Below are 69,589 nucleotides of genomic sequence, written 5' to 3'. Positions count from 1 at the left end.
CACCATTTGTTAACAGATTACCTTTCATTCGAAAAGTTCTAAAAGAGCAACTCTTAGAAATCATTAGATTTTAATACATATCCATGAAGAAACCCGTTTACCTAAATTGAATAAAAAAGTAAAAAGATCCAAATATGTAAGCATATTTAAATTACTTGAAGAAGACAACCTAAAGTACAAGCTAAAAGTAAATGCTTGTTTGCTCACTTGAATCCAAAAAGATTAAAATGAAAATACAAATAAAGATTTTGTGATTGGAACCTTCTCTTAAAATGCAATTCCACCTGTGAGTCAAGAGATCTCTGTTTGTTTTTATACCTGTCAGGTCTGAAGGGACGAGGTATTTCTTCTTGTCCAGGTCACCTATTCTGGCTTTGGGTGCTTTCTCCACAATAACCTGTATTGGGAAATACGTTACAAAATAACTGTGTCGTTGCAACAACCTGGTCGATCAATACATATGACAGATGATATAACGTACAGATCGTAGGTAAAAGCGAGGTATCCTGAATATATATATATATATATATATTATATATATATAAAACATTGGCATCATTTTATATAAATCAGCAAAATAGACATTCCAAACACTTAAATTATCAAACGAAACGGTGTCAGGTTGAAAAATATAGCGAGTAATAATAACTATTACTTACTTACTAATAGTAGTGTCGCGGAGTATTACGCAGTAAACATGGATCCATTTAGCGACATAACTCAGGCCTTCATGTGTTTATGTGTTATCATAATCCGCAAAAACAATTAAACGATCAATATGTTTTGCTCGATGAGGCAATAGAAGGGTTTCTTTATCCACCGAGAGCAGGCCGCAGGAAGTAAACAAGGTTGTTGACGCTGACTATTTTAAGACCCACCAGGCAGGGCATTACGACATAAAGGACACATTAACGTTACATGTTCAAGAAACTCTAAAATATACATTATTTGTTGACGTCTTTCTAGGATCTGCTCTACAATAAAGAAGCTAATTCGAAAGCAAAATGACGCCCATACATAACTGGCCTCATATTGCAGAGGCCAAAGCCAACATAATCGATTGTGTTTTTAAGCCGTGACAATTTCATTTAACTGGAAATCAGAAATCTATAACATAACATGAAGTCAACTGGAATAAATAGCTTGTTTTTTTACAGATTTGAAACGACTTCAAGATCCAACATTCAGTGCGTTAGCGCAGTGCTAACGCTAGCTTACTTACAGGCACCCTGTCCGGATACTTCTTCCTGATCTTCTCGCCTTCAGATCGCCTTTTCTCGAAAGGGTGCTCCTCTTTATATTGGAACTTCATGATTGACCGAGATGACGGACTGCGAGTCGGTCACTCCTGGCTGAACAAGGGTAGATAGGCGAAGCAAAAGCTCAAACCGCTGACACACAGTCGAACACAACAAACGATGCTAAAGACTAGCTCACAGCTGTTTTTCCAGTGCGTCTGGGGCGGAGGGATACAATAACAATATGACGTCGTGCATGGTGCAATTTTATCTTAGAAATTAACGTTTGGCGTCTACAATGTGGATAAAATGTATGAATTGAACAAATCATAGAGGAGCTGTTGACTTTATGCAGCAATTTAGAGCGTTATTTCTAAGAATTGAGTTCCACCTTTCACGGCACTATTTTATTTTGATCACTAGCTGCGCATGAGTCAACCTCCTCGGGCTGTGACAAGGCATCTGTCCTTGTCATATGACCGCGGCCCAGCAACGAGGAGCCCGAAGATTCGAGGGGCATCACTTTATCGCAAACGATACAAGCAGAATTACAGACTGATCTGTGATAAGGGAAACTTAGGGTCGATTCGAATGACGGTTCCACGTCTGTGCTCAAATAAAGTGCTGTTGCGCAATTTCCGCTCCTGTCGCACCAACGAGCGCAAACATGTGGTCACTGCCATGGTTTCCTAATAGCGAACCCACTTTCAGACGCTTCAGCCTAGATTCTGTGTTCACCGATTCCCTTATTTAGTTCTGGTTCTGCACCACACCCAGTTTACCCTTATAGAGATCTTTCATATGGAGTCATTTTGGATCCTAGTGACATGTTCAAAGGCAACAAAGTCTTCTTGTGAACATCAAGTAGATAATAAATACTAGAATAAGAGTAATAAAGAACCGGCATTGTTGATAACATATAGAATCCGTCGGTTTTTAGAGGTAAATACATTTAAACTGTTTAAATTTAAGGTGTTTGTATACAAGAATGGCTGTTAAACATTTCAAAGCCTATATTCATTACAGAAACTCGTGGACTGTGGAGAAAGCCCTAGTAGGCACTAGTTCATGTGACATTCCCAATTATTCACAAGTTATAATGTTAGCAGCGTCAGAGCTCTCATCTAATGTGCTGAAAACTATTTACTTTTTTTTTTTTTAAACTTCAGTCAAATCTCTCCACATAAAGCATTCATCGTCAAGTGTTTCTTAAACCAACCCTTTCTCTTCCTATTTTTCACAATCCTTCACCATCATTGGTTTTCCTCTTGCGATTAAACCTTAAGAAAACAAAAATACAATACAACTCTATGCAAACCATAAAAAATTTGCGATCACAATGGTTCCTTTCTAGTTTAAATTGAAAAAAACACACTGGCAAACTGACTTTGACCACCATTATTGTCTTTCTCTTCAGCTCAATCTTTACTTAACTTGCCACTGTCCTCATACATATCCTGCACCAAAGTTGTTAAAGGATATGGACATTGCAGACATTAAATAAAGATTAGATTAACAACTGAATCATGGCAAATATAGCATCAACTTACATAACTTTCCCAGGAGCAGCATTCTCATCATTTACTTAAATTAATAATTGCCTTTAAAATATATGTTTGGTGTGGAGAAATAAATGATATCAGAATCATCTGTTTTTATCTGGAAAAGCCAGGGTTGGAATTCCGAAGAGTTGTTTAACTTGCAGCCTGTGCTTCGTAAATTACGTTGGTCCTGAGCTTCACTGTCAGCATTAATATAGTGTTGAAATCTCCGTTATCAGATTGTTGAAATAAAGTTATCTAGAGCTGCAATTACCCAAAAGACTAGAGGTGACCAAGTGTACTGAAGGGTCACAGCTTTAGTCAATGAACTTTCAAAAGTGCATTCTCGCCTTCCACCCCAACAGGAGGGCAGTAAATTCTGAAATTTAGTCCACGACCCCAATCTCTGCCCAGATAAATCACCTTTGACTTCAACAGGCATGTCATGGCAGAAAGAAACTGTAACAGAAGACAAGCAGGAAAGCCGGGGGTCGATACTGACAAGTGTTTTATTAGTAACACAGACCGGGAGACGGAGCAGAAGAAGCTTCCGAGAGCCTTAACTAGACCAACGTTCAAGGCATTTTCAAATAACGAGTTTAACAGATGAAGCCAAACAGTTTGGGAGAGCTAAACCGGATGGCTGGAAGTTTGATTGAAAAAACAACTGCAACAAAAAACGAAAGACAAAAATTAAGTGCAGACCGCGTTCAATCGAGTGGGCGAGCCGAGTCATCTCGGTCAAATGATTAGATATGAATAAGCCTCATGGCAGTCCACGTTTTCAGAGAAGCCGTTCTTTTATTATACAATTCTCAAGTCCAGCTTTGATCATTGACCAACATAGACGAAGGATTGGTTGATGGCTAAATGTTTGTTTTATATTAGGCTGCTGATGTTACAAAAAAGAGCTCTGCTAACTTTTGTTTAGATTGACGGATTTTTAAAATGAGAAACTGAACATTTTTCAAAAAAGTACCTCAAGAAACAATCACTGTTGAGGTATATGAGGTTGGTCGGAAAAAAAAAACGGTTGATTCCTTAAATCTTCTTGGTTGTCTCAAGAAGTGAAGATGGTGAATACAAGAGCTTTCTGCTGAAGTGCAAGGTCTGGAGTTGACGGAGAGTAGAAAAGGTAGACTTGTCCGTCGCTATGCTGATCTTTCCATCTCCATATCTCCCAAATGTCAAAAATGTTTTAAAAAGGGCAAATGAAGTCAGACGGCTTAGTCACAGACTAACTTCCATTCAAAGTCAGTATCAGGAGCAATAAGGCAGAGAGGCTCCATTTGTATTGGAAAAAAAAACAACAAAACCAGATAAAGATCGAAGAAGGAAAGCTGCCTCCTCTTTCCTCAGAAGTTTCTAGCTGAGGTGATCCAGTACTGTTCATGTATTAGCCCCCCCCACACCCCGCAACCCTTTTCTCAGCAGGACCTGTCTGAGAGGCTCACAGAGGGATGGCGGGCATCTGAGGGGGGGTGGAGGTGGATGGATGCAGAGGAAGCAGCAACCCCCCTCCAGCCAGAAAATCACCAGAGCCGGTGTTGGTGGAGGTTTCGACTGAGGACGGAGCGGACATCAGCGGTGAACCTGCAGCACAAAAAGTATACTTCAGTACCAACTCCGTAGCGACATGTAACAAATGACAATACCAGCAGGGGGCAGTATATGCGCAAGTGCGTGTTGTGTTACTTTAAAAAAGAATGGCTTCTAAGCAAGTAATTAATTAAGCCTTAAATCCTGTCCCGCAGTATCTTCCAAGTAAGAAAAGTAAATGTTACATTATGTTACCTTAATGTGACAATATAGTGAGGAAGCATCTTATTATGTTCCGTTTCATGAGTGTTGATGCGCTCATGTTATTTATGCTCATAATTTTTCCCCTTTACAGTAAAAGTCGAATGACAGAGACTGCAGCCAAGCCGAGCCGAGACCCAGAAATATGAAAACGTATGTCTTTTTATACTTGAAGGCTGCTCAACATTGTTTGAATATATAATAGTTTGGTACTTAAGAGTGAAGGCTTCCATTTCTTTTTAACAATGGTACTTGAAAGGATTGAGGTATTGAAAAAGATTACTGGTATCAGGGCAAAGGGCAACTAATATGAAAATCCAGAATTACTGAATTTCGGAGAGAAAGTTTAACATTTGAAGTCTTTTATCATGACGATGCTCCATTTTGAGCTCATCACTGTATAAAGTTCTCCCCATCTGAAATCTCAGCGCACAAAAGGTTACGAGAGCGGAGTCCATTATGACGTAATAATGGCTTCACTCCTCCTCCAGCCAACTGTAATCACACCCCTCTTTGTTTATAAAACAAGTCCCTTGGAGGTGGAGACTTCTGGGATTGATGTGGTGACAAACCTTCATGCTTAAACCAATCACAGTAGAGTAGGTGTGGTTAGGGTAAACAAGATTCAATCTCCAGAAAGTGTTTTTAGTGGCAGGCTAAAGCACATTTTCTAATCGAAATATTTAAATTTCTTAATTAAATTAAACTTTCAACAATTCAACACCTGTGGCTTATAGACCGGTGCGGCCTGTACATGTACACATTCTTCTTTTTCTTCTTATTTATTAATTAATGTAGTTGCTGAAGCTTACATTCAGTTGAGCTCGATAATACCGGAATTTACAGTTGCAATTTAAGTTTTCTTAATAGCAGACGTGGTAAAAAGCTTTGGTCAGGGTTTCACTTATGATATTTAACAATGACATAAATAAAACTGAAGCGTTTACCTTAGTGCATCCAGCATAGGCAGCAGGTTAAGAAGTGCTGTGTCACTTGGGTCACTGAACCAGGACTTAATGGGTATTGCATTGTCTAGTGGGCAGAGAGTAGACAGTCATTAAAGTCAAACACACAAGCAAGTGTTGAGAGGTTCAGCTTTAAAACAAGGTTACTGAATTCACAATGACTCCCTTTCTTCCAACAGTTAACTGCAGTGATGCTTTTGGATAAAGACATATTCAAGACTATGATGCCGACGTACATGACTAGAATGGCTGCAGCGTAGTGCATCATTACAAATGCATGCAGGTGTGCGAGTTTCTTACCTGGATGGCTACGATAAGCACCAGGCGAGTTATCCAGAATGACAATACTGGACAGGTCATCATGTACTACAGAAAGGTCTTTAATATAACTACCTAGATCCAATGTGCAATGCTGTGAAGAGAATCAAACCACCACAATCAGTGAAAACAACTTGTCACGTATGTTTAGATCGGTTTGAAAGGTATCAAAGGTACACAGAATATTATGGTATGTAATAGGAAAGTAAAATCAGATCAATCTTTAAACAAAAATATTGAAGTCACTGAATGTCCCACTGAATTATTGGTATAGAAGAGCTTTAAGAACAGGTTCCACATTTTCTATTTCCTTTGCAATCTTTATTCCATTTCTTCCAACTCATTATTTCTAGTCACAACACACATTGTGAGCTCGGGCACAAGTATGGCACTAAGCAGTCCGGCAGCTGGTTACACATCATCGAGTTTAAGTAGGGATGCTTTTGTTCGCAACAAAAATGCAGCTACGAGCCTTAACAATACTTGTCCCTCCATCCCATGGATAGGATCGACTTTTATTCTGGATAACATAAATGGCTGCATGACATTCAAATTTGAGTGATCTGCTGATGTCTGCAACATTAAGTAAACAAATTGGTCACACCATACTAGGCATGATTGTTTGCCTAATAGCTTAATATTTGGATACTGGTAGGCCTCTGTAAAATGTGAGAAAGATGTCTTTCACTATTGAAATCTGCCTTAATCTCCATCCAGTACCCCCGATAACTGATCACAAATACCTAACTAGTTTATTAATATGCGTAACTGAGCTGTAACTTAGATATTAATCTAAAGAAAAAGCTAAAGGAACACTCTTATATGAACACTTTTATTTCTTATTATTAACAGATTACAGCGGTTTCTTTTTTGGGGGAAACGTGAGCTTCATCCCAGGAACTATTGACAACTAAGTAAAGAAAAAATTAAAATGAACAGATTTTGAGTATCAGAAGCCTAAACACTGCATACATAATTTTTTAATTTTAAAAAGACATTTTAAACAAAAACAGTTGTTCGACTATATAAAATATACATTTTATGTTAAGAGCGAAATACAGTCCACTCGGAAAATATTCACAGTGCTTCACTTTTACCACATTTTGCTACGCATGCGACACCCTTATTTCAAATTCTAATAAATTATTAACATGCCTTGAAACCTTACACACAATACTCCATCTGAAGGAAAATCAACCTGAAAAAGCTCTTCAAGGCTATGATGGATATGATGAAATAAAAATAACGAAGTAAAAAATGTTTTTTCTGTTCTCAGTCAAGTACCTGAGAATATTTTAAAGTGCTTAATAAAAACAAAATCTAATTTTCTCCGAGGTTGTCGTAATTGAGCGGGTGCCTGTTTCAGTAAGATTACCAAGAATGCTGGATGACAAGACCCTGAAAGGATGTTATATAGTTTCCTTATGCAGACATATATATGCACGTATATCAGGCTAATAACTCCACTGTACTAAAAAACACTGTGTAGCCCTGATGGTCCACATAAAAACATAGCACATTGAAGTAATACCTGTCTGTAGTATCTTCGTTTCAGGATGTTCCTGTTATTGTCCAACTTGTCTGCAACAGCTGAGCCATAGATCTCCATACTTGCTGTGAAAACCACAAGCTCATACCACTGGCTCACCTGCACACACAAAAAAAACAATTACAGTCTTTATCAGTACCAGGAGCTGAGAAGTTCAAGATCAGTGACATCAGAAATAATTTGTGAACACCAACACAAGATACAGCACCACAAATAAAATCATGAATAATTAAAACTAAAAGGAGACTTACCACTTCTAAAAAGAAATCCACGTGTGGTCTTTTATGTACAAAGAATCTAACTGGATGTTTATCTATGACCACCTGTCAGAAAGGAAACAAATAGAAATGTTAGCAAGTGGTTATTCAACAACAAAAATGGCACAAATGTAGACGGGGATCTTTACTTTTAAGATAAAATCTGGTGGTGTCCCAGGTCTCACTGTAGGTCTGAGGACACCATCGTGGTGAGAATGGATCAGAGTCTCATCCAGATCCAAGACCAGAATCTTCCTTTTTACTGCATCTAAAAAGCATTAAAATGCAATATTTATTAGTGCGAACAGCTACTACTTTTATCAATGTCTCAATTTTAAAATGTAGAATACATTTGATTGATCACGACTAAAATGACAGAAGAGAAGTTTGTCCGTTTATATGTAAATTAACTTATTTGTATGCAATCAACCTCAGCAAGGTAATTTATATATCTATATTGGACACTTGAGTCAGCTTAGTAAGACTCCTGGGTCCCTGATCAAAATGCTTTTTAATCAAGTCTAGATTTATCACTGCAATAGTACAAAATCTCCGTTCTTGATTTCGTCAAAATGTTATATGACCAAGCATAACTGTTGGTTGTTTCTGGATCCTAAATGTAAAGGATTAAGCAAGTGCAACAAGAACTGCATCTTTGATCTAAAGTAAGTTTACAAACATATAAAAAGCAAGTACTTAGTCTGTTTCTGGAGATGGGTGACAGAGGCAAGGTGTCATATCGCACTGTCTGATATTGGATTATCTGAAAATACAAGGAAAACCAAAAGTAAAACATTAGTCAATTGAAAGACTTTAATAAAACTGGCATAGGCTCCTGTTCGTTTCTCATTGAAAAAAAAAAATCAAATTAACGCAGTCTTCACGTTTTTGTTGACTGCAGGGTGTATTTCTGCAAGGCCCAAATTAAATATTATCAAAGAGTAAAACAAAAGAGCATTGGTAAACATTGGTACCTTTGCTAAAAGTTCTGACCTTATTCCCATTTGTCAAGGTGTTTCCATGTCAAAGAACAGTGTTTGTCTTACAAGTCGTTTTGTGATTAAGCAAAGTGCATTATTGGTAATCAATCTAATTTTCAGGTGAAAAAAAGTAGAAGCAGTAGACTTCAACATCATCAACACCATAAATTTACTCCAATGGCTTCAGAAGACTTTAAGGTCCACTCCTGTCAGGGCTCCACTCTCTTCCTTAGTGCTATTTATAACTCCCAGCTGTCTTTGGGTGTCAGCGAAGCATGGGGCTCTCACTGCAAGAGAGACTTACAGGATGACTTTGAATACTTTGAATAAGTGTGAACTTTGCAAAGCCCAACCCTTCCATAAGGCCTCCTTACCACCTGCCCTATCAGATTTGTGTCTCGCCAATTGGTGGCAGTATCCACTGTTCTCCAACACAGGTAGACACCCCACTATAACCGTTTGTCTACATGTAAAGATAGCATTCAGCATAACTGTATCTGACTAAAATATTAACTTTTTTTTTTTATCAACTTCTAACAATATTAAAAACCCTCTTTATAGATATTGTAAGATATCCATTAGTATCCATTTTGCCAAATGCAATTGCATTAAAGAAAAAAAAAATTGAATCCAACACCCCACCAGTATTGTTATTAGAGGATCAATAAAGTACATATTTTTTATATTATTTAACAATATAATTTTTTGCAAAGGTCAAGTTGGGCACCACTGTATGTTGCAGAACCATCATACAGCTCTAATGCCCAGACTGTTTACACCACGGTAAGAGATTATGACGCGTGAAAATATTCATAATCCAATTTAATGATCTCATGTTTACTTGAACTTCACCATGATAGCCTTCAGTTTAGATTCAGGCAATAATCTTAGATTGAGTGCATTCAAAAATAATGACTTTCATGGTGCAGGGTAAACATAATAAACCTTTACAAATGCAAACTAAATCGAACACGTTTTGAATGTCAACAGTCAAAGGTATTACATTTCCAGTTGAAGGGGGCAAGTGAGTTTATCAGACTACAACAAATCATGTCCATTTACTAATCTAATACGCTTTGCTTTAAACATCAGGTCACTTCGATTCATTAATAGACGTAGACAAAAACATTCATATAATGAATAGTTACACAAATAGACGGGGAACACCAAACTTATTCTTTGCCAAACAATTCATTATTTGAACCATTGCTGTTGTTTGCGACCACTCCAATGTACGGAAGTGAGCGTAGTGAGGACGATTGCCACATACAGGACACACCTCCTGAGCTTGTCTGCTTGATACACACTTCCACTCAAAGTCCACACATTCTACACCATATAACCAAGTTTATAAAACACTCAACACTGCTCAGTGTGTTTTAGTAAGAGGCCTTATATACTCCCACAAACATTTCTGAAAACAAGAAGAAATATTTAGAAAATGTATTTAATGTGCAGTTGGAAAACTGGAGCACTGCTTCCATATTTATTTTGCTAATTACTTGTACCATAGTTCTGGTTTGACAGGACATGTTTTTGCATTAACAAATTCACACAGCACCAAACATTACAAGTCTGTAAGACATTCAGGCAACAGAGAAAGAAGAACTAAGACTGTCTATGTTGTGCATATTTCACAAGCAAAAGCTTGGTGTTGGGTGTTCTTTCTTCATACCCAATTTAATAACCCAAAAACCTAGGGAAGATGGCAACATCCTCAGAAACTCCTTTTTTTTGTTAATGACTTTTGGTTTGATGGCCCATCTTAAAAAGGATACATGCTTTGATGTGCTGAATAAACAAAAAACAAGTCAAAACAAATTTACACTTACTCATGTGATATGACTTGGCATCTATTAGAAATAGAACCGGCACAAAACACTTAAGTTATTCAGAACAAATGATGAATGGGCATCGTTTAAATTACCAATTTGGATGTCATCGACACTTTAAGGACATTAGTATGGACCATTTATTTGACTGATGAACAGTGTGGGCAGGTGGGGTGTAGTAGCAATACATCTAACGGTCCTCTCCATATGGATCACCTCATGAAGTAGCAGATGTCCTTTTTTATTCTATTAAAATAAACGTCTTGTTTAAAGAACTAGTCACATGGTGGTGGCTTTTTGCTTATCTAACTTTATAGAGTATGGCAGACAAATGTGACGATCACCTTAAACAGACTGTCATAGACACACAATAATAATGTTGGAAACACAGGTGTACTAACCACACACACACACACACACACACACACGTGTGTATAGCTAAGGGTGACCTAGTGACTCACCGTTCGTAGGTACTTCCTGAGGATGTACATGATGAACCCCCATAGTCTCGACGTGACACCGAGAAAAGTGCGGATACCAAGTAAACACTGACGGGTCTTCAACATGGTGACGAGCACACTAGAGACCTCGAGGAAACTTCACTTTACGTCACTGTCGTCGACACGTATTTGGCTCCTTCTGAGAGAAGATCTCGAACTTGTTTGCTAGTGGCGGTCCTTTTTCTTTGCCAACGCCGCCACACTGGCTATCCCTGTCGAACCAGCAAGCACGGGAGTTCCGAACTCTGTACACTAGTGACACCGGGTTCTTCGGATGGATTCCTTGAAAGACACACTTGGTTTAAAAAGAGGTCGCAGCAGCTGCTGTGAGGACTGCTACACGCAGCTCGTTGACAAGCTAGCTCCGGGGCTAGTAGCCGCCGCGCTACCGCTAGCTCGACAGGGTGACCACCTTGAGCCCGAAAAAAATCCCACTTAAACCGCTCGGTCCGCTCGTTGTCGAGCACCAGTGTATAGTAACTTAACTGTGCAGCGCCTCTGATGAATGGCTAATTTAAAAAGTTCCCCAGAGTCCAGTAGCACCGGATAATATCAGATTGTAGTCCAGTTAAGATCCGGAATGAAACTGCGAGCCGCCATCTCCGCTCTGCCGTCACTTCCGCAAGGAATCCTAGGGTCGCGCGCAGCACGTCCACGTGGACGGAAAATAAACAGACTCGAACGAGCACAAGCGCGCGTTAACTAAAAACTCTTCTTAAAAAGTTATGAGTCTCATTTTAACGATAAAAAGCAGATTATACAATGAAAACAAACCCCGCCTCTAATATACACAAAGTGTCTAATTAAGGAAGTCGCATATAAATGTTGTGTGTTTGTGCTCGGAGGGGACATGTCAAAGTTCAACCCTAACAGCCATTATCTTGGGACTGATAACAAGTGAAAGAAAGTTGGCCAAAGTTTTTGCTGCATCCATAAACATCCATGTGAAGCCCATTAATGGCCGTGCACTGGATGATGTAGAGCTGTGGTCATCAGATATTTTGCTCGAATGGTTTGTACTTAGTGACATAATATAACTTTATGTATTGCATTAATGGCAGAGTGACTTTGATCAAGAGCAAAAATGAAAATGGCTCGTTTGTTTGTTGATAAAAAAGCCATGACTGGTAAAAATCTTTCAGTATTTAAAAAAAAATCTATATTCATCTTTCATCTTTTTTTTAATATTAACTGAAAACTAATAATTTGGAGAGGGTAAAACAAAGAAACAGTAAATATTGACCATTACATGTATATTGATTTAGTTGTCACCATAGTAGACATAATTATATACTGAAAATCTACAACTACAGTCATATTTTTTATTTTAACTTTAAGTGTTTCTGTAATAAAAAACGACAAAGATTCTGAAAAAGCCTGAATAATTATTTTAATTACTTCATGTTATATAGATAATGTCACACAGTATACCATATCACCACTGTAAAACAGATTTCACCAATTTCTTTATTGTCATATCTGGAACGGCAAAGGGGTATCAGCGACTCTTATTTATTTGCACCACAGGTTTCAGAGCCTACACATCAAGATCATCGTCTGGATCCTCCTGGTCATAATCATCATACGCATCAGGCTCATAGAGAATTCGTCCTGAACCTGGACCCGACTGTAGCAGGGCCTTTTGTCTGTAAAGTTGAAAAAGGGGAGACAGATTTTGAGTTTAAACGTGCAATAACTGTGCCACAGACTGAATATTGCTCACTTTTGTTGACTGAAAACAAATGGTAGTGCTAGGTTTTCCTTCGCCTCACGTTCTTTATCAGACAACCGCAGATTAAACGTCAAATTGGCGGTGGGGTCTCTCTTTAAAACACAAAATTAAGGATTTTAGAATGATTGCTTTCATAGGGCTTCAAATTAATGGAGATTAACAGAATATAAATATAATTTCCACAAACCTCTTGTTCGTCCACATCACTCTTTTTCAATCCTTGAAAGCTGTCCCTGCTCAGAACTGTCACTGTAAGATCCTCACTGATAGAAAAAAAATCATCCTGAAAATAAATACACAAGAAACTAAGCACATAGATCAAACCTCTGCAGGACTATCCAACATTCGCTCGACACTGACATCTTGCATGACTTTACCAGACTTTAGTCGTCTTATTATCTTAGCCCCAGCATCATCCCTGTTCCTTCCAGGTGCTACACTGACAACCGTGGTAGCCAGGTGACGGATACTGCCGATGACACCTTGTTGATGCATGTCAGCGTGTAGCAGTCCAATAACAGCTTTAACAGCTCCTCCTAATGCACCATAGAAAAGAAATATGTTACTTAGTTTAAGCTGTTTAATAGTTAGAGAACACATTTAATTGTTACCATTTTTGAGTTGCTGAATAGTCTTACAAACATCCATGGGAGTCTGATGCCTCAAGATCCATGAAAGTGAGTCGATTACTACGGTCACTGGTTGAGATGTGTGCCTTATAAGCTGTGTTATTTTCTCATTTGTGAACTGGTCAACTGTAAACTCGGGGTGATCGGTCCAGCCAAGTGGGTCCATAAATGCATTGTGAACATGTAGCCTGGGATCAAAGAACAAAAATATTTTTCAGAGTCTTATAATGAAAGTATAATACAATGAACCAAATATCCAAAGATATTCCAGACACAACATCTGATGCACATTATCTAGCAAGACCCATTACTTGGAAAAAATAATTTAATTTGCTCTAAATGTGCTCCAGATCAACACAAAGCGTGTTTTTAATTGGGCATCTGCCTGGCATTGAAAATAAATAAAGTACAGAATATTAATTTGGTTATTAGTTTGACCTAGTTAATAAGTTCTGTTCATCCTTCAGGAAAAGGATTTACTTAATAATACTTACTTAAGAAATAAATAAAACAACATAACCCATGAATAATAATAATAATGTCACATGAATCCTACTACATTACCCTTGTCACCCTCTTCAACCATGATGCTATTAAAGCGATAACTACATTAAGACTAGTAAGTAATATCAACAAAGACATGATACAGGGACTCATGAAGAGAACACAGTATTCATTCATCTGAAGTACCATGTTTCCCTCACATGTTTACTAGTATTGTTCACAAACTCCTCCAACTGTTGGAGGATCTGTCCTCCTGCGAGTGAGAGAATTCACTCTACCGTCGTGTTATTATAGATTTAAAAAATGTTATAACAAAATATAAAATATGTTTTGGGTCCAAATGTCATACCTTTGAATGGGTGACAGTTTCAATCCCCGTTTCAGCTCCTCTTCACTGTCGTCGAAGCAAAACACGTGGACTGCTTCATCCCTAACACAGCCGAAATAATACATTTAATAAAAAAAATGTTCCATATCCATATTGCAGTAACATAAAGTCGAGAAACAGATGTGAAAATGTTGAATACCTGTTAAGTATAGACGATATGAAGCTCCAGAGAAGATCACGACCACAACGCTTTACAGAATCTGCGAATATTTTGGAGTAAATTGTAGATAGGTCATATGTTTATACAAACGTCATAATACAACAGCCATTTATGTGAAAATACCTTTACCTTCAAGTATAAGAATCCCCCCTACATCATTTCCTTGCACTATATCGGACAACATGGTCGAATAAACGTAGCTAGCCTTGGCTACTTAGCATGGCTATGTTCACCGGCTAATATACAAACATATTGTATATAAACAACAAACCCCCCTCGAGCCAATACTTAAAAGAGGAATATACGTGTTGTGCCCAACGATAGCGTCCAACATGGGCTCCGTAAGTTACACTTTCCTTGAAATGTTATCGTATATTTGAAAAAAATATGCGTAGCATGCAAGCGTAGAGTTCCCTGAATAGCTTCGTTACGAGGACAGAAGGGGGGTGTAGTTTTTTAAGCAGACTGGCATTCGACGCAAATACGTGTGGTGTTACGCAACACACTACAATACCCGAGATGCTTCACGTCTAATTCTTGCGCTGCCAGACTCAAGAGACTTCTGCCGCGCTCAGTGAGGACCGTGCGGAATTAAAGCCAGTTCGGTTGTGTTGTAGTGGACTCGCTACAAGAGGAGACAACTTCATTTAAAGAGGGATTCCTGTTTTTTTAAAATCTGTTTAGATAAATGCGTCGACGGAGAAAAGGGGTGTTTGAGGCACATCGTTAGAACACCGATCAAGTGGGAAAGAAGTGTTTTATTTGACTAGTATCGGCGACACTTCGCACTGGACCTTTTTGGATTCTACCGAAGAGATTGTGTTACTTCAACACAAACTGGAGATTCTTTAGAGATCGTCCTTCACCTGCACATTTGTTTGCCGATTTTTTTCCGCGCTGGTAAGGTGCAGCCACGCCGGGCGAAGGCACGGTGCGACGGCCGCCTTTCCTCGGCTAGCTCCCCTGCCCCTTCTGTCCGAGCGATCCAGGCCTCATCGATGAGACGACAATGCTCGACATAATGTCCGAACACCAAGGTATGTTTTCTCGATATTAAAGCATTTTTGTGCAAGTTAGCACGGCCTTCGTGAACGAAGATGACGGAAACAGTATGGTAGCTAAATAAGTTCGAGCTAACGTTGATGCTACGTTCGATTGCGTATACCAAAATACACATCTCCTCGAAAATGATTATTTATATTTAAGCTTTCACATTAAATGGGGGTTAATGTTGCAACAGGTAATCGGAGTTTCGATCGATAATGTTGGGATATAGTTGTAATATCACCGTTGAATCCTCTTGAGGGAAAAAAGGCTTCTAATGTTAGTTATTACACGGAAACGATAACCGATCTTGACATTTTCCAAATATAAACGATTACGACAATAATATGTCTAAAGTGTGTCCATCTTTTTGGTATATTAACACCGTCCCGGTTTGTTGCGATGCTAAGCTAACTTGAGAGGCGCTACTAAGCTTAAACATATTGAGCCAGCGCGATTAGCAGCTAATTGCTAACACGTATTTCCTCAGATGACTGGAACGATCCGACATTCTCTCTTCCAAACTGTAGCTTCCATGCTTTAAATTGACGGAATAACCACTTATCTCTCCCTGCATGCCGGTTGCTGTTTGTTAACTCAGAATTCTGTGCGCTGTTAGCTTCCCTAGTAGATAGCAGCTAGCGTTAGCACGCGAGATCAAGTTTAATTCTACCTAGTCTTGTTTTTACAAATCCACCAAAAATGCAAGCGTGTTTAAGAAGCGCATTATTCGAGATAAGATAAAAGGCTCGAGAATGCATTTCAAATGTTAACGTCTTACGATATGAACCTCCTCGAGAACTAGCTACACCTTCTTGTGCCGAAGACAAAACTGTCAATTATATTGGTCTTCAGTGTTGTCTTCTTCTTTTCACATAATCAATAATGTTGTTGTTTTCCCGAGCATCGCTTTTAAAGCTCAACATTATACTGATTTTTTTTTTTTTTAAATGACTTTGTATGTCCTAGTGAATGTTGTCGTTTACCTCAGGCATAGGTTTGTAAATGCTGTTGTATAAGCCACTGAAGAAGCCAGTAAAGATTTTGGAGGCTTCTTACTTTATCTTCTGTGATAACTGCCTCACAGTGCCCGACAAAGAGCCATCCTTGCATGTTTTGTTTCTGTGAAGCCTCCGTTGTCCTTTGGCCAAACATACTATGGCCAGTAAGATTGTGCTGCTCACAACTTCCTGGTAGAAGTTGAACTTTCTGTTGCACATCTGACACAGAATAACTATACTCACACCAATCTACGTGAAATAGTCGACAGTGTTGACATATACGGTGGTGTGGCTTAAAAACTGACAAGGCTTTAACAGAACTATAAATTGGAAATGATTGGACGAGACAGTCCTCTTTTTGTTCTGACATGTCCAAACCTAAGGATTGGGAAGATGGTAGAAACGATGCAATCAGAATGACCCGAGTCTCTTGAACCTAGACCTGTTGACTCGAGATCAGTGAGTGCCCTGTTGAGTAACTGGTCATGCAGCCAAACACCACATTAAGAAGGTGGCCTTCCAGTGACTGCTTGTACAAGTGGTTGATGTATATTTGTGCTGATACAATTGTGGTAACCACCAACATTCAGAAATGTCCAAAATTAACTAATTTTCTTTAATTTTCAGATTCGCTGTTATCATGTAAAACAGAAACTCTGGTGAGTTGTTGTTTTTTTTCTTCTCACTTCAATGTATTTATTTTGTATAAATCTGTGCAAACTACCAAATGCTAACTTTGTTAAGAGGCATAATGTTAATGAAGATAACCATAATAACAATATGCACACTATTTTCCTGTTCATTATTAAATCATGATCTGAACTGCCAAGTCTTGTTTTCTGAAATTAAAAAATACCCTTTTTTTTACAGCCTCCTGAAAGGAAGAAAAGGACGGTTGAAGACTTCAACAAGTTCTGTAGTTTTGTCCTGGCGTATGCCGGTTACATACCAAATCCAAAAGAGGTGTGTTGAATTTCTACTATTTTTGAAGTTGAGTTGAGCCTTTTCAACTTCTTTGCATCATTCGTTGTTCTAGGAGGTTTTTACTCACAGGAAAACAATCCTTCAAATTAAGACAAGATGATACGAAAGTTCTTGCATCCAAGTTTCACAAGTAACAACCATATGTTGGATGCTGTTTGGATTGACTGGGATTGTTCTGTGTGTAACTTCTTTTGTGGTGTTCAGTGTGATTGTGAGTATTTGTAACATAGTGTTAGGGGTTTGTTAGTAGTAGTAGTAGTAGGGCTGGGCATAATGAGGGCAAATATTACATCCTATGACGATGTGTACCAGTGGCTCTTGAGACCTGCATGTTTATTTTTAATTTAACTAGTGTTTAAATGTGCATAAGTAAATGTAGGAATTTGCTTCGCAGAGGAACTTTTGGTTATTTGTCTTTCAATACCAAGGGAAATGCAACCCAAGTCTGTCAATGAAGGACCCTTTGTCTACCACCGAGCAACCATTGGAACTAAAATCTTGACGAAGAATGCAACCTGATTAGCGCAAATGTATTTCTATTTTTTGATTTACAGACCATATCCCTGAAGTGGTTTGCAATCTCGATCCAACTATAGTTGTTCAGCTTGAGAGTTGTGTTGCACGGCAATTACCATGATGACGAATAGCAGGCTGTACTGGTCCAATATTACACAGTTCTTGTAAAATCTTACATTTTCCTTGTATATTGTACAAACTTGTTTCTAATGTAAATAAAGCAACGCTGTCATCCTAAAGCAGCTATTCTTTACATTTTCAAATTCTTTGTTTACATTTTCATAAATGATTGTAATGGTCCTGTAGTAGATCCGTCTAGCTATTCTTGAGTGTCACATCAGTAGGTCAGAGAAGGTACAGACTTTTAGAAGTTTCCAGGAAGATAAAACCAGAAGCTGTTGTAAACAAATGCACATGTGGAAACAGAGATACGACCTCATTGCAGTTGCACAGTTGTTCTGAAACTAGGGGATCCATTTTTTAAACCTTGCTTATTGCTGCTTTAATGCACTATTTCTGCATACTTTCAGTCGAGTTGCAATAACACATGCCGCTTTACATTAATGAGGACTGCAAAACTTTTTGAGACAGTTTCACAAGGATCTCGCTGAATTGCATTCATATTGAATCGTCTAATTCCATCCTCTTTTCATCACCAGGAGAGCTCATGGTCACCGACCTCCTCCAGCTCTGCTCACAGTTCCGGATTGTCGGCAGATGGCGCAGGTGGCGGCAACACTTCCATGGGCAGCACTTGGGCCGACGGAAACTCGGACATCCACACAATCCACACGTTTGTGCGGAAAGCGCGGGCAAACAAGGGCAAAAACATTCGTCGCATGCACTCAGAGAGCACTCTCCTGGACAAGATGCGGCTCAAAGACTCTTTATACGACAACCAGTCTGGCCACAAAGTGGAGCGCAAAAAGGACAAAAAGTTGAAAAAGCTGTCGCTGGGTTCTGCCATGATGGGGGCGGACAGCGGCAGCAGCGACGGTGAGAAGAGGGCACGCATTAAACGCAGCAAAAACTCAAAGCCGCCTAAAGCCAAGAAGCTCAAGAGTTCTGCAGCTCAAAGCGAGACGGATTCCGAGACGAGACGCACAGACGCTCAACCCTCCAGAGACGGTTCCGAAGTGCCGGGGACGTCCCCGTCAAGCATTGAGGAGAAGCTTCAGCCAGAAGATTCAATCAGGGATGCAGAGATGAGCTCCAGCGAGGGGGAAACCTGGATTGCGGATGAAGACATCATGGTGGAATCGGGTACGTGTTACACCTATAGCGAGATGATGTCGTCCGCTTACAGCTGTGTTCCTTGATGTCTAACACTGTCTCTCTGTCCGCCCCGCAGGTGACGACTCGTGGGACTTGATCACTTGTTACTGTGGGAAACCATTTGCCGGTCGACCCATGATCGAATGCAACCAATGCCGCATTTGGGTTCACTTGTCTTGCGCCAAGATCAAGAAATCAAACGTTCCCGACGTCTTTTACTGCCACAAGTGCAGGGACACTCGCCGGTCTGGACACAAAAAAGATCCTTAGGCCTAACAAGTCCTGAACTTTTCCCTTTCTCTTCTTTGATGCCTCCTGCCAAATCAGCCTAAATTTTCACCTCGTCAGTTGGTAGGATCCTTTTTGACAATCACTAAATCTTATTTATCCCTTTTTTTTTTTTTGCTTTGCAACACCACGGCTCGTTGACTGTTTGATTTCCCATCAATGCCAATATTTGGCGTAGGACTCTGCACATTTGCTAGATTTAATTTTTTCATGGAAAAAAGGAAAATTTAAATTAAAAATATATTTTTTAGGTTATCAAGTCTTTCAAAATGGTTTGTCTTGGACAAATGCCCACACTTGACAGCCCCCGTTTGACTCCTGGAGATGGAAAAGTCACCCCTTCTGTGTAGAGGAGAGGAGTGTGTTGGAGGGGGCTGCTCATCTTTTGTTTAGTCCTTATTTTCTTTCCATCAGTGGTGCTCACTGATGCCTACATCCACTATATTTCACTCTGGTAGTGATTTGTTTTTTAATTCTAATTGGCCTACATGTCTCGCTTCTAAACGATATTGCACACTGCTAATTGCTTTAGTAGGTTAAACACAAACCCAGATACATTCTTCATGTATGTGAGTTATAATGTGGTCGATGAATGAATCTGTGGTGAAGCTGCAGCCGATTAAATCTGTACTTTTAAATGCAGTTTTTTTTCCCTGACTGAGCGCTTACATGTTTGTCTGCTTTGTCGATCACTCTTGGAGGGCAATCATGAGCAGCAGCATTTTCTTTTAAAACGCTTCAAATTAAATGTTCCATGTTTCTTTTTCTTTTTTTTGGTCTTGTGACCACATCAACATGAGTGTGGCTGTATGAATGGTCAGGCACCGTGTTACATTGTTCAAGTGGCCCTGAAGATTGTTTTTGTATGTTTGTAAAATATGTGTTTACTATTTTCATGTTTTATTTCTTAGCTATGATTGGAAAAGCAGCATTAGTTGTGCGTCTGAGGAAGGATGCCAGATTGTCCTGCATGGAGAACAAAGGTTTGGTGTACAGAGAGTTTTGGAGCTACTTCAGTGTGGCAGATTTAATTTTAATTTTCTTTGGTTCTGCCATGTACTTTTGTTGTGGAGAGTCTTGGTAAGTCCAGTAGCAGTTGCACTCTACAACTTAAACTCTGTACATATCCTGCTCTTCTTTGACGACTGTACATATGTGAAAGTCAAGATAGAAATGAATAACCAGGCAAAGTCTATATTTTCTTGCAGTCTGATATTGTTTTCTTTAATTGTAGCTTAAACAATAAAAGTCTTTGGGAAGTTATTCTCGTCTCTTCTGGTTAAAGCAACAATACGTAACATTATAACATATTCAAAACACATTTGATTTTCGACAGTCTACCATTTTATTATGATACTAACGTTGCTCTTTTCTAAGTAACTGTCTGGATGACCCATTTGCATGTGACCCTGCACTTGCTCTTTTCTGCCACGCGGGGTCGCCAATAACTCCCTCTTCAATTACGATGACCCTTCCCCGCCGAATGACTCTTGACTTAAGCTGTCACTCAATCTCCAGATAAACAGTCCTGAGAAACGAGCGCTAATAAACTGAAATCAAGTTTATTGCATCATTTAAAAGGCAAATGTCACATCAATCGTAAAACAACATTTTATTAAGCAATCGATGAACCAACCTTCTTTGTTAGCTCCTATTTAGTTGTTAAACATTATGCTTTTTACTTATTTTACTCAAGCATACTTTCGTAATAAATAGACGTTAAATTCACTCATCCCGGACCAACACAGAAAACGCCTTCAGATCCAACCACCAGATGGCGACAGTCGCTCGTAGTGACGGAAGTCTCATTTGGTCACGTGTTCTCCCTGAAAAGACCCGAAACGAGAGACAAAATGATACATTTTATTACTAGAAGAAAATGCGAACATTGTTCCTTTTCGTTTTATTTATGCTTTGCGCCATAATGTTTGTTAATTTATTAATTTTTGAAATCATTACATACAAATACTATAGCATCCTTGTGACAAAGCTTCATGCATTTATCAGTCATGACGTTATTATTTAAAATTCTTACAAGCATTTTGCATGTTTCCGGTTCCCTGTACCCGCCTAAGGTGGCCAGTACTACAACGATGTTGTACAATATAGATAAACAGACCAGTGGCTGTGTCAATAGTGATTATCTTATGATCATTGATAACCTGAAAAGTAACACTTGTTGCTAAGGTTGACTCCTAGACTGCTACTAGATGGATATGTATAGAACTGTATTCATTCATTTGAAAGGGTATTATGGTTGATTAGAAAACAGGCAAATCATGTTAATTATAAAAATGGAAAATTGGATTTAAAATTATTTTAAACTGTAAGTAGGTCTTATTTGAATTACTTTTTAACATTTAATTGTTGGGTTCACTTCATGTCATTTCCCACATCTTTCATTGTCATGTCAAAAACAGTTCTGCTTATGTTGCTCACATTTATCATATCATCTTTCCTTTTTTGGTGTTCTTATTTTAAAACACATAAAACGGTTACCTTTCTGTTCCTGACTGAAGACATCCGGAAGCTGCTAAGGGAGTCCAGAGGAGCCACTTTTCTTCTGTGTACACAAACATTTGAGATATAAAACAAAGTCCAAACTTATCTGACAGATCTTTGTTAACAACATAGGCATCACGTCTTTTTATTTATTATACTATAAACAGATTATTATTATTATTGTGGTTATAATCAATCATCCATTTTAATGTTAATATAGTTTCTCACCTCTTGTGCTCATTGGTCTTGTGGAAAAATTGATGCGGATTCTGTTGAGAATGTGAAGGTCCACTGGCTGCATGATGAACAGCCCGGCCGTGAGTCTCCCTGCCAGTGTCCCCTACATCCCCGACAGAGAGGTCAGAGATGTCCACAAGGTCTTGTGGGAGCTCCTGGTTCAGCAAGAAGATGTCCTAATTTCAAAGGGTAACTTTTCAATTCAACTTTTAAAATCATTACATTCAGATTATTTGATCTTACCTTTTTGATTCTAGGAGGCAGAACTGATGAAGAGACCTCCTCTAGCATCAGGTAAGCAGCGAGGAGAGGAAGTACACACTTGTGAGGAAGCATCTGAGGAGAGGCAAGATGTCATGACCAAAAAACACAAGTGAGTATCACACATTCTGTTACCTTTGACCTGTGAGTGGATGTCACTGATCAACGGCGAGGCTCTCTCTGCTGCAGTGATGTGGGCTTCGGTGTATTTGTAGTCTCCAATCCTGGGTGGGTTTTTATCATGGGGCTGCCATCAAAGGCTAATGTGTTTGTGTGCGCACTCAGACGGGCAAATTACATGTGCCGCCATCGGCGCCCACTATTGTCATCATCCGTTTGTGTGGCAGACAATTTCATGAGGCTGAACTGTGGAGAGATGGAGCCAGATAACGTCATTGTTGCCCACGACTTGATTGTTTGCAGGGTTTCCTCAGGTCCCCCCACAGGCTACCTTCCCTCCTCCCTTCACAACATGCTCTCAATACACATATTTCACATTCCCTTACAGAGGTGGCTGGAGTCTATCCCAGCTACTTTGGGTGAGAGGCGGGGGACACCCTGAACAGGTCAACGGGCTGCCACAGGGCACACAAAGACACCTAGACCTACAAACTATCTGGATTTCCCAATCAACAAGGTATCAGGTTCAAGTAAAAGTTGGAGTTGGAAAGTACCAAATTTAAGTTGATGGTCAATTCACTTTGCTTCGTTTATTCCCTTATGCATGTATGTGTTTACTGGAGGAATTGCCGGAGTAAGCCGATGCTAAAAAGGGGAGAACCTGCAAACTACACACATATTTTGATTTATTGAGGTGCATTTTGGCAAACAAAACCTGAAAAAGACAAGTGGTTAGCACATGCTAGCGTGGTTTTACTTCAGTTTCCTCCACCAATCCAAAAACATACAGACCATGATAATGGAGTACACAGCAAAAACAATGGATTTACTTTCCAACTCGAACTTGTTCTTGGACCTGACACCTTGATGGTAAGCGCCAATTTCTGTAGTATTGCCGTCAAAATGTGCAAGAACAAAATTTTAGTTTTTCATGAACTCTGGGGTTTGGACTCTAGCACAACCACGGGATAACCTACCATTAAGCAAATACAGATAACTATCTGGCTCCCTAATATTTCCTAAACTTGTGATAGAACTGCTTTTTGTCATTAACTTGTACGTCTTTTTACTGAGCAGACTTGACTGAAGAAAAGGAACATGGTGGCACATTGGAGAAAATATCGAGAGATCCCCTTCAGAGAACATTTAGCAGTTTAAAGACAAATCAAACTAAGAAACGATTAAAAGAAATGGATGTTTAACTAGTAATTGACCGTCTGACACTGTGGTGTGCAGTACACCACAGTACAGGAGCACCTCAGGGGACAGTACTGGCCCCTCTCCTCTTCACCATCTATACTTCAGACTTCTGCTACAACTCCGAGCTGAGTCTCGTCCAGAAGTATGCTGACCACACTGCCATTGTTGCCAGTGTCCTGTTCTATGCTGTGGTGTGTTTGGGTGGGAATGTGTCCAAGAGGAGTGTCAACAGGTTGATCAGGAGGGCTGGCTCTGTGGTTGGCATGAAGCTGGACTCACTGGTGACAGTTGCTGAGAGGAGATCACTGGACAAACTACTGTCTATCCTGGATGATGACAGTCATCCTCTGAACACTGTTATCAGTGAGCAGAGAAGCAGATGGAGCACGAATGCTCCTCCCATAATGCAACACTAATAGATTCAGGGACTCATTCATTCCTTGTGCTATTAGATTGTACAATTCTGAGTTTGGGGGCAGGAGTGGAGTATTCTACTCAATGTTAATCTTTGTATCCTTTGTCTTTGTTATTTGTCTTTCATCTATGTTCTTTATCTTTAGACTTAGATTGCGTCATATTGTTCTTTCTTTTGATTTCTCTTTGTTCTTGTTCTTATTTTTATTTTTACGAATGATCGTCTGTAGTGCTGTGTCTAATTGGAAAAACGATTTCCTGAAGGAGACCTCTTGAGGGATAAATAAATGCTCTCACATTGTGAGATATGTCAAAGGTAAACAAAAGTAGCCTAACTCAGGGATCCACAACCTCCACACTGGTGCAACGAACAAATTCTAAGGGCATCAATATTAATTTCACCATAACGCTGAATGAGCCGTAGCACTGTTTTTTCTGGATAAGAGAATTGTTTCTTGGCCGAAAAAAGTGCCCTGATGTGTCAAGAGTCGCATGGTTTTTAGTACAACCACAGAGAAATGAAATGTGCGGCCTGGTAACAAATGGTTTACGGACGAGTACAGGGAGATAATAAAGTGCTTGGGAAACACTTGTCTAAATGACGTGTTATCAAAATTGGAATTAAGTAAATTACTTTTGGAAAGGAGCGTTATCATACCACATACAGAGAGTAACTGTTATACAAGGTTGGAACATTTGTTTGATCATTGTAAGTGTGTCAGATAACATTAAATAAAACAACTACCAGGCAAACACTACAGAACTATTAGTGTTGCGGTGAAAGCCAAACATTTGTTTGTGCAGATACAGAGAACCCCTGAATCAGTTGATGCGTGTCTATGCACAACAACCACCTTTGGTTCAGACTTGTGAGCAATTACATTTAGAAAAAACAGTTACACACACACACCGTCTACATTATTAAAACAGTGGAGACAGGGCAGCAGGGTTGGATGGAGAGATTGTCAGTGGATGGGGTGTGGGTGGGCTACAGAGGTCCAAGCATACTGTCTGCACGTTCAGACACGTTTTCACTTTTCCTCGCTTCCCACCCTGTTCTAATTGTTGCTGTTTGCCAGCCCAACATAGAGCCTGTGTTGATAGATCAGCCACACATAAATAAACCATGACAGCATGTTTGCATGGGCCGGATATGCTGCGCTGATTATGACCACCATCAGAGACACTGCTCATTAGAAGCCTCTTTGTGTGTGTGTGTGTGTGTCTCTGTGGGTTGTTGTACATGTGCGTGTTAATATGTTCATTATCACATCTTGAAATAATATAACCAGAGTTTTTTCCTGCTTAAAAGTACTTCACAATCAAACATTAATATCATATTTTAACCATATCTATGTGAGAATGCGTATGTTCCTGTGTGTGTGTGTGTGTGATTTCAAGTGTGTGTGCTCGCAATGGTGCACTCCGCCCTGGTCCAGCTTCCTATAAGTACCCACCATCGCAGCAGATCCTAAAATAGACTCGAGCCCCGAAGCAGCACCGGTTACCTTTTAATGTTAAACTTGTTCTTTTAAAATGACTAAAAAATGCGTCTCATGGTCTCACCACAAAACCTTTGGATAAACAACAATTCAATAATCTAATTTGTTCTTCCAAGGAGACTTTTTAGATAGATAAGATGGATTGACTTTATTAATCCCTCTGGAGATCTCCTTTGAGAAATTGGGTTTCCGGTTCACAGCAGACAATAGAAGGAACGCGAGTTTCATAGAAACAAGAACAAGAACAAAGTTCAAACAAAAAAACAAAGAGCAAGGGATGGCAAAGTGCAAGTATAAAGAACATAGATCAAAGGAAATAACGCAAGAAACGATACAAAGGAAAAGGGATACAAAGATCAACATAGAATATAATAACATCATACTTTCACTCCGCTCCTGCTCACAAACTCAGAATTATACAATCTAATAGCCCGAGGAATGAATGAGTCCCTGAGTCTATTAGTGTTGCATCATGGGAGGAGCTCCATCTGCTTCTCTGCTCACTGATGACAGTGTTCAGAGCATGACTGTCATCATCCATGATGGACAGTAGTTTGTTCAGTGATCTCCTCAGCAACTGTCACCAGTGAGTCCAGCTTCAGTCCAACCACAGAGCCAGCCCTCCTGATCAACCTGTCCAACCTGTTGACAGTCCTCTTGGACACATTTCCACCCCAACACACCACAGCATAGAACAGGACACTGGCCACCACATGGTCTGTGTTGCAGGACCAGTCCAGTTTACTGTCCAGCGACACAATGAGGTACTTATATTTGTCAACTATCTCCACCTCGTCACCTCTGATGAACACCAGACATGGGTTTGTCCTCGACCTCCCAAAGTCCAAGACCAGCTCCTTGGTCTTTGAGGTGTTCAGGTGCAAGTGGTTCCTCTCACTCCAGTCCACAAAGTCACGTATCAGACTTCTGTACTCATCCTCGCTGTTGTCCCTGATGCATCCAACAATGGCAGAGTCGTCAGCATACTTCTGGACGAGACTCAGCTCGGATTTGTAGCAGAAGTCTGAAGAATAGATGGTGAGGAGGAGAGGGGCCAGAACTTTCGCCTGAGGTGCTTCTGTTCTGCACACCACAGTGTCAGACGTGATGTCCTTCAGCCTGACGTACTGTGGTCAATTAGTGAGATGGTCCAAGATCCAGGAGACCAATCCAGGATCCACACCTTACCTTACATGTATCTGTGTCGGTTTGTACTGCAGCAGAGTGGGTTGCAGGACAAACTAAGCCCTTATCAGCCCTAAGCCCTTATCCAGGTGGGAGAAGGCCCGATGCAGGAGATGAAGAATGGCATCTTCTACACCAACCATTTTAGAATGTTAATATCCTATGTTATCTACCCACTAGGTTTAGTTTTTCAATAAAGACTGATTGAGGCATTTATTCATCTGTCTATTTATTTTGCTCCAATCATTCTGAGGGAAAATCATGCAACGTTTAGGTTTTAAAGACACACAATTTTTTTTAGCAGGTCTTCTTCTGGGCCTCCTTTGAGGTGGACATTCTGGAAACACCCAGGTAGTGGCCAGAAAAATCTGGATAAGTTGCCTCAAATGGCTTGCCTGTTACTCTATTTCTTCCCACTTATATATTCTATCAAAACAGGGCAGTTTTGTAGTACGTGGAATGTATACCTACTTTGTTTTGGAACAAGCACGTCAACCTTACAATTTAGTCAAACCCTAAAACATTGCAAATTTTGCCTTCAGGGGTCACAATAAAACTCACAACAGATAGTTGTCTCAAGCCAGGTACAACCATACATATTGTATATAGATTCATCAAACATTTGGACTTTAGGCTGAATATGCATACAGCCATCAGAGGGTCTTACCCCTGGCAACACTGTATGAGGTGTGGGGGGTCCAGCCTTGGTGTAGAGTAAACACTTTTCAACCAGATGTGATGATAGGAATGGTAATCGACTGGGATAATGATTTACACAGTAGACATTCAATTCCTTCTCTCTTCTGACAGAGAACCAATGTCACTGGCTAAGAGAAATTGATTTTCAACACACCGCTTCATAACAGTGTACAGTCCTATTGTCATTGGCCAGAAGTCAGACTCATTACTGGTATCGTTGACAAGAATTGGACACTTACCAAGAAGTCCCTCAAGCTAACATTTACAGTAATCCTTCTTCATTTGTTTAGTTTCCACTCACTGACATGCACAACTCTGACTGTTTACCAAACATTCACGGAACATGTCTCTGTTCGTGGTTAAAAACTCAGCTTCTCTGTGTGGACTCAGATCTAAAGAAAAAACAACAAACTGGAGCCAAAGATGTTCTGGTGGTATATTTACTCATGGACAGTGTTTTCCCACAGCATTGTTTTTTTTTTAGACTGTTGAAACAAGCAACACATGCAACCTATGGTCCAATCTCCAGCTCCGACACCAGTGAGGATCCATCTTAAAATCTGTAGGTAAGCTTTGAGCAAACCCACAGCAGTTGGACTCCTCTCACCCGGTCAAATCTAGATGGGACTAGAGTCTTAGGTGTGACCTGTGTGTGGTCAGTGGACCTGCCTTTCTTATTTTTTAGATGCTAATTGTATGGAGGCTATCAAGAGTGGGTGGAGCAGCCTTTTGACCTTTATTTGTCTCTCATAAAAGTCCTTGGAGTCGATCTTTGTCCTGTCCCTCACCAGAGAACCTGTTGCCGTGGAGAGCCTTCCTACCACAGGCTAAGTGCTCTGGAAACCTAGCACTTTTGGAAAATTGGAAGATCAAACCTCTACACTGGGGTGAGGTGACTGTTGATAGTAAATGAAAAAGTTAAAGCAAAACTATTATCAATGAATTGTTTACATGTGTGTATTTAATAATTATCACGTAAGCTATTATTTACCGTAAAGAAACAGATATCTTGATATATGATTTTCTGTAACTGCTGTGTTGTTCTCAGTATTAACTTGATCTTTAAAGTTTATATTTTACTGAGTATTGTTTTGATTGTTTAAGCGCTTTGTGACTCTGGTCTGGAAAAGCGCTATATAAATAAAAATGACTTACTTACTTACTTAATTAGCATGTGTCATGATATGGAGACTATGTTTTAAGTGTGTGGAAGCATGGCTCTTCTCTGAAGGAGATGTGTTGAAGGAGTGTATCACCGTTCTGACATAATGTGCAGCTGGTAATAGCATTATCTCCCCTCCATCTTAAGTCAAAAGGTGCTAAGGAGCTGTATTGAGAGCTTACAGGACCAAAGCCTACCCACTTCTTAGGTGGAAATACTTTTAAATTAACAACACAAAGAGCCATGACTTCCACTTATGTGATTCCCAAATATAAGTGAATTTTTTTTGTTTTTATTGTGATCAGAGCCGGTCAGAATTATTTATGAAGATAAAGTGCAGCTCGTCTCAGAAGGCTTGTTGACTTTATTGACTGAACAGAAAACGAATTCGTTGTGCTAAGACGCCGGTCAATAACACTAAATCATTAAACTAGTTTATTTTGAAGCTTCATTTTAATAGTCTGTAAATACTAAGTAACACCACCCTCTAGTGGCTCGTTTGATCATCACATTCAGTACTGCTTTACAGATTGTCCTTCAACGCGTAATTCTCTCCCTCTTTGTGAAGCAGAGGAACTACAGCTGTGTAGGACGATGATGCAGAAGTTGAGGAGATACAACGATCGACGATCAACGTCTCCACACTGGCGAGGGAGAGGGGGGAGGAGACAGCGGAGAGGGAGGGGGAACAGCGCGGGAGACGTCACAAACAGGTTGGAATAAACAGCCAAAAGACGCATTGAAGATTTGACCGACTTTGTTGCCATATCTCGAGGCCTTTTAATCTTCAATGCTGCCTCTGTCCACATAGAGCAAAGAGAACGCGTTGGTAAGTGAAGCTCGATGACTTTTTCCCGCGAGGATTACCCGCTTAGATAAGTGTGTGTGTGTGCCTAAGATTATGTGTGACCACTGCGGTGATCGTTCGCGGTTTGGAAACTAGTTGCGTCTTATTGAAAAGTAAAACTCCGGAAGAGAAAGACTGATTGGAAAATATGACAGTCCAGCCCTGTTGACCTGATACAACATGCCACACCCACCCATCGCTTCCTTCAGATAGAGGGGGATATTAAATGGATGTGTCACTAATTCAATTCTCGTTCAACCCGTTTTTTTTGTGAGTCTGTGAAGTACACACCGTGTTTCAAGTGATCACCCCCCCTTTCCCTTTTTCATTCCAGGAGAAACCCCCAGTGGGAGTGGACTGAGCAGTGTTCCTGCCAAGAAAATAAAAACACCCAGATATCCACACCATGAGTAAGTTACTCTTTATCTTGACACAAACACTTGAGAAACTTGATGAAGCATCTGAAGGAAGGAAAACATGAATCCCTGCTCTCCCTGCATGGAAAGATTCTTGGTTTGGGGCGGTTTTGGTCAAGAAAGCAACCCCTGTTTAACCTACACGATGATGCTTCCTCACTTAATACCATGTTTGTACACTCAGGAATGTGGAGGACATGTTTTGCAATCGGATGTCTCACCAAAAGTCACCTGCATCTTTTCTATTTGCATCTTTTCTCTTTGACATGTATGAGTTGAACAAAAGATCTTTGGTGCTGTAGGAGTGACCGCTGTGGAAAACCTGTTTGGTCAGCAGTGTAATGAATTTTGATACCATTGAACACTTATGTATAGTTAATCTGAAAGAAGACAATCGTAAAAAGCGGATCATAAATAGCCTTTAATCATGGGCGACGTCATGGAGAATTTGCAAGTACATCGAATAACAAACAAAGACAGGTTTATGTTGGAACAAATGTTTGGTTTTGCTCGCCATAGTCGGGTTGGAACCAGTTCAGAACGTTGTTTAAAATACTCGGGAAAACATCTTAAATTGATAAAACATTTGATCTTTTTATATTCAGCAATTGCAATAGTTTTGTGAACGTATAATGATTTGCCATTTTAAGGTTTGTTATGGTGTTTTCTTGCTGCTTCCTGTCATGAATTACGTCAAATGGCTAATCTTGCATGTGACTCAATAATCTCTACATTCAAGTTGAATTCGTGTTCATGTTAATGTTAGGTCTTTATGACAAACCTCTTCATAAAGGCAATAATTAACTAAGGATGGTGTTTAAATCTTCAGCCACACTTTTTTAATATTATGTGTTTGTTCTTTACTGACATACACCCATTAAAAAAAAAGGATTTGTATTCTTGCCAACCTTACCTTGGCTCGAAAAGGTAGCAGACATCTGAGCGGAGAACCAAGATTAGTCTTAAAAATGTAAATGTATATTTAACTTGTTTTGATAAACACAAAATAAAAAGGTGCTTCTTCACAGACTGACGTAGGTTTTAATTGTTAGCAGTTAGCATTTCATGCCCTACCATTTACACTCACTGACTCTTGCTAAAAAGAGCAAAAATGAACTGTTACAACTTTTTAACTTACATTTATAAAGTAAAATCTGATGTTAATATTGTCATTGTATTATTTGTTGTTGTGGTCTATAGCAGCCGAGCTGTCAAACTCAATCACACATGGGGCCAAAGTCTTTTTAGCACTCCAAGTCACTGGCCGAGCAAAAGCAGAAGTATGACTTTCTTTACAGTCTGTGTACAATGGTTGACACGCATAATAATTTCAGTTCCTAATCTTATTTTAAACACTGGCCCCATTATAGGCCCTGATATCAATGTGAACATTTTTCTACTTTAATTTTGAGTCTTTTTTTGTCTTCACTGAGGTGGTCTTGAGTCTAGTTTATCTGAACACAATTTAAATACACCATGTAAGATCACAGAAGACGTGTTTGAAATTAAATACATTTTTACTGAATTTAGGAAGGTTTGTTCGTGCCTTCGGGTCACATGACCCAGAGATAACAAAAGGGTTAAATGGCCTTAAACCCCCCCCCCCCCCCCAAAAAATTGGGCAATACTGTGAGAAAGGGTCTAAAGAAAGTTTGGTGACGTGACATGTCTGATCTGAAATCATTCAACTCTATGTTGAATGATACAAATATAAATGCATCAGATACCGTAACTGTAGCAAGGACGACTTTATGGAAAACTCAACAGATGTTTGGTTGTCACCAGTGCGGTCTGTTGAAACATGCACATTCCCCTTTGTAACAGTTATAAAGTCAGGGTGTGACTGTTGCCTTTTCGTTCAGTTTAGGTCACATGTTGACACTGAATGATTCACCAGTTTACTGAAAACATTCACTCATTTTTCATCATTGAAACTAAAGGAGAAACATAAAAAAAGTTTGTTAGAACTTCTCTGTGTTTTTGCAAAGTCACCTCATCAGCTTGATCAAGTCTACTTTTGATTCTACTGAATGTACTCCTTTCTATTTTTTGACTTCAGTAAACTAATGAATCGGTGGTCTGTAATGCTGAGTCGACATTCTCATGATTTCTATCTCAACAGTGAGAACCTAATGCAGTAAAACTGTTTGTAATCTTGTGAACTATCTTCTTACTTCTAACCCTTTTCCAAAATTCTACTATTTTTGCACCAAAAAAAAGCACCAATGCTGATATATATTAGAGTGATTCAAGTTTAAATGCTAAGAACAAGCCAAAACAAGAGGTTTCTTGAGTCCAGAAGGAATCAAAGGGGCTGTATTGTCTTTGAACTGGCATCCCAGAACAATACAATTATTTTCAGAAGCAGCTAATGTAACATCTGCTTCTCACCATTTCATTTTTATCTACATTTATATTTAACTATTGTCTGGTTTGGAGTACATTACTGGTACCAGGCAGGATCAATAGTAAACTCTTTTAGTGCGAGGCTAGTAAGTGGCTTATTGGCTCAGCCCTGAAGTGTTATGATCCATCAGTAGTAGTAGTAAATACAGCCACGTACCTTATAGGTTATATAGAATATACGTGTTCTTATGATGATAGTACCTTTTATTTTTCCAACATTCGGGAGAATTGAATTAAAAATGATTGTGCACACGTTATACTTTGGACTTTAAGATTTTCCAAAGCGTTCACTATACTGCTTAATCTCTTTTTATTGTTCAGTGTTGACCTTTTTCCTCATTTTTTCTCCCATTTATTATACTACAAAAAAACAAATTAAAAGATGTTTGATGGGATTTTCCTCTCGCTTCAATGCTGTATGAACACATTTTAGTTTATTATATCAACTTGGATGGAACAGTTTGTTTTCATGTCTTAACAAGAAGGAGGTGTCTCGCCTGCAGTTAATACAGAACTCTGCAGCAAGAATTCTGACCCGCTCTAGTAGAAGAACTCACATTTTTTCGATCCTTAAAACTCTTCACTGGCTGCCAGGTTCTTTCAGGATCAACTTTACAAATTCTGGTTCTTACTTTCAGATCTATTCATGGTCAGGCTCCTCCTTACATCACTGATCTGATCCAGACTTACACCCCAGCTCAGGCTCTTAGGTCTGTGGGTCAGAATCGACTTTCTCGCACACGGTTAAGGACCAGAGGAGAGAAATCCAAAGCTTAGGAGCAACAGTCTGGAAGGATTTCTCTCCTCCTGGTCCAGAAGTGTGTGCGAGGGAACCATCAGTAGAATTCAGAGTTTTATATTAACTGCAGGCGAGACACTTCCTTCTTGTTTAGACACGAAAATAAACAATTTAGTCTAGGCGAGAACACACAAATGCATGGATTAAAAGCTCCAGATCGTGTTTTGACATCATTTTCCAAATTTGTTTGTCTCTACTGACATCCTGTGTCAGTAGACATGTTTCCCCTCTTATACGGTTTTGAATCCTATTGTGAATAAAACATTATTTGAATTGTATTTTCATCTGCCATGTTTAACACACATTATGTGTCTAACCATTAAAAAAAAGCATTATTAGCTGGAGGACCATGATAAGAGTGTGTGTGTATGTGTGTGTTGTTAGATAACCGATTGTCGTTGGTTAACTTTTCAATTGTTTGTTGTCTCAACAATCATGGGAATAAGATGTTTGTAGCTAAATATGAAGCAGCATCAACTGTGTTAACAAGATTGATAACTTGATATTTTTAGTTCTCTGAATATATATATACAAAATATAAATATAGCAATTCCTTTGACACTGGCAACTTGCCTGTTGCGTTGATCTTCTAAAGCTATTTGTGAGTGCGTTCAAGTCAAGTGTTAGTCTAATCCATCTTCATAATCACAATGTTTATATCCTGCCTTTGACTTTGCTGATGTATTGGTTTCTCTGTCATGAGTGATTCTCATCTCTCCTATTCCAGGCTCTTTTCAGTCATTGAAAGTCTTCTTCAGGAAGTCACTATCTTCTCCCTCTCTCTATAGATCTGATATGTGAAGTCCTGTTTAAATATGCTGTTGTTGTCACCAAGAGTAACCTTTGTAGCCGCCCAGGTGGTTTTCAGGACCACCATCATGGTCGATTAGTGGATAAATACTCTGTAGCATTAATTATGTCTATTTCCCAGGTTACTCCTCTCCTCCGTACGCCGTGCCTCAACCAGGAGGACACTCCATGCCACCTTACCCAGTTCCTCAAGTAGGGTATGGAGACCCAGGTCAAGCCCCTCCACCAGGCTTCAACATGGGCTACAACCAGAACCAACCGGTCATGTACCAGCCAGGACCAGTGAACCACGCTCCAGGACCAGAGTATGGTGCTCCGCACCAGGCCATCTCGCCAGCGCCGCCCGCGGGTGTGGTGCCTGTCGGGGTCCCACCAGGGCTGGAGTATCTCACACAGGTCAGCAGATGTGATGGAACTGAGGTCATTTGTAGGTGTGGATCTCACTGAGGACTTCAAGTTTAAACTGACTCGCCCTTGTAGTCCAGAGAGGACGAATTCTTTCCATTCACATATCAATCTTTAAAAGAAAAAAAATGTGAGTAAATGATTTCAATTTTTTTCTCTTGATGTTTCAGATCGACCAGATTCTCATCCACCAGAAAGTGGAGCTCTTGGAAGGTAAAGCTGTTCTTATCACGATGACCTTTCACGCCCTGGCTTTGTTGTTTTCCCACTTCTCCCTTCGACCTTTGCAGCCTTCATCGGCTTCGAGACCAACAACCAGTATGAGATAAAGAACAGTCTGGGCCAGAAGATGTACAAGGCCAAGGAGAAGAACGACTGCTGCACCAGGAACTGCTGCGGCTCTTTGCGTAGCTTCGACATGAAGATCAAGGACAACACGGACCGCGAGGTCATCCGTCTCATCCGACCTTTTCGCTGCGTCTCCTGCTGGTGTCCCTGCTGCCTCCAGGAGGTGAGAAGCCCTGGCGCCCATTACGTTTGTCCACAAGAAAGAGTCCAATACTTGAGTCGTTCAGTGTGACTTCTTACAATGTTTAACCACCACTTCTGTTAATGGTTAACACTGATTGCTTCAAAAACTGTTTTTCATTATAATCTTTATTATCAGCAAAAGTTGGGAGCGGGTGATGGAGGCGCTGCAGTCAAATGGGCCATATGTGGCCCCTGGTCTGCACTTTGCCCAGATCTATGTTTACCTAAATTAGAGAATAGTTTTTTTTAAATGTTGGACGTAGCTGCGTTTTTTAAAAGCTGCATTTGTGATTTTGTCCGTACAAGCAGTAGCTCTTGACTGGCCTGTGCTTTCAACTCATTGTCACCCCTTAATGACACTTATGAAACCAAGAAAAAACACATTAACAGTTGTTTAATTGTTTAAAATGTAATAAGAATTCTATATTTTATGGATTATATTTAATTAATAGATACATTCAAATTATTACATACACACAGTATAATGCATGTACATAGAATAAAGATAGTAAATGTGAATAAAAAGAAAGCAAAATTAAATATTATCCCACCTAAAGGTAAATAAAAACAAATTAAAATAAAACTTTTATTTTTTTAAGATATAATTTCCAGCTAAAGCACATTTCGTATCATTAATATAGAGAACAACAAGGTAAGGAAAGGTAAAACTTTATTGAAATAGTTTTTCTCCAATAGCCACAGAAAATACAGCAATTTTGCATAAAAAATAAATCAAAATAAAATAAGAACAAGAAGAAAGAACAAGATGACACAGTCTAAGTCTAAAGATAAAGACTTAGACATGTTATTATTATTATTACATGTTATTGTTGTTTATGATTCGATGTTAATGTCAATATCTGAACACAGTATCAAAGTCTGAAAGCGTTCAAAGATAACTGAAAGTTCAAATGTAGAAAAGGAAACATAAAAACAGTGTGAGCCGCAAAGAACGAGGGAAGGAAGTTGAAACAGTTCAGGCTAAGGGGTCAAGAGGAAGTGGTTTTCCTGTCCAACTGGAAGCTGATGATTCCTGATCACAGTCAGACACAGTACTCACCAACTGTTGCATGTCACTTACACATGTTTCTCAATCTCGCTCTATTGTTGCCGTCATTGTGGTGAGTCGAGTCGATTCAATCTCTGAAATTCTTCTTTAATGACCGAGCGAACGGGAACCATGAGACCCATGACTTCAATTATGCGCCGCGACACTGATGGCTCCAGCGTGACTGCGGGTCTCATCAGCAACATTCCTCCCTGATTCAATAGCACGTAACCTGATCTGTGCTCCACAGATGGAGGTCCAGGCTCCGCCCGGCACCACCATCGGCTACGTGAAGCAGGACTGGCATCCCTTCCTTCCTCGCTTCTCTATCCAGGGTCCCAACAAAGAGACCCTGTTGAAGCTGGAGGGGCCCTGCTTCGCCTGCAACTGCTGCGGGGACGTCAACTTTGAGGTGCGAAAAACAGGATTTTTTATGTGTAAAAACATCATTTAACTCATTTTGTGAGTAGCCGAGAATTAAACGCATTTCTGATTCATGTCAGGAACGTAGACAAGGTTGTCGTGTAATCATTCACAAGAACTGTGTGTGTGTGTGTTACATGGTGAACTGTCATGTGAACAGGAAATGAAGTCAGGCAGCCAAGTCACACGCTTTGAGTGTCGCCAAATTTGAACCTTTCCCACGCCACACTTGACACTTCTCACACCTCTATTTACCCATTTAGTACTATACGTTTATTTTATAATGATTTAAAAAAGGGGTAACTTTTGCGTAAATCAAGCCAATGGCGGAAGGAATCATGTAATATTAACCAATCGGAAGCATCTTAAGGCAGGTATATTTTTCATTACAGCATCACTAGTCAAACAGGCTTAGACGACAAAGTGATCGTATCTTAACAACAACATCATAACTGCTGACAACATATTAGTTGTTCTGGTTTCTCCTCTCATGAGTTGCACTTTAATGTGGTAAACTTTACGGTACATTCCCAAAACGCCAATGTAATGAATGCGATGTGACGACCATAAATGAAACAATAGAAGCTATAACTGAGTGTGTTTTTAATTTTCTGAGAGGCTTCATAAGGACAGTTACAATAAAGTGTATGTTGCGACATCCATGTGCCTTTCTTCTTCATTTTTATCTATAGTTTTGTGTTATTAGCTTTGGTTCCTCTTGTAGCCATCGTAGTCGAGAGTACTGTTAGATTATCTTATGGTTTACATTGAGTTAGAAGGACTCCAGAAGAGAGCTTGTTGTGGGTCAATTATTAGAAACTAAACCATACATTTTAAGTGTAAACATCCCATAAAATTGTGACATGTGGATCTTTTCACTTTTGCAGCTGAAGAGCAAAGATGGTTCCAGTCCAATCGGCCGCATCAGCAAACAGTGGAGCGGTCTTCTGAAGGAGGTCTTCACCGACACGGACAACTTTGGGATCCAGTTTCCTCTGGACCTGGACGTGAAGTTGAAGGCTGTGCTGATGGGAGCCTGCTTCCTCATCGTAAGAGACGACTCCAAACAGCGTTGGTGTGCAAAAACAAACATTCTTTGTGTGTCTCCTGCAGGACTTTATGTTCTTCGAAAAGGTGGGCGAAGCCAACCAGCGCAGCAGCGTCTTCTCCTAACCCCCCACCACCATCTTCATCATCATGACGACACACCTTTGTAGTCTCAAGGCCAAGTGCGTCCTCAGACCCAGCATTACTTAAAGTTGCCTTTCAAGGTCAGCCAAACAACCTGCCAGTGAGTCTTCTCAACATTGATGCTCCGTTCCAATGTCCACATGTAGTTTAAGTGCATCTTCTATATTTGTCATCTCTGGGTTTAACTGATTAGATGCTTTTTGTAGAGCGAATCTGTCGCTCAAGGTCATCCACACGTGCAATTTAAACTTTTGTACTCCACTCATCGTCTTTTCTTTCCTTGTTCTGTCACAACAAGCTCATATTTCTTGATTTCATCTCTGGTCTGAAGTCAATGGACATCTATTCTGACCAGGGACCACAAAGTAATGCAGAAGTGTAGCCTCAGAGCAGGAAGTGGTCTGATGAAGCCTGTTTTTCCTCATACCCTCTTTCAAAAGACCTGAGATGTCCCAGCAGAGACACACACTCTCGACAGTGATGGATGTTTCGATGGCTACGGCAACAATCCTGCTCTGTCGTGCAAACAAGCAGCTTCTCTTCTGTGTTTGCCCAGAGTTACAAACGTGCAACTGAATCACTCAAATATAAATCCTTCTTAAACAGAAACTGCATTTTCATGTAAACTTTCAAAAGCTGTTGTTGTGACCTTGAAGACAAAATGAAACCAGTTGATGTTCCTGCATTTAGTAACCTGTGTTTTATATAAACATGTCTTATATTTACACCTGGGCATCTTTTGTACTCCTCTAGAGTAACTGTTCCAACCAAAAGTGCCCTTTTGTCTGCTTTTCTGCCTTTTTTAAACCGTCTACCTTCAAGGATAGAATGTGTGAGTCGCTGGTTGTCATGGAAACCAGTGTACGCAACTTACCCCTTGAAAAAAGGTGGTTGGGAATGCCAGTTGTCCCTTTGAGGTGACATCACTACACTTAACAACTGTGAACTTTACAGGCGACTGGTGCTTTCATCTTGTGCTCCATGATCCAGTTGTATGCAAAGACCACGTTCACAACTTTATGTCACTTTCTTCAAATATTCTATGCACAAGCAATTATCGTTGTTTTTTGTGACTGTTTGTTTTTCTAGAAACTATTTGATTACTATGTAAAATTACTGAAATAAACAAAAAGTAAACTGAGAATCAATATGTGTTTTGTTGTTATGGGACATGTGGAAAACACTTTTAATATTTATATTTTATTGGGGAAAGCATTTCAGAAAAAAGATTGAATTACTGAGACAAATAAGAGGACATAAAATGATGAACGTGTAATGAAGAGAGAGTATTCAGTAGCGATTTTTAGTCAATTTTATTTTTAATTGTATTTTGTATTTTTATATACAGTATATATATTTTATATTCCTCAGGACTATATTTATAATTTATAATAGTTTATAATTAATAATTTTAAATGTAAGGATTTCGTTGCTCTTTTAATAAAAAAGGCTTTATTGTTTACATGGGTATTAGTTTTTACTTTGTGTGATGTTGTACTAATCGTATTCTTTTTTGTCAACATAAAAACAACCGTTAACATTTTTTTAAGCAGCAATTTGGGAAAAAACAACACTTTTAGATCAACATTGTGTGGGCCTTTGGGTTTAAATATGTTGGAACGTATACAAGATTCTATTTAACTCTTTAAGGGAACGCAGTTAATCACAAGGGAAAAAGTGACTTTTAATGATGTGTATAAGTGTAAAAAATACTGCATTTTGAGCAAAATATTCTACGAAGTATCAGACAACTTTAAATCTTACTTGAAAAAATAGTTTTAAACGGTTAAATGCGCAATAATTTGCTTTAATAAAAGGGTGGCGTCAGGTACAACAGTGCCTCCATGTGGTAGAAGATGGTATCGTAACCAATCATTATTCGAGCTGCTGCTTTGAATGTAAATAATGTCGTCGGCTGTTACACTCGTAACATTACATGTTGAGCAACTTTAAAAAGGCTCTTTAATGGAATAATCGATAAACAATGTCTCCGTGGCTTTAAGCAAACGAACCTGATGATCTTAAGTCAGAAATATAGGAAAATAAATCACTTAAGACTCAAACTCAACAGGCTAAATAATCTGATATGAATTATTTATATTAATTGGAATTTGAATTATATGGGCGTAAATGACTGAGTATTCCTTTATTACAATGAATTTGGTATTTGAAATTATTCGATTTTGATGCTGTAAAAAATATAGTGTTTATAAATTCATACTCAAAGACGAATGAGACAGTCAAAACAAACAAAACTTACAAATACAATATATACATTTATTTCGATACAAAAAACGGTTCAACCATATCTTGGTAAACTGCTAACTCGTCTTATCGTCTCCACCGGTTACCCTCACACGCGCCGCTCGGCGCTGATCTGAGGTCGCTCCCTCTCCCCGGCGCCCGGACGCTCCTCCCGAGACCAGCGGAGCAGGTAGCGACTGGCGAGCTGCAGGTCCCACTGGCACCGGGTGAGGATCCTGATGCAGTCCTCTTTGGAGCAGAGGCTGAGCGAGTACAGCTGCTCCAGCTGTGGAGACACAGAGTCACACCAGGACTCGCAGGTGAAGAAGGTCTTGTCTCACCTTGAGCTGCTGCTCCGCCCTCGCTCCGTTCCACTCGGCCCGCTGCAGTGCACTGCGAACCTCCTCGATGGTCACGCCGTGCACGGCCTCCATCACCTGCAGCACACACACACACACACAGGTGAGAACACAACTTCATCATGAGGAGTAGCTAGTGTAGCGTGCACACCTGTGCGATGATGTGCTGCATCTGAGTGGGCTTCTCTCGCTCTCGGAGCCTCTCTCGGCCGTCGGTGTCGTCGTCCAGCTGAGGCGTGGAGCGGGCCAGGTTGGACATCTTGGCGAGGTTCCCTGCCGCCGGGGGGTACTGAGGTAGAGGAGGAGGCTGTCCCGGAGGCACCATTGTCTGTGGAGCGTGCCAGGAGGTGCCGGAGGTCGGGTGAACCGAGGGTCTCCTCTGAGGTTTCGGGTTCCCGCGTTTGACGTTGGGGGGCGGAGGCCGGGAAGGGGGTCCGATGCTGGCCTCGCTGAAGCGCCGTGGGTCCTGCATCACCACGCTGTGAGCCGGCGGCATGAGCCGGCCCTGCTGGTCCACCCGGAGCATGGGTACCGTTTGAGCACGAGGACGGTGTCCGCCCAGGACGGACTCCAGGCTGCGCGACATTCCTGAAGACAGCCTCAAGAGTCACTTATGATGTTCGATCGGCACCGTCTCGCCGCCTCTTACCTGCCATCTGCTGCAGGTTGGATCCATCCTTCTCTCGGGCCGGACCGGACCTGGAGTTGCTGCTGCACAAGTAAGACGTATCAAGTAATCAAACAAATCAAAAGATGGTGCGTGTTCAGAATGTTAGCACTGTCACAGTTAGCTAGACCAGTGGTCCCCAACCACAGGGCGGTATGGCATTTGTTTCCGGGCCTCGGGTCACACATGATGTTTCTCTCAAGTCCACATAAATACTCTACATGGGACCATTTTATTGAAGAGAAACCAGGCCAGGGTAGTGTTATGGCAAGTGTATTTTTTATAAGTTTCTTCCGTGCCATTTCATTCTTGCCATTTTTATAAGCTGCAAATAAAGAAAAAAGGTTGGGGACCCCCGAGCTAGAAGACTGGTATCAGGCTTGTAGGTGAAGTACAAGAAGCGCCACTGACTCGTCAAGGTTCTCCGGGGTTCCCCAGCTGCGGTCAGGGTGCACGTCTCCGTGTCCCGTGTGTTGCAGGCTGCCTTTAATGGGGCCGGAGATGTGGGGGGTGCTAGACACGATGACGGAGCTGGAGGTTTTAGAGGAGCTGACCGGGGGTGCTGGTGGAATGTGTGCCACTGGGATGATGATACTGGCAGGAAACCAGCCCACGATAAGCGTCCTCTGGTTCTGACCGCGCCACTCACTCATGTCCAGACTGTGCATCAGAGGACAGAAACTGATAAGATATGGAAGTAGCTAATCTGAAGATTCAACACATTAAATGACATGAATCTTGTGGATTGAACTTACACAGTAAGAGCAAGGTTTGCTGTATTGTCACCTTTTTGCCACAAGGGTGCAGCACTTACTACCGCTGTGCCAAAGAGCTGTCCATTATCCAAACATTCTTCGAATTGTTTTTTATGTAACCTTTATTTAAACAGGAAAATCCTGTTACAATTCATAAAAGTAATCTCCAGTGCTTTCAATCTGGACTTAAAAATCGCTTAATGAAATAAGATCAGTTGTTTACAGGTCTTTGAGTAACATAGTCCATGTGGATGGAGCAGAGTAAGCATAAGTCCCTTTTCCCCCCCATTTTGTTGAGAACAAGGTAATGTGGGAGGGCAGAAGACAAAGCATGGCCTTGTAAATAAAAGTTTACAATACCAATGGCCCTGACCCTCCCACTCGAGAGTACAGTTCACAATGATGGGTCAAAGTCCTATAGTTAGTAATGAACCTCAGAGAGGTGCGAGATATACTGAAGTGTCAATCATACGTAGACATTGAGCAGATAAGTGCGGCAGAGGTCAGAGTGGACGGCCATCATTTCATCTCTTTAACTTGATAGGATCTTTGTTGTAGGACTTCATTTTCTCCACATTCCCTCTTGTATTTCATATTCATGACAATGTCTCGTCCGTCAACATAAATTGAGAGCAAACTACGAATTTTCAACTAAAGCGCCTTTTTTATTTACAGGTTCTGTCCGAGGTTATTTTATTATTTAAATTTCAAATATATGTAATACAAATAATATGATTTAAATAACAATAACACTTCATTCAGTTTATCTACAGAGCCCCGAGATGACATAAAAACATTTTTTTCTATAAATATCTATTATCTTTTTATGTGAGATATATCTGTACCAGTGATATTCTCCAGTAGTGATGTTCAAAAAGGGTTTATAGTGACTTAGTTCATGAAGTCTCATTCAACAAAACGAACAAGTCTTTTTTCCTAGTTGAAAACTGTATTTTTTGGTTTATCTACTAGCTGGATTCCTTCATCATTTCAGTGTGTTCGTGTTGGCATTGGGAAAGGTCTTCTCCTGAGAGTAGAGAGGTTTTGATACCTAAAAGTAAATGATGACAGTGGTGCTCTTAAAGTTATACCTTTTCATTTTACATCGTCTTTGCTGCCAGACATCTAAAAGTAACGTAAGTAAATAAAGTAAAGGTTATTTGTAAAGCGCCTTTCTAGACCAGGGTCACAAAGCGCTATATATATATATACAGTTAAAATACATTCTTTAAAAGATAACTTGCTTAATATTTACTACAGAGATCTGATATAGTTTAAAACCTTCCTTGGAATAAGAAAATGAGCTGAAAATGAAATGAAAACTCTTTTGGCTTTTGTCGATGAATAAGGTAAGGAATGGGGCGTATTGTACTTGGAAGATGCCGATGATCAGTATATAATTAATATTATGAAATACTCGTATGTTACGACACAAGTATCTCAAACACTGATATCACAAGATAAACAAAATGAAGTTCATATCACCTCGGGGCTCTGTACTTCATCAGTACATGACACTGAGGTGTGGGTGGTTTCATTTTCATGTACAATGAGTTCCTAGTACCAACCACCTTGGCAGTGTAGTGTGTGAGTGTAGGTGGTTACCCGTGATCTATGACGGTCACAAGGTCGTTGGGCAGCAGTGGCAGTTTCCTGGGTTCAGAGAACTCCCTCACGGCCTGGGCCTCCATGGGTTTGGTCTAAATGTGCAAAGGAGAGATTGTAATTTGAGCTTTGAATCTCATCTAATCCTAATGCTGCATACACACATCTGCCATCATGATGGTCAGCTGGGCAAAGTTGGGCCTCTCCGCCGGGTTGCAGGCCCAACACTTCCTCATGACGGAGTAAATCTCCTGAGGACAATCTTGCGGCTTCTCCAGGCGCTCGCCCTCTCGCTCTACCCGGAAAAGGATCTGCAGATGCCAAAAAGCATGATATAACAGCGGAGCATCCGATGGGGTGTGGCGGCACATTCCACACACGCCGGCGAGTGCGTACCTGTCTGCCTGACAGGCCGAACCACGGCTCCTCACAGTAGGTGAACATCTCCCAGAGCGTGACGCCAAACATCCACACGTCTGACGCATGTGAGAAGGAGCCCACACGCAGACTCTCTGGGGCGCACCTGAATGACATGAACCAACATGACTGATGCACGACACTTCATGGGTTCTCAAGGTCAGCTTTATTTCCATGTCCTCACCAAGCGAACGGGATCCTCTTATGAGCCGTCATGACGTAATGATCCGCCTCCTGGCTCAGACCTCTCATCAGACCGAAGTCCCCGATCTTGACCACCTCCCGAGAGGCCAGCAGCACGTTCCTCGCGGCCAGGTCTCTGTGGATGAACCTGCGGGTTTCCAGGTAGTCCATGCCCGCTACGATCTGAGTAGCGAAGAGCCACAGTCGCAGCAGCGGGTACTCGTACTGGCGACAGCGCAGTGTGTCGTACAGCGAGCCTAGAGGAGCCAGCTCAGTGACCTACAGGAGCAACAAAGATTGTTGGTCTCAATGAGGAGGCCAGAGCACAACATCTTCTCACCATCTTCAGCGGCTGAGTGAGCACCACGCCATAAAGCCGGATGATGTTGGGATGGTCCAAGGACTGCATGGTGGTCACTTCTTGAAGGAAGTCTGTGAGTGTGTCCGCCTGTCTTGACATGCTGCTTCTGAGAGACTTGACTGCCACGTGAAGCTGGTGAGAATGAGACATGAAACCTTTAATTCAGTTCACACACAATGTTGACCGACCAACTGGCTGAGCTAACGTCACTTCTGAACATTGAGCTACAGGATGTGGTGTTGATGTTAGGTAAATGTGAAGGATTTTTTTTAAATTAATTAATTATTAAACTTAAAGTGATACTTCAAACAAAAATTCAGACACATTTTACACTCACTCTCATGTCAAATAAGTGTTGTTATTTTTTTTAGAGTAATCTGTTCTTTTTTAGGGTTATAGAAAAAAAACATGTTTATTTTAATCCAGTGGCTACAGCTCAGTGGTCTTGTCTTCATCTTTGTCCGAAAAAGACACTCAAAAACATCTAAATACTTCTATACTGATCCTCCATCTTGTATTGAGGCCCCGACAAGAGGAATTGTTCCTAATAAACTTAAATAAGATGCTATATTTTTAGTTTGTTTGTAGCGAAAGTTTAAAGAGAAGCAATATTTAAGTACATCCTGTCTTTATCATTTTTTTATTCTCAAACTTCCGCTACAAACAAGGTTAAAATGTAAAAATAAAAATCCAGAAAAAATTATCTCGTTTAGACTTCAAAGTATGTATGTATTTTTAAATATGTCTTTTTGGACAAAGAAGAAGACAACTTAGCCCCAGTTGCTACATTAAAATGAACATACATTTTTGTCTCCAACTTTAAAAAGGAACAGATTACTTTGAAAATAATTAAGTCGACAATCACGGTGAGTTTTATATTAGTTATTTTCCAAATAAAATCACACACAAACATATCAAGAACACCAAAGAATTTAAAAAAGAATTAAAGAAAAGAAATTAAGGATTGCTTGTAAATTTACACATCTTTCAAAGTACAGAATACACACAGAGACACTAAAACCAATATATATATATATATATATATATATATATACACAGTATATACATATACAGTATATATATACATACACACGCATTTCTCTTCCATTTTAAAAACATATAATGCCAGTCCACTCTTTAACTGTAGGGGATTGTGTTTTATGACATTTTTGTCCACAATAGCCTCTTTACATGCTGCTTTTTAAACAAATATTTGTCATATCCAGGGTTGTATTTCACTGCCGAAGGTATCGCAGAGACTAAATATTGCTTACGCTCTAGACGTCTTCTGGCAAGCAGCCAGGTTGCTAACTAGTTCCCAGCCTGGTGAGATATCAAAAATGTGAGCATGATCTACAGCTGCTGATCGGATGTCTGCTTTTAGTTGTTTGTGCAAAAAAAAGAATCTAATCATACAGTATTTCCCGACAATCCTCCCTCCAGATACAGGAAGACGTTGTAGATTTTCTGCCAAATAGGTAGCCATTCTTCTTCACCCTTGTGTTAGCTCAGGGTCAAGTAGACCCGAAGCTCGGAAAACAAATGTGTTTGTGGGATCCCTTGTGTTGTCTCTGGGTCAAGGTGAACGATCTCCAGCACTGCATATGTATTTATGGAGGTCAGGGAGGTCGTTTATGTTGACACAGACATAACACAAGGGATACCACAAACACATTTGCTTTCAGGTCACCTTGACCCTTGGTTAACACTAGGCTTAAGAACTCTATGGAACTTCCTTTTCCCATTTATTTTACTTATGCTTCTGAAGGCCTGCGGCCTCTCTGATCAGAGAAACAGGTGAGTTTGTTACACGAGTGGTATCGTGTAAAGATACTGTTGACAAACTGTAACCAGTTTAGTGATGACAGATGTTACGTAACTAGTCCAGCAACTTTGTCGAGAGAGAATCTTTCCTTTTGTCGTTTTCTCTTCTATGTTCATTCATTTTTTCCCCCATTTGTTTTGCTTCTTTTGCGTTATTCTTAGAGCCAATTAAGTCGTCGTTTTTAAAATAAAAAATGTATCCCGATATCCTCTATCGTAAATGTAATAGCGGTTAAATATCTCAAGATATATATAGTGCTGAAGTAAGCAGATTTGTGGGTGAGCAGAGTGTGTGTTCTCTTACCACTCTTCCGGTGGGTGTGTGCCATTCTCCCCTCTTCACCACTCCGAACGACCCCGAGCCCAGCTTCTCTCCCAGAATCAGTTCATTGTCCTGGATCAAACTGGGAAGACCACGACTCGTAGTCTCTTGTGTGCTCCCGCTAAACTGATCCGGGCCCTCCGGACCCCGCCCACCGGGCACCTGAAGGAGCATGAACAGAGCAGACCTCCATCACCGGAACTATTAACATTATCTCGATGATAATGATGAACCCAAACTGACCTTTGAGACCCCGGCTCGAGATCGTGTCTTATAGCGTTTCAGAGCATCCCATAATCTTCTTTGTGCTGGAGATTTGAATATAATGAGATCAACAAATGTTAAGCATGTCTCAAATTGTTTGCATAAATACCTCTTTTCACACCTTTTTTTTTTATTTTTTTAAACTGGTTAATTGTTCCCATTTTATATATTAAATATTAAAGTAACACTATCTTGTCTCTAAAGATAAATGGATAATAATTTAGAGTAATTTCTACGAGTTTCTATATAATAAACTACCAGAAAAAAACATTTGTTCTCCAGAAAACTTGAACTGTGTACTCAATAATATGCATTTCATAATAGAAATCTTAAACTATATGCGACTCATCTGACATCGAGATAAACAAGGGGTTCACACCAGGTTTGCTGATGCCGACTTGCTCCAGGTCGGACTCCTTGACGTAGGCGAAATGGTCCAGGCGGGTAATATTGAGTCCATCTCGCACGCGCAGGTAGAACTTCTCCAACTGGACTTCAGCCAGGAGTTGATACAGCCACTGTGTGTCCTGGTCCATCAGCAGGGCCCAGCAGAACCACCTACGTGCACGAGCAGAAGAAAAATGTTACAAAGGGTTTCCAGTGCAGACACAATAACAAACCCCCAAATACCTGACAAACAGTGGGGTCTTTCTGCCCCCACTAAGGATTTATTGAATCGCCATGGGAACCTAACAAAGAGCCACTGGCTGGATGAGTGGGAGGAGGTTGTCTGGAGGCGTTTCACCGTTTCTTTTTACACACTAAATACCCTTTTTAAATGGAAAACAAATCTAATAGCAAAAACAAACATCTTGTGATCATAGGAAGCTTGACTTGGACTTTTTTAAGACAAGGAGGTCTACAATATAGATCAAAGACTAGAGCTTTGCCACTTTCTAAAGTGACAAAGGACCACATCTTAGTCCACCTGAGGGATATAATTGATCTTTTTCTGAGACGACTTTAAATATACATGATCATTGGTCATGTTCTTGTCTTTATCCCCCAGATGTGGTCTCTCTTTGTTTTCTAGATTATTCATGTACCAGAAAGAACTGAAAACTTCGAATAGAAAAGTTTGACATTAAACTCGTATCAGAAAAAGTCACTCAAAATCTAGATTCATTCCATCCAATCCATTTTTACAGTCTTAGTTTTCCAAAGATCAGGTCCCAACTTGTTAAAATAACTCATCTTCATTAGGACAGGGATTATGTTTTTTTGTAATGTGTTACAACAATTTTGCTGAGTTGGCTAAAAGGACTCATCTCGAACTCACTATATAATGTTTATCTTTTTTAGCATAAGCAAGGAGGGGGGTCATGTTATGATTGTGTAAGTGTGAGGTCAACAATAGTTCCAGCTCCAAAAGATCTTTATCGAGTCATCAAAAATCTGAGTTAAATCTGAAAATGAAGAAAAAAGTGAATTTGACAAAAACAAATGGGAAATTGGCCACAGAAGTTGTTCCACCATCTTTCTCGAAGTGAGTGAGAAGTAGATAGATGGATAAACTTTATTGATCCCTCTGGCGGTCTCATTCGGGAAATTGCTTTTTCAGCCAGCACAGCAACACAGACGATAGATTCATAAAAAACAAGAACAAGAACAAAGTTTCTATAAAAAGAAAGTGCAAGATGACACAATCTAAGTCTAAAGATAAAGAACATAATTCAAAGAAAAAGGCTATAAAGATTAACATTATTTATAGCACGAGGAATGAATGAGTCCCTGAGTCTATTGGTGTTGCATCATGGGAGCAGCATTCATGCACTCCATCTGCTTCTCTGCTCACTGATGACAGTGTTCAGAGGATTACTGTCATCATGTACAATGGTATATGTTCAAGGAGTATACCAATGTATACACACCCCACAATATAAACCAGATCTCATTTTACATGAGTTGAAGGATAGATCACCAGTTTGATGTAGGCTTATTTTATTTCATTTATTTTTTTTTACTCATTTATCTTGGTGCATGATTTTCATCACAAATATGGGAAATATGGGAGTTAACCGTCTAAATAATACAAAACCTACACCTTTCTCTTACTAAATAGGCCATAATAGGGTTCAGCACATTTTTAATTTTCCTACTTGAAAATGGTGGGCAAAAGTCGTTATACTGAAAGTGTTAGATTAAGCCTGACAACACACGTTTGCAAATGTTAATAGACAGCTCGATAGATATGTTTCGGATAAACCTTTTTATCTCTGTCAGGTTTCTAGTTACAGCTGAGCCGATTCTTTTCATTCACAGGCTTTCATCCCATTGTTAGCCGTGAACAGATAACATCCACACTGCAGCACGAGAATGCATTTTGATTTTAAAGTCAAAGGGACCATAAATCTGCTGCTTATCTCAGGCAGCAGCGAGGAGTAGGAAGGTCCTTCAACATTCCAGTCAGCTACCTGGGAAACATTAACTAGAACAATAGCTTGTCATCTGTATTTATAAGATGAAAATGATGCAGCTTGCCGGTCTCAACTTGCATTTATCTGCAGAGACAACTCCCAATTATCCGTTTCCCAGGCCTCAAGACTACCCACCTTTCAGTAAACACTAGTGGCCCTGTGGTCACTCTCTTTATGTACACAACGATGAATCTTTAACCCAGGCAGCTACTGGATAAATCCTCTCAAAGGTAACGCTTATGAAACTAAAAGAACACTCAAGGCCTTACCTTCATGAAACATAAACCTATTAACATTCCTGGTGTTTATTTTAGAGATTCCTGCTTCCAACGGCAACAAGGATCGACACCCACCACCGGATTGTGTCATATCAAATGTGGCTAATCTAGGTAAACAACCGCCAAGAATCTTGTACCTGATGGTTTCTAACATAGACTGCCCCTTTTAAAATACCATTATACACAAGCTGAGACTCCCGTGTGACTCAGTGAGTTGAATAGTTGTGCACAACACACCAGCAAAGTACGGATACAAAGACAAAAAACAAATCAACACAATACACGGTTTTTCCTGGCACCAGATTTCACAAATATGTTGGTATTCTGTTGGGGTTATGGAGAGAAAAACAAGATATCGCTAAACTTTAAGGATGGTGGCGTTTTAAAATCGTAATCACGTTCATACACAATGTGCAAGACCAGGCATCTCCAAGTCACATGTCCATATCAGTTGTGTGGTGTTTATATTTCTGCGGAGCAGAACAACAGCCCAGAGGTGTTGAATGAAGACAGGTCTAGAAAAACTAGAAACCAAATAAGCCAATAACTCACAGACAGACAAAGTATTTAACCTGATCGAGTGCTCAGGTCAATAATTGTGTCCTGAGTAATTAATGTTCTGCTTAGACAAGTTTTAGGAAGTACAATACATAGTACAAATGTTAGCTACAACATGGATATACTGTCTTTAATTGGAGTCTTCTAATTGAACTTTTTTATAGAGAAATCTTTATATTAAATTAGATTTCATGTCTATAATTCAGCATACCTTTAATAGATTTCATTCAAAGTCTTGTATGTATGTATTATTATTAACTTCATAACCATGGATTTAACTGTGAAAATGAACACATATGTTAATCAAGAATAAATATATATTATAACCAAGTTTGAATATACAATAAATTTCATCCATGTTCAGGCCGTATTTATGACTTAATCCATTATGCATACAAGCATTGTTTTCAAGTATTCAAAATATCAACAAATACTTCTTAAGAAAATAGTAGTTCTTGATCGTGAAAGCTGAAAAATATCGTAGTCCCTTTTTTATTATCAAGCAAAGTTTATTTATTATTTATCAAATTAACATGCATTAGGTATTCTAATAGTATTTTTCACACCATTACTTTTTAAATATGGTCATTATTAAAGATCAAGTGTTAGTCGGCTTAGATCTAGACTTGCAATACATTCATTTAAAGAACTTAATGGTCATGTACATAATAATAAATATGTCATAAACATGACATTTTTATGTTGTCGTTAATGGTAATACCTAATCATTTTTACTTACTTCAAATATGTCAGACAATTGAAAACAATAAAAAAAAGTTCTGGTATTTTAAAGTATCTGTACTATCACCCATTTGCTTCTACTTGGTTTCTATAAATACCATCTATAGTTAGCTGTTCGATAATACATTTGCATAATTTCTGTGTCACTTGCTTCACAACAATCCACCTTGATCAACCTCCCTAGTCCCTCTTTGTGTTCTTTTTTTAACACCAATAAACATCATTGGACGTCTTCCTTCATCTTTTACCATTTTTCTTCCATTTTACCACTTTTGTTTGACATGTCACCATCTGCACCCGTCTACCCCACTTTGTCTTCAACCCTTTCTACACATCTCTGACACGCTTCTCTCTAATCCGGTCTTTTCATTTCAATAAAAACTCGAGCATCTTCAACTCTGACTCATCCAACTATTTTAGAACTTTCTTCTAACACCTTTGTGTGTTTGGAGCTACCATTTCTAAACTATCCATCAAATCATGTCTCACTACTGTTTATTCTGGCTCCTTCGTATGACCTCAGCTGATCCCATTCCATCCTGCCTACATTCTCTTCTTCACCTCACCAAAATATCCGTTTTTCACAACCTCCTTTCTCTCCCTCAAGACACACTGATACTTAACATCACAAGACGTACTGTCCTTCCTTATTAAGGTCCTCTTCTCTGAGCCATACCTTCACAATTGCTTGGTCTTCAGATTCCTGTACATACAAATATTCATACTCTCCATCATATACTCAACACCCTTCACTTTTCTCTAATGGTCCCTAAATACCACATTCTTACACTTACATTTACCAACCTGCTCTACCTTTTTTCGTCTCTTCTTTTTCCTCCCTTTTTTTATTCTGACTCGGAAGGAATACATACAATTAAATGTTGAGTTAAATCCATCTTGTGTTTATTTGGTTTCCAGATCAATCATTATTAGATACATTCATGACAACATGTATTATTCATCTTTCATGTGTATTTTTGTGTTTCTGTAATTAGTACTTGTCTTATTGTTGCCAAGTCAACTTTTATGAACACTTAATAAACTCCACGCAACATACATATGAAACAGTCATACACGTTTAATGTAAAACTTTCGGTGTGTTTGTGAGTGACGTTGAAAACACTGGACAAACACCTGGCCAAAATAATGTCTATTAAGTAAACACTTGACTAACATTTCAAGCCAAACACTATTAAAAAACATAACAATTAATAAAAAAAGAGTTACCTGTGCAAATGTGAGCGACAGTTGCACTTGTTATTCCTCCAGCACACCTGCCACAGACCTCATGATGTCACTCGATCGCGTCTCAGTAAATCACAGCTTCGGTTCTTAAGAGTTCAAGTCACCCCCAAAAAAATCTTGATCCGTCGACCCCCCGGGAAAGTGTTCACCGCAGATTATTCAACAAGTTACTCTTCGATGACATGTCGTCGACTCACTTTTGTGTTCCTGAACTACCTGCTGTGTGTGTTTGCGGCACGAAGCTCCGCCCACATGACTTCCTGTAGGAGTGACGCCCAACTGATCACACCTGAGCTGCAGAGCTGAGCTATTTGGTAACTCCACTCAACTATAGTCTGTTCGACATTTCTCTACTGTACTTGTATTCAACAATACCTATTTAAATTTAATTAAATTATTATATTTTATTTACACTAAGCAGTAAAAAAAAGGTCAAGACAGATTGTCATTTTGCTTCCTTTATCACTATTAATGCTATGAATTAACAAATACATTACTTATTTAATGAACTTCTTAAAAAGTGCAAGATTAGAAAACATGATGACAAAATTGACATATATTATGTTTAATAGGGACAGACGAGGTGCCGTAGAAAAGCTGTTTTTCTATGACTTATTTGCTTGTTATCTTATTTTAATCTTTTATTCTGTAATGGCACCAGTTGTGTTTTTTCATTTTTCAAGACATTTTTTCCTAAGACTCCTGTCCTGGCCTTTTAAAATATATATATTAACTGTATATTGTTTTTGATTGTTAAAGTGCTTTTTTGACCCTGGTCTAGAGAGTCGCTTTACAAATACATTTACTTACTTACTTACAACACTTGCAATACGAGTCTCTGATTCCATTCTGACTAACAAACAACTAAGGTGGTATTATAGAAATTAAAATACAAATACACCAATTTTACTGAATAAAAAAGAACGTTTGATTCTCTTATACTGTAAAAAGTCAATCTAATCTAATCTAATCTAATCCAATCTAATACCGAATGAATGTAGGTTAGCCTGTGTCATCTACCATGATTCACCTACTTCCTTACATTTTTGTTCCTGTTACACTAAAGGTGTCTGTCTAAACAAGGCCTCGTCATATTTTAACAATGAAAGTCCTTGAATACTGTAGCATACGTCTGTTCACAGCCTGGTCTCTATATGTCAGTGACATTCAGTGACCTACACACAGCTTTGTTGTGGCCCACGACAAGGCACACTCTATAAGTAAGTAAGTGTTTCAATTGTATTCATTCTACATTGGTCCTGCTCTAAGTGTCGTTTTCTATCAATAGATACAAACAAATATCATAAACTTAAAATGGATACAACCTCTTTGAATTAATCTATTTGAATAATGTCAACAAAAGTCAGAACTGGGGCACATTTAAGGCCCTCAATTATTTCCCTTTGGCCCTTACTCTCTGCTATACAATGTATTATTCCTATCTCTTTATGACTGTGGACCAGAGAATGTACATTTGTAAATAAAAATGTTAAAATTGCATCTGAATACAAATGTTTTCCAAACAACACATCTGATGAGTCAGTTCTAAGTTATTCCAATAACTTATAAATATGCCAATTCACTGTGTTATGTTCTTGGTTATCCTAAAATATATTATTCATGCAGGGTAAAGTATTTTCAGTGCAAACACATGTTTTAAATGTATCAGAAATGGCTCTCTGGAAACGTATTCCTTGAGTGAGTTTTCATGAAAACATGAATAGTTGTTCAATGACTCATATGTCTCCATTGTCTTCAGAGCGTAAAATGAAGTTCCTCAGACGAAACTTGCTATGAGCAGTGAGTTAAATAAAGAGAATTGTCGCAGTCGTTCAGCTGCAGTAGCTAAACAGGTCGGACTGGATTTTTGGTTCTCTCACGTGGCTCTTACATTTGAATGTGAGGAGGACCAGGGTGAACTTTGCACTTCCTGTTACTGTACTATACTAAACCCCCACCCCACCTCCCACTCAGAAGACCCATCCCGGAGTAACAGCTCTTCAACAAGAGTAGTTTCGTCACACACGTCCATCTACTTCTCAGTGTTCTGGAGTCATTTTGCTTTGTGACTTATAGTTCAGTGATATATCAGCAACTACTAAACCAACAGCGTGATTCAAAGTCTAAGGAAAGTTGTGATAGGCGAGTCTTCGCCTTCCTCTCTTCACATTTGATCTTTGACACACGACCAAAGTTTGACATAAACATGGAGAGCTCTTTGTTTTCTATAGAATAGAGAGAATAACTTCTTGTCGTTTCTGACTCAGATTATCACAATTTTTTTCTTTAAACATGTTAGTAGTGTTAACCTTGTTTATGATGTTGTTAATGTTGTCATCATTGTCTTTGTCAATAAAGTTACTTTTGTTGTTAATGTTAAGATAAGATATGACTTTATTGGTTACACAAGGGGAAATTCCAGCTGCAACAGCAGCAACAGAAACACAATAGGATGGAATTTTCCAATTAATTATAAATTATAATTATATATAAGCAGTTTCTATTATGAAATCTCACATTTGTATTGTTGTTAATGGGTTCTTAATTGTTATTAACTTGATTAATGACGTATAATAGTGAATGGACTGGCAGGGCATCATATTCCATCGACTTTATTTACGTTCCTTCACTGACAACTGTCAGATCGTCTGGACACTCAACTCAACTTTTTATTGTTCTGTCTCTCTGGCTCTTAACTAGCAGGCTGCCGTGGTCCCTGAGGGATTCTGGCAGTTCTTAGATGTCACTCTGAAGTTCACTTAGTGTTACTTTACACCGTGGGAGGACGGTTTTTGCATTGTGAGTCTGAGAGCGAGGTGTAGAGGAAGGGAAGTTGCTCTGTGCGTCATGAGGTTGAACATTCTCCACCATTTAAGTTAATTGAGACATTTGACTGCAGACACACAACACTGGGCTGGAGGGAAGGTGGAGGCCGACTAGTTGCTAAATATGTGAAAATGCCTCTCCCAGCATCACATTACCATGTCTATTTATATTATGCACTGACAAAAGCACCAGCGGAGACATGCACAAAGCTGGTCAGCAATTATAGGAAGCGTTTGATTGCTGTAATAGCCAATACATCTTTCGTTAATTTTACTTTTTTATGCACCCAGTTGCAGATTAACATAAAAAAAGGAGATGTTTAAATGGAACGAACATTTTTGAAAACAAGTGGTCTCTATAATATCACAAAGATATTAAATTGTGGAATTGATAACAACCACACTAAATATGTATCAGTCGTTATCTACTTCAGGTTAAGCTATTGAAAAAAAAAGGTTTTTTTTGGCATGTACGTGTGTGTTTTTAAACCCCCCCAAAAATGTGGGATCTCAATGTGAAATATGTAGAACGTTGATAGGGATGCGATATATTCTTGTACAGCAGATGGCAGTATGCACCTAGAAGCTCTTTGCTGGCCATTATTTCACAAAAGAAGAACAACATTTCAAAACATCCTACCTCCCCCGGAAGTGGACTTTCATTTGTAAACACATGTCTGTCCTCGCGGCAGAGATATGCCGAAACAGTTTGAACTAAAGTCCACTGGTGAATCCAAGACTCCTGTAGAAGGATTCTGGGCCGCAGTGGATGTTTGGATACAGAAACCTCACGTCATAAACAAACGTTTATGTGGTGTTAAACTGACAGAGAGCAGAGATGCACGCATAGACGAGCTGAGTTGTTTCTTCGGGGATGGATGCGAAGCTGCACTTTCCCAGGATGTCCTGGACTTCTTATCAGAAACACCTTCACCTTCACCACCTGACGGAGAACCCAAACCCCTCTGCTCCTCTGTCAGGACTTTCATACCGAAGTTGAGCAGCAATGGCCCTGTCAGTCACCGAGAGCTCGTGTTGAAAGGCAAGAGCTGGTTCATGTTGATGTCAATACTTCCAAACCTTTCTAAAATCCTATATTTCTTTAGACTATGACCGGCAGCAGGTGAGCTTTATTCCATTTGAAGAAGATGATGGTCGGGTTTCTGTGAAGAAGAGCAATATTTATCTGGTCAAGCTGCAGAACAGAGAAGAATGGTGAGTTTCTGCTCACTGAGATCAAGAACAGTTACCTCTGGGTGACATCAGTAAACCCTTAATAGATAACAAAAGAAATGTTTCAGATCCAACTTGTATCCTAAAAAGAATCCTGCCATAACAGATTGATCTAGTCGAAATGAAAAAAATGTAAATAACCAAATACCAAATTAACTTTTGGGCTTTAGCCATTTAGTGACTATATAATGTATATCCCAATGTGTTAAAAAAAGGGCATGGATTGAGAGCTTTTGCTTTTGTTTATACAGCAACATCAGAGACATTGACTGTAATACAAATAAGTTCACACTGAACAGGAGCCCTGCAATTGGGTTTAGTTACATACAAATATTAAACATGAGCCTTATACTTTTTATTCTTTACATCACTTAATAAAACCAATTTTTCCTTGTGTATAATGCTCAATATAAATAAGTGTGAAGTCAAACCCGTTGATGACAGACCATGTCATGTTTAAACATGTGGCAGTGCATCTTTACAAAAACACTTTGATTGTCCCTGCAGGGTGTTGGAGCTGCATGTTCTGTCTCCTGATGCTTGGTTTTCTGACAATGCAGTCTACCCAAAACTGCGGTGGCTGTCCTCTGACCTCCTTCCAAAACTGATGCGCTGGACCAAAGAGTCCAAGAAGAGTGAATTTACCAGCACTTTGTCGCTGCTGCCAGTGGAGAAGTACAGTATCACCTACCAGCAGCTGAAGGAGAAGTATAAGTCTATGGTCCAGGTAAAGTGACAATATTTTACTGAACCTTTTCTATTTCTAAATACGTTTTGGAAATTGTCCTTTCAAGGTTTGGCCAGAGGTAACAGATCCGGAAAAGTTTGTGTATGAGGATGTTGCCATCGCCACATACCTGCTGGTGGGTGCTCTTCTTGAAATTGCTATTAGACTTTTCAGATAAAGTGTTCTTAACATGCTACTCTAATGCAGGTGCTGTGGTCAGAGGAGTGGACAAAGAAAGAGCTGACCAGCAGACAGTCCTTCGTGGATCTGGGATGTGGAAATGGTCTGCTGGTTCACATCCTGACTAATGAGGGGGTGGGTCATCACATTCACAGAAGTACTGGCTGAAACCAATACAACATAATGTCATGAAAATACACAACTTCGTAAAATGATTAATATTAATAAATTGACCTTCTAGCTATGGTGACAGTAGTTAAGAAACACAGAAAAGAGAAAACATAATTTGAAAAACTGTCAGAATCATTACTTTCACTGATTCTAACCAAAATAATAGAAAAAATGTAGTCAAAATACAAAAAAAAGCCATATCTAGGTTAACTTCTGCCGTCATTCGCCTCATGACACACATACTAATTTAAAACGTCATCTATGAGTTATAGTCAATGATGTGGATCTGATGCTTATAAGTCAAATCATGGGCGTGTCGTGACCTAAATAAGTCACTCACCTCTGCTGCGTCAGGGTAAGATTTGATATGCGTTTGTGTACATGCACCTCTCCACTCCTTGCTGGTGGTAAAAACTGGATTATGACTCTGTTTGTTATTCTAACACTTGTCTCTGTTCTCATTCTGATTGTCCGGGAGAAAATCCCTGACAGTCCATCTTGCATTCTAACATCCCTGCGGTAACACTGCGACTAAAGACATTTGTGACCTGTTCTTTTCCAGCACCCAGGAAAAGGCATTGACGTGAGGAGGAGGAAGATCTGGAGCATGTACGGCCCTGACACGCTGCTGGAGGTGAGCGTTAAGAATCTGTTGAAGTTCATTGTGAACATGTTTAAGTTTCAATTACTGTAATTATCCCTTCACGAGAAACCACCAGCTATTTCTGTTTAACGCTGTCGCCTTCGTAGAGTCTGCTCATTTAACAATTATAGGTTGTTATACTAGAGAAGTGGTTCTCGGACTTTTTAGCATGCAAGCTGCTAGAACGAAGTCAAGAACATCTGCCTACAATATTTTTGTCATTACATGACTTTACTCTGATGACTTGCAACCAGGACATTTCATTAGTTTGATCCAGAGATCTGTCAAAATCCAAATGTAATCTATTTTAATCAGCTGTTTTGATTGACAGCTGGCTGATCCAATGGAATCTCGAACTCTGGATCACTCATTTTGCAAGAACTATCTGTAAAGTGAACATCTTTTGGCATCTGTCTTAAAGTGTCATGCGTCTAGCAACACTTTGCATTCAACTGGTGGATTGTAATCGACATATTGAGCCCCCTGTTATAGATTAATGAGAAGAAAATGCTCTGAAAACCCCCCCAGAAAGTAATAGAAAAATATAGAGGAATATTTTATCTGATTGGTGCTAAAATAAGTAACAAAGTAACAAGGTGGTGTTGGCAGCGTAGAGTTGGCTGTATTTTAAAATAAACATGACTAAAATGCTTTTAACCAAATGTGTTAACCGCATAGCTGAGATGTTCCAAAAAGACCAGAGACATTAAGTTGTAAGTCCGACCTCCGAACATGTTGTTCCTGTTTTTTGAGGAATTTTCTGGAGCACCGTCTGTCATTATTCCTTCTAAGCTCAAATGAATTTATGTAACCTCCCCCAAATATGGTCTGAGTCACCCAATTTGTTGTGACAGCCGGCTGCTGACTGCTTCCATTTCAGCTCATCTATTATTGACCGATTTGTCTGAGCAAGACGTTGCACTGTCCTGATCTTCTATGTCTGATGATGTGTGGGACCAAACCTATATTGAAGACATCCAGGACATAGATCCTCTGATGTCTGTTTAGTTGAAATTCTGCGTAAACCACAAGTGCGGCCTACAGTCATTATGAGAAAATCCTGTAAGTCTCCGATTTATAACATCCAATTTTTGGACATTGTTATTACTGAGAATCATGTTTTGATTGTGAGAATATTTATAGTTGAATGTTTACCACATAAACACATTGAACAACTGTGATCATCTTCTTTTAAAGCAGTAATAAGTTACATTTTTTAATTTTCATTGAAATATTTTTTTCATATCTAAACGTCAGGACTTATGCATGCTCAGAAAATGTCAAACGACATTACAGTTACACTGTTTTGACACCAGGGGGAGTCAGACACAATATTTTAACTATAGATATTGGGGCTTTAATTTCCTTATGATTGAAAAAAGAAAATGTTGTGTATACAGTGAAAATGTATTATATGTCTATAAATAGGTAAATGCATAGAAATGCAATCCGGTATACATGGGCCAACACACTAAAAAACCTTTTCTATAATTGTACATTTCAATCTGCAACAGGTTTTAGTGCTTGTATATTTTTAGCAAGGCAGTGAAGTAGGCTTCTTACTGAAGGACAAATAATGATTACGAGCTGAGACCCGACAACACGCAGAGGACTTCCTGGACCGGTCACTTGTCCACCACAGGCACTAAGAGACACGCTTATTGACCGACCGGGACAGTCAAGTGTCTGAAAGTGTTTCAGTGATTGTGAGAGACTCTTAGCCAATTTGCACAAAGACATCTGAATCAAATCAGTGCATCACTCACATGATTTTCTTCTCTTGGCTATTTCAGGAAAAAGCAATTACTCCCAGTGAGAGCTCCTTGTTCCCAGATACAGACTGGTTGATTGGGAACCACTCGGACGAGCTCACACCATGGATCCCTGTTATAGCAGCCAGGCGAGTCATCAGCACACCAGCTGATCTCCTTACTTTCATTACTGTCCCATTTTTGTGTGTATGTTTGAGCTTGAAGATGTGGGTTTATAGTCAAATTTGTGAACAATTACAAGTGCTATGTATGTCAACGGAGAGTCAATGACATTGTAGTTACACAGTTTTTACACCGGGGGAGCCAGAAACAATGCTTTTAATCTTGCATATTGCAGCTTTAACTTGTAGTAACATGTCAAGTATACACATATGACAAAACTGTAATATGTGTAACTGTAATGTACTATGTACAGTACATGTGTCCTCTGGTTTAGTGTACTTTTTTTAATGAGTGTATGTCAAAGTACAGGTTTATTTGGGGTGTAAAAGTGATGACATGGTGGATGTTATTTACTGCTGGTCTGGTATGAATTTATGAGTTTTGTTAAGTGTGCCTTTTTGTTGAGTGTGTTTGTGCATGGTTTCAGCAGTATTGTCTCTCAATTTTTAGTTGTATGATCTATTGTGCATTAAAGTAATAACAACCCTGTTATGTGATGTAACTTTGCAGATCATCGTACGACTGCAGGTACTTTGTCCTCCCCTGTTGCTTCTTTGACTTCTTCAGCAAGTACCAGAGGCGTCAGTGCAAAAAGACTCAGTACAGATTGTACATCGACTTCATCTCTGAGGTCAGCCAGGCCTGTGGCTTCAACACCCAGGAGGACTGTCTGAGGATCCCCTCCACCAAACGGGTTTGTCTTGCTCTTACTCAAGGCCACATGTCACATCCACTTTTCTCAGAAGTAGAAGATGGAAACACATTATTAAGATGAACTTAGAAACCTCATGGCCTCTCATGTGGATGATGATAAAACAATGTTGTAATCTTTGTATTCTTCGCTCTTATTTTACATTAGTATTTAATTTAGATCCGTTAAACTAAGACTAAACGATTTAGGGGGAAATAATCTTGTGTTGTCTCTTCGGGCCTTCGGGTCAACTTGACCCAGAGATAACACAAGGGTTGAGGCTTTAACACTGTTTTGTTAACAACACTAATTTATCACATAAGTTTATGGAATTCTTCAGCGTCTAACAACTCACCTGGTGCACATCTGGCCGTCTATTCCACAGCCGATCTATTTTCTCTCTCTTGAGCTTTTCACGAGTACAACTTTTACTCGGGCAGCACAATGCAGGAAAATATAAATATATATCAAAAGAGTAACATGATGTTGCTTTATTGAACACAAATTGATGAAAGTAAGTCACTTCCCTTAAAATGCACATTGAAAGGTCTGTATATGATACTCACGACTGTTCATTGAATGCAGGACAAATCCATACACAAATGAAAAGACAAATGTGTGTATGTAAGCATTAGTCTCCCAGCAAGCTTGTATTCATACAGTATACACCACAAGCATCAAAAGAGGCCAAATCTATTGGACATTGTGCAGCCAAGTGAGCGTGGCGGCCCTTGTTTTGGTTTTGTTGGACCGAGTCTTTTATCCTGGATAAACTAGGAAACTTTAGGAGACCTGAGCTTTTAAATGGGATTTTCCAGTTGTTAATATGCAGACCGCCCGGGACTGTCTGTCTCTGTCTGGATATATTTATAGCATGTAGATTCACTGCAGACAAGACACACACACTATCTGCTTTGCACTCAATATTTCATGTAGAAAAGTACTGTGTAGTTCTGGAGCCGGAAGGAAGGACAAGATAGAGGATGTGATAAGATAGGGGAGCACACAAGAACAGAAGGTCCTGGTAGGACATTCACTTGTACTTATCTTCTAGAGCAGGGGTCGGCAACATTAACAACTCAAAGAGCCATTTGGACCCATTTCCTACATGATAGAAAACCCTTGGAGCTGCAAAACCCCTTTGACTTTAAAAATAAATATAATTCCATGATGTTCACTTTCTCCATTTGCCTTAATGCTCTATATAAATAAACCAAAAATAAAACATTAGTTAGTGATCATAAGTAATTGTTCTTTTTTAGAGTTATAGACAAAAATGTTTGTTCATTTTAATGTAGCGACTGTAGCTCAGTAGTCCTTGTCTTCATCTTCGTCCAAAAAGACACTAAATCATCCAAATACCTCTTTGGTGCTCGTCTTTAACGTCCATCTTGTACACTATACATTAATGTACATCATATATTAAACTATTAATATATTAGTATTACCCTCATTACAACAATGCAGAATACAAAATAAAATTATATTAAAAACTAAATGATTTCATATTAAACTTAACCTAATTTATAATAATGTACACGTTTGTAACTGATTTGCTGAAAAATATAAAATATTTTCTACGTAGGCTGAAAGAAATGATAGTTTACCAGATTTTTTTATTTCTATTTTGGTCTGCACAAATTTTAAAACTGAAGTAAATGACTATAACTCTCATTGTTTTGCATTGTTACTGTTCCTAAGAGTGAGACAGGGGGAGCGAGGAGTGAGAGTTCTGATGACCGTGAAGAACTGATGTTGTTCTTATATCGGAAAATTTAAGTCATACATTAACGGTTTTGGTTCAATAAAAGGTAAAGTGAGGTTTGCTCGTTTTTCGTTTTTGATGTTATAACTGCTGTACAGTATAAAACACAACACAACCTTCAAAATAGTAGACAGAATTGCATCTGGCAAACACTTTGTAATATAACAAAAAACTCATTGTACATTACAAACGGTTTTATCCTCTGTTCCTCCTCGCAGGTTTGTCTTGTTGGGAGATCTAGGAACTATGAGAAGTCTGAGGAGGCTGAGGCAGATCAACGCAGATCTGCCTTCATCCACAGTCGTCAGTCCTCTGCTGGACCCAGAGTTCAACGGCCAGATGCCGAGATCGACTGTTGCCATGGGAGCACCGTCGGTGATGGCAGAGTCAGCTGGGGAGCTGGGTTCCAGCCTCGAGAGAGAGTTGAGGTGGTTCGAAACTGCATGTCGCTCCCCAGAGACTTTATTGATAGCATCGTAATGCGGGTTGCTAAAGTGCTGCTGGGGATGACCGTTGAGGACTGTCGGGACTCTTCCCCTCGCTGGAACTGTGGAGGTAAACATCAACTATCACTGATCATACAGTAGCATACACGACAAATTAAGTAGAACGGTTGCTTTAAAAAGTATTCAATAAAAAATCTCAAAATGTACGTTGATGAAAAAAACATGAAAGGAAGTGTCGGCTAAAATATAGCGTTGAATAGGTTGATTCAGCAAACAATAAAAAATATCATGTTATAAATATAAGGAAAACAAAGCTGGAAGCCTGGGTTTTCCACTAGATATGATCCAGGCCTGTCGTTCAAAAAATATAATCTGGATCAAATAATTTGGATTTTACGTTTATGCCACTTTTTCAGAGCAACATTGGTTTGGATCACACTGAGTCAGATGCACCATTTTTAGGATGACCAGTGCTCTCAATGGAACAATATATCACCGGCAGTGTAAAGAACAACATGTAGTCGGTCGCTTAAATTTTTATTTTTTTTCCAAAATGTTAACAAACATTCAATTTTGTAGCACATTATGAGTTACTTATATATCCATTGAGGAAGTTGATTTATTGCGAGCTGTGGTTTATCTCTTTGTCAACAGCATAACAAATTGGTTCTGACTGGATATTAATGAAAGTTTTAGGATTTTTTGTTTTCAGTTAGTTCGATTTTTAGACTTTGATTAGATTCTGTTGGTGTCCTTGAGTTTCAACAGGATTTAAGTAGGTTTGAAGGTTCCATCAGTCAATTGTGTGACTTATCGTCGCTGCTGCTCAAGTTCCACCAAGCTAGAAAAGTGCACACAAACACAACATACAATGAAAAAAATCATTGATAATCATTGACTTCTAATGACTTAAAGTTAATAGTTACATTTGGTAGGTAGGTAAGTAACGATTTAAACTATCTGATGTTGGTTTAGACGCTGGTGTGAGTTTAATAGCAGGACAAGAATTGTAATATTGGCTCCGAACACACTCGAACCCTGAACATGGACATATATGAAATGTCCTCCTTGGCAGAGGTATGCACTGTTTCAGTGCTTTTCTAGTTTAAACACGGTCCAGTAGGAATATCTGGATGTTACTTTGGCACGCAAACGTACTTGAAGAAGTGGTTCCAAAGAAAACTTATTTGAGAGCTGATTCTTCAGGGAAGGCCAGAGCTCGATGGCTGTAATACATTTAATGTGTTGTATGGTCTGAAAGTAAACACTGTTATGGAACGTTCCTGCAGGGGTTTGTGTACATGACCTGCTGCTTTTGTGACAGGAAGAGGGAAAAAAAAACAGCCTCTTGTCTACGAGAAAGTCCCACATGCTGCTTAGATCATATATTTCCCTCCACTCTCATGTTTACTGCTGGTTCATTTTGACATGTTTGTTAAAAGATGTCATCACTGTCACCCCCATCTGATGGTCACCATCTTCTCCACCGGAGTCGGCTCAAAGAGCTTCGTTACAGAGATGCTTCTTCCTCTCAAATACCACCCACTTGTCACCTTTCAGGACCCCCCGCTACCTGCACTCCCTCCCCTGCCACACACCCAATATGAGGGAGATAAAGAGATGAGGGGCTTCATGATTAAAATGGAAAATTTTCTGTCAGGATGTCAGAAAAGACGGTGCTAGTGTGAGCGTGTATCAAGATGGCTGGATGAATAATGCACCAGGAGCCATGATTAATGCATGAGTGTGCATTTATATGCTTTTCAGTGATGTGCTGTGTAAGAACAAAGAGTAGAATCGGAGCAGCCGAGCCGACAGACCCCGAGTCGGCCCGAGTATTGATGTAGAATTCTAGTTGATGAGCTTCAAAATAAACTTTTAATTCTCCACTCAGCATTTTTTTTTAACTTCTCCCTCTCAGCGTGACTGTGAGCAGCCAAAATAAGATCCGAAGAAAACAAACAATCCGAACGTCGTTCAGCCTTAAACAAGTTCAGTGCCGAGCCATTAATAACGCTCCGCTCCTGGTGCGCTCCGTCAATAGCAACCTCTTCCCATTAATCCCCATTAAAATCGCAGCGGTAAAGGGCAGTGCTGGGCACTCTATTGATATTAAATCAGGGCTCCGAGCTGACGTCACACTTTCTCGGTCTGGACACTTTCAATCTTTTAGTTTTTTAAACATTGCTCATATTGTTCGCATCACCAGGTACCTGGACTACATTTGAGTCTGTGTTTGAAATCATTATCACTTCTCATCCACTGTGGGTTCTAAATTCAAATGCGAAACTTCAAGTTAAGTTTTTCCCTTCTTGTTCACAAAAAGTGCAATCGTTATTATTTTCTACTTTATTTAAGCGGAAATGTTTTTTTTTTTTGTTGAAGCACGGCCTCTCATTAATGTCATAAACCCCATTTTGAATTATAATTTTGTAGAATAAAATACGCTTAGTCCAAATGAATCCATTAAGAATATGTCTCTCCCATATGAACATCTCAAATTATAATTATTATTTATATGGAAACCTTTTAATTCTAATTGAACAGTCTTTGGCCTAAAGATTAAAGACTAAAAAAGTAAAATTGAGTTGTTTAAAGCGTGTGTGGGCCACTTAAAATGACTTTGACGGAGAGAGGCAGCAGTGGGATAGTTGTGAGCACTGCATGATCAAACAAGATGTTGTTTTTTTACATCCATAAGTGATGTTTATGCCTCATCAGCGAGGCGAGTGATGGCAGCAGTGGGAGGTTCAGCACTGCCAGTCCCTGCCAGTGGGATCACCTCTTTAATTGAGCACACTTCACACAGAAGCCTTTTGTTTCCAGCTCTCCTCTGGGCTGGGGCTGAGGGAGCCGTCGTGTCCGCCAATAACACTAAGTGAAATAACTAACTCTAACTAATAACTTTTCCGTGTGACACATTGACGTGTTGATAAAAAGGTCACATGGATCCATCTTCTGTCGACAGGCAGTCTTTCTCTGGGGGAGGCTGCTGCGCTGATGGAACAGGAAACCCTGCAGCGGCTGAAGAGCGAGTGCGGGGGTCTTCAGACGCTCCTCAAGAACAACCATCACGTGTTTCGCGGTGAGTGCAAACACCTGAGCCCATGATGCTACGACATGCACTGCTGTCTGTGGCGCCACTTGAAGAAACAGTGTCTTTGTAATTTGTCAAACATAATGGGCTTGTTATACTTAAATTAAAAAAACAAATTGATCTAAATTCAAGGTCATAATTTAAACTATAATGTTGATAGAAATTGGGAAAGAGGATGCAATTCTGAACAAGCAGTTCAGATGTAAGTCATTTATATTTGTAGAGCGCTTTCCCAGACCAGGGTCACAAAGCGCTTAAACGATCAAAATAATACTCAATAAAATATATAATAAAAAGGTCAAGATAACACAGAGAATAACATAGGAGTTCCAGAAAATCAAGGAAAAGCGTGCACAAATAAAAATGTCTTAAGATGTTTCTTGAAGGAGTCAGTAGATCCATCAAACACAGAGGGAGAGGAAGATCGTTCCAAAGCTTAGGAGCAACAGCCTGGAAGGATTTCTCTCCTCTGGTCCTGAACCGTGTGCGAGGAACCATCAGTAGTTTCTGATCCACAGACCTCAGAGGGATGCTTTTATTATGAAATGATTCTTTAATATTGACGTCAAACTCACACTGCACACTTTTTTTGGACGATGAGCTCATAATTAACATTTAGCTGCCACTAGAAGGTTTCATTTTTAACAGCCTGTACTTGCCCTGCCTGTCGGAGGTGACTTTTATTCTGAAATTGCTGGTCGTTTTTTAAATGGACATAATGTCATACAATACAACTGTCAGAGTGATGATTTAAGTCTGAAATACAGTATAATTATGTCAGAAAATATGACATTAGTTGCGAGTTTGAAACTGAAATGAAAGATTTTATTCTGAAATTATAGCTGTCATTGTGATCATTAAATTAATCGTTTTAACTACTACTACTGTCCATTGGCTCGAGGATGGCTTTGACTCAGTGTCCATTTTTGTAGTTGAAAAGGGACACGTGCACATCAGAGACTGGAGGGACATGAAGCCCTCTCAAGCGAACACCAGGAAAAAAGCGCCACCTGCTGGAACCCGGAAAACCCGCGCTTGCTGGTTCCATTGTAACCACCCTCAAGGCTGCCCCCTGCAGGCCGAGCAATGCGCATTCGCTCATGGAGCAGACGACCTACAACCCTCCACCAATCCTTTAAAGAAAAGCAAAATGAATTGAGTAACTATTTATTGGAGTTGTGGTCAAGAACATGTGTTTTTATTAATTTACTTTAAAGTGTATTTTTAAAGCATGATATGTAAATAAATCGTATCACTGTAACTTTGCTCTCCTTGGCTCTTTTGGTTCCTGGATTTCTTTAGATCTTGTCAGGGTCTTAACTTTGTCCTTGTGCGAGGACAGGTGTGGCAGTAACAGAAATCGAATTTGAAATAAACACAAAAATATTCAGTCAAACATTCATTTATGTGATACAAACGGTGGGTGAGTGAACCACACACGGGGCTCCCACCTGCGGGGGCCCCTGCAGACAGTGTGTGGGCTTCACTCCCGGTGACATTTGAGCCACGAGGTGACTCTGGATTGTGTCACACAGACTCACCGGCAGCACTTTCCGAGAGGAGACGACGAGCGGCTCGTCCCACGACTCGGACTCCACAAATTATTGATGGCTCTAACATTTGCTTTGTTCAACGCCGGCCACTGCATGACCTCTCGTCCGCTCGCGTCATCGCACAGAGCAACAGTTTGAGGGACACGTGGCTAAATAAAACATTCTTGATGTTTATGTTTATATATATACAGTGAAATCAGTATCATGACCAACACACTCGGATGACTTCCTCTAAACAACATGATCCTCCCACATGATCAATAAATGCCATCACTACATTTCTCACCCCAACGCACACCGAGGAGCTGTAGGCTGTGATGAACTGGACACAGTCATTGTCAGGATTGACCAACTCACCTTCTTCCTCCTTCTCTTCCCTGCTGGACGTCTGGTCCGTCGACCTGCTGATCCAGAACCATGTCTGGGTTTGACTTCTGTGATTAAACACTTGTCTGTCTGCTCGGTGGCCTCTTCTGGTCCACTAGAGACACACGGGACATGGTACTCTGGGACCATCACATGGAGGTCAGATTCATGTTCACCTATTTTTATCATCGTCGTCGTCGTCGTCAGTTGCTCCTCAATCTTTAGTTCAAGAGAATGTATCATGCCTCCAGCTGACATGTTGCATTACAGAAAATTCTTAGGCATCAAAACTTGCCATTTAATAACATTTTAAACGCATTTATTTTTCACATTCTACAGATTGTAGATGAAACCTTTATTTTGTATTTTCCGCATCTTTTCTTTGATTCTTTTTATCGAATCAAAATAAAAAATAGTTCTTGCTATTAAATTTCATTTTTGTTCAATATTGTTCCTCCAATGCTTTAGGGATTTTGATTTGAAAAATATATATAAATTATCAGTGTGTGAATTTCAAAGTAAAAGTCTGCCCTGTGTATCTTAAATATTGGTGGGAGTTGAGAATGTTAGAGTAAAAGTCTGCCCTTTTAATCCTTATTTAAATGGGAGTTCTCAATTACAGTGTAAAAGTCGCCCCTTTTCATCTGAATTCTAAAGGGAGCCGCTTTGTGACCCTGGTCAAGAAAGATCTTTACAAATAACTATTACTTACAGCTATGTTCAAAATAATAGCAGTGTTTTTTAAAAAGTTAATAAAGCTCAAAATCCTTATAATATTTTTTATTTTCTTTCATTAGGAACACTGCCCATGGTATTGCACAACAAATCATAAAGAAAAAAGCATCAATATTTATTTACTTTGCAGAATATGAAAGAAAAGGTGATATTTCTGTGTTCAAAAAAATAGCAGTGTCGGCATTTCTCATTACAAACTCAAATATTTACTAAATAAACTGAAAAAATATTAACATTTAGCAATCCTGACAATTAGTTAACTAATATTTGGTTGAATAACCCCTGTTTTTAACAACTGCTGCACATCTGTGCTGCATGGAGTCAACCAGCCTCTGGCCCCTCTGAACAGGTATGCCAGCCCAGGAAGATTGGACAACCTTCCACAATTCCTCTGCATTTTTGGGTTTTGACTCAGAAGCAGCAAATTTTATGTCACACCACAAGTGCTCAATTGGATTAAGGTCTGGGGATTGGCCTGGCCACTCCATAACCTCAATTTTGTTGGTCTGGAACCAAGATTTGGCTCGCTTACTGGTATGTTTGGGTCATTGTTCTGTTGAAACACCCATTTCAGGGGCATTTCCCATTCGGCATAAGGCAGCATGACCTCCTCAAGTATTGTGATGTATCCAAATTGATCCATGATCCCTGGTATGCGATATAAAGGCCCGACACCATGGTAAGAGAAACAGCCCCATATCATGATGCTTGCACCACCATGCTTCATGGTCTTCAGAGTGTGCTCTGGCTTGTATTCAGTGTTTGGGGGTCGTCTGACAAACTGTCTGCGGCCCTTGGATCCAAAAAGAACAATCTTACTTTCATCAGTTCACAAAATGTTTCTTCATTTCTCCAGAGGCCAGTCGACATGATGTTTGGCAAATGCAATCCTCTTCAGCACATGTCTTTTTTGCAACCGTGGGACTTTGGGGGGGCTTCTTGCTGTAGATTAGCCTCACATAAGCGTCTTCTCATTGTCACAGCACTCACAGGTACCTTCAGACCGTCTCTGATCTCCCTGGAGCAGACCCTTGGCTTAGTCTTTGCCATTCTGACTATCCTTCGGTCCATTCGAATGGTAGTCTTAAATTTTCTTCACGTCTCTCTGGTTTGTCTTTCCATTTTAAAGCATTGGAGATCATTTTAACTGAGCAGCCAATAATTTCCTGCAATTTTTTATACGTTTTCCCCTCTCCAATCAACTTTTTAATCAAAGCACGCATTTCTTCTGAACAACGTTTGGCACGACCCATCTTTCAACAGTTTTCACAGAGAATTGCATGCACAACATGTACTGGCTTCATCCTTAAATAAGGGCCACTTG

At 39.6% G+C, this 69,589-nt stretch overlaps 8 protein-coding genes across 9 annotated transcripts in view; 3 read left to right on the top strand and 5 right to left on the bottom strand.

Moving 5' to 3' along the window:
• The window catches only part of gabarapb (GABA(A) receptor-associated protein b), a 2,840-nt gene extending 1,409 nt beyond the window's left edge, over nt 1–1,431 (bottom strand). Inside the window, exons 1-2 of the mRNA XM_087789510.1 lie at nt 1,223–1,431; nt 319–397 (exon numbers count right to left, since the gene is read on the bottom strand). Of these exons, the coding sequence (XP_087645636.1) occupies nt 319–397; nt 1,223–1,312 (169 nt within the window). The 5' untranslated portion in view covers nt 1,313–1,431. The remainder of the gene's footprint in view (nt 1–318; nt 398–1,222) is intronic.
• Nucleotides 1,432–3,268: 1,837 nt separating this feature from the next.
• On the bottom strand, nt 3,269–11,268 carry LOC148082350 (CTD nuclear envelope phosphatase 1A). Its single transcript, XM_087789509.1, has 9 exons — nt 11,106–11,268; nt 10,942–11,059; nt 8,365–8,431; nt 7,818–7,936; nt 7,663–7,734; nt 7,394–7,510; nt 5,845–5,956; nt 5,527–5,611; nt 3,269–4,372 (listed from the first exon to the last, which is right to left on the bottom strand). Exons 2-9 carry the CDS (start codon nt 11,044–11,046, stop codon nt 4,312–4,314), a joined length of 738 nt encoding a protein of 245 aa, XP_087645635.1. The 5' UTR covers nt 11,047–11,059; nt 11,106–11,268; the 3' UTR covers nt 3,269–4,311.
• A 1,161-nt stretch (nt 11,269–12,429) lies between these two features.
• Nucleotides 12,430–14,805, bottom strand: elp5 (elongator acetyltransferase complex subunit 5). The gene is made up of 8 exons (XM_087789507.1): nt 14,523–14,805; nt 14,373–14,433; nt 14,195–14,275; nt 13,324–13,529; nt 13,073–13,248; nt 12,900–12,995; nt 12,704–12,804; nt 12,430–12,626 (listed from the first exon to the last, which is right to left on the bottom strand). Exons 1-8 carry the CDS (start codon nt 14,575–14,577, stop codon nt 12,518–12,520), a joined length of 885 nt encoding a protein of 294 aa, XP_087645633.1. The 5' UTR covers nt 14,578–14,805; the 3' UTR covers nt 12,430–12,517.
• A 192-nt stretch (nt 14,806–14,997) lies between these two features.
• On the top strand, nt 14,998–20,764 carry phf23b (PHD finger protein 23b). The gene is made up of 5 exons (XM_087789506.1): nt 14,998–15,430; nt 17,066–17,097; nt 17,309–17,401; nt 18,598–19,201; nt 19,290–20,764. The coding sequence occupies exons 1-5, from the start codon at nt 15,403–15,405 to the stop codon at nt 19,481–19,483; spliced, it is 951 nt and encodes a 316-aa protein (XP_087645632.1). The 5' UTR covers nt 14,998–15,402; the 3' UTR covers nt 19,484–20,764.
• On the bottom strand, nt 20,544–22,700 carry LOC148082347 (uncharacterized). The gene is made up of 5 exons (XM_087789508.1): nt 22,637–22,700; nt 22,484–22,576; nt 22,232–22,416; nt 22,001–22,064; nt 20,544–21,327 (listed from the first exon to the last, which is right to left on the bottom strand). The coding sequence occupies exons 2-5, from the start codon at nt 22,574–22,576 to the stop codon at nt 21,307–21,309; spliced, it is 363 nt and encodes a 120-aa protein (XP_087645634.1). The 5' UTR covers nt 22,637–22,700; the 3' UTR covers nt 20,544–21,306.
• Nucleotides 22,701–29,454: 6,754 nt separating this feature from the next.
• LOC148082346 (phospholipid scramblase 2-like) lies at nt 29,455–38,803 on the top strand. Its single transcript, XM_087789505.1, has 8 exons — nt 29,455–29,612; nt 29,965–30,040; nt 34,183–34,457; nt 34,637–34,679; nt 34,757–34,977; nt 36,296–36,457; nt 37,356–37,517; nt 37,582–38,803. The coding sequence occupies exons 2-8, from the start codon at nt 30,037–30,039 to the stop codon at nt 37,639–37,641; spliced, it is 927 nt and encodes a 308-aa protein (XP_087645631.1). The 5' UTR covers nt 29,455–29,612; nt 29,965–30,036; the 3' UTR covers nt 37,642–38,803.
• Nucleotides 38,804–39,915: 1,112 nt separating this feature from the next.
• tnk1 (tyrosine kinase, non-receptor, 1) lies at nt 39,916–52,106 on the bottom strand. Of its 2 annotated transcripts, XM_087789502.1 has the most exons (14): nt 51,882–52,106; nt 47,040–47,218; nt 46,640–46,704; nt 46,379–46,558; nt 44,230–44,382; nt 43,891–44,168; nt 43,686–43,812; nt 43,454–43,600; nt 43,290–43,384; nt 41,341–41,589; nt 40,912–40,973; nt 40,414–40,850; nt 40,245–40,340; nt 39,916–40,189 (listed from the first exon to the last, which is right to left on the bottom strand). In XM_087789502.1, exons 2-14 carry the CDS (start codon nt 47,194–47,196, stop codon nt 40,013–40,015), a joined length of 2,223 nt encoding a protein of 740 aa, XP_087645628.1. In that variant the 5' UTR covers nt 47,197–47,218; nt 51,882–52,106; the 3' UTR covers nt 39,916–40,012. The 2 variants fall into 2 exon arrangements, with proteins under 2 accessions (XP_087645628.1, XP_087645629.1); XM_087789503.1 differs by lacking the exon at nt 41,341–41,589.
• A 3,296-nt stretch (nt 52,107–55,402) lies between these two features.
• Nucleotides 55,403–66,815, top strand: trmt44 (tRNA methyltransferase 44 homolog). The gene is made up of 11 exons (XM_087788172.1): nt 55,403–55,766; nt 55,831–55,939; nt 56,465–56,684; nt 56,752–56,820; nt 56,892–56,999; nt 57,598–57,669; nt 59,472–59,578; nt 60,123–60,306; nt 62,287–62,623; nt 65,483–65,599; nt 66,544–66,815. The coding sequence occupies exons 1-11, from the start codon at nt 55,421–55,423 to the stop codon at nt 66,768–66,770; spliced, it is 1,896 nt and encodes a 631-aa protein (XP_087644298.1). The 5' UTR covers nt 55,403–55,420; the 3' UTR covers nt 66,771–66,815.
• The last annotated feature ends 2,774 nt before the right edge of the window (nt 66,816–69,589 follow it).

This window comes from Callionymus lyra, chromosome 4 (assembly GCF_982586985.1).
Source record: "Callionymus lyra chromosome 4, fCalLyr1.hap1.1, whole genome shotgun sequence".
Lineage (NCBI taxonomy): Eukaryota > Metazoa > Chordata > Actinopteri > Syngnathiformes > Callionymidae > Callionymus > Callionymus lyra.
This window is presented reverse-complemented; position numbering and strand designations above follow the sequence as displayed.

Bases quoted from the DNA above. Each gene is read 5' to 3' on its own strand.
- LOC148082350 (XM_087789509.1), bottom strand. From the start codon at position 11,046: ATGTTGAAGACCCGTCAGTGTTTACTTGGTATCCGCACTTTTCTCGGT. The intron at 7,937-8,364 runs GTACTTGCTTTT...AATGCTTTTTAG, and splicing joins CATCTCCAGAAACAGACTAA to ATGCAGTAAAAAGGAAGATT. The intron at 7,735-7,817 runs GTAAAGATCCCC...CCTTTCTGACAG, and splicing joins CACCAGATTTTATCTTAAAA to GTGGTCATAGATAAACATCC.
- elp5 (XM_087789507.1), bottom strand. From the start codon at position 14,577: ATGTTGTCCGATATAGTGCAAGGAAATGATGTAGGGGGGATTCTTATA. The intron at 14,276-14,372 runs GTATTCAACATT...CGGCTGTGTTAG, and splicing joins ATATCGTCTATACTTAACAG to GGATGAAGCAGTCCACGTGT. The intron at 12,627-12,703 runs GTGAGCAATATT...TCAACTTTACAG, and splicing joins TTTGTTTTCAGTCAACAAAA to ACAAAAGGCCCTGCTACAGT.
- phf23b (XM_087789506.1), top strand. From the start codon at position 15,403: ATGCTCGACATAATGTCCGAACACCAAG. The intron at 15,431-17,065 runs GTATGTTTTCTC...TTTAATTTTCAG, and splicing joins CATAATGTCCGAACACCAAG to ATTCGCTGTTATCATGTAAA. The intron at 17,098-17,308 runs GTGAGTTGTTGT...TTTTTTTTACAG, and splicing joins CATGTAAAACAGAAACTCTG to CCTCCTGAAAGGAAGAAAAG.
- LOC148082347 (XM_087789508.1), bottom strand. From the start codon at position 22,576: ATGCTTCCTCACAAGTGTGTACTTCCTCTCCTCGCTGCTTACCTGATG. The intron at 22,417-22,483 runs GTAAGATCAAAT...CTTTGAAATTAG, and splicing joins TGCCTCCTAGAATCAAAAAG to GACATCTTCTTGCTGAACCA. The intron at 22,065-22,231 runs GTGAGAAACTAT...TTGTGTACACAG, and splicing joins AAGACCAATGAGCACAAGAG to AAGAAAAGTGGCTCCTCTGG.
- LOC148082346 (XM_087789505.1), top strand. The intron at 34,458-34,636 runs GTCAGCAGATGT...TTGATGTTTCAG, and splicing joins GGCTGGAGTATCTCACACAG to ATCGACCAGATTCTCATCCA. The intron at 34,978-36,295 runs GTGAGAAGCCCT...TGTGCTCCACAG, and splicing joins GTCCCTGCTGCCTCCAGGAG to ATGGAGGTCCAGGCTCCGCC.
- tnk1 (XM_087789502.1), bottom strand. From the start codon at position 47,196: ATGGACCAGGACACACAGTGGCTGTATCAACTCCTGGCTGAAGTCCAG. The intron at 43,385-43,453 runs GTGTGTATGCAG...TTGCACATTTAG, and splicing joins TGACCATCATGATGGCAGAT to ACCAAACCCATGGAGGCCCA. The intron at 40,341-40,413 runs GTGTGCACGCTA...TGTGTGCTGCAG, and splicing joins TGCAGCACATCATCGCACAG to GTGATGGAGGCCGTGCACGG.
- trmt44 (XM_087788172.1), top strand. From the start codon at position 55,421: ATGCCGAAACAGTTTGAACTAAAGTCCACTGGTGAATCCAAGACTCCT. The intron at 55,767-55,830 runs GCAAGAGCTGGT...ATATTTCTTTAG, and splicing joins CCGAGAGCTCGTGTTGAAAG to ACTATGACCGGCAGCAGGTG. The intron at 62,624-65,482 runs GTAAACATCAAC...TTCTGTCGACAG, and splicing joins CCCTCGCTGGAACTGTGGAG to GCAGTCTTTCTCTGGGGGAG.